The sequence below is a fragment of the Salmo trutta genome, chromosome 23 (assembly GCF_901001165.1).
Source record: "Salmo trutta chromosome 23, fSalTru1.1, whole genome shotgun sequence".
Classification (NCBI taxonomy): domain Eukaryota; kingdom Metazoa; phylum Chordata; class Actinopteri; order Salmoniformes; family Salmonidae; genus Salmo; species Salmo trutta.
This window is the reverse complement of record NC_042979.1, coordinates 13197132-13269220: the sequence shown is the minus strand read 5'-3', so window position 1 is coordinate 13269220 and position 72089 is coordinate 13197132. Positions and strand designations below refer to the sequence as shown.

Genomic DNA, 72089 nt, shown 5'->3' with positions numbered 1-72089 from the left:
CCCAGACCTGGACTAAAGCATCCGCCAACTCCTGGACAGTCTGTGGTGCAACGTGGCATTGGTGGATGGAGCGAGACATGATGTCCCAGATGTGCTCAATTGGATTCAGGTCTGGGGAACGGGCGGGCCAGTCCATAGCATCAATGCCTTCCTCTTGCAGGAACTGCTGACACACTCCAGCCACATGAGGTCTAGCATTGTCTTGCATTAGGAGGAACCCAGGGCCAACCGCACCAGCATATGGTCTCACAAGGGGTCTGAGGATCTCATCTCGGTACCTAATGGCAGTCAGGCTACCTCTGGCGAGCACATGGAGGGCTGTGCGGCCCCCCAAAGAAATGCCACCCCACACCATGACTGACCCACTGCCAAACCGGTCATGCTGGAGGATGTTGCAGGCAGCAGAACATTCTCCACGGCGTCTCCAGACTCTGTCACGTCTGTCACATGTGCTCAGTGTGAACCTGCTTTCATCTGTGAAGAGCACAGGGCGCCTGTGGCGAATTTGCCAATCTTGGTGTTCTCTGGCAAATGCCAAACGTCCTGCACGGTGTTGGGCTGTAAGCACAACCCCCACCTGTGGACGTCGGGCCCTCATACCACCCTCATGGAGTCTGTTTCTGACCATTTGAGCAGACACATGCACATTTGTGGCCTGCTGGAGGTCATTTTGCGGGGCTCTGGCAGTGCTCCTCCTGCTCCTCCTTGCACAAAGGCGGAGGTAGCGGTCCTGCTGCTGGGTTGTTGCCCTCCTACGGCCTCCTCCACGTCTCCTGATGTACTGGCCTGTCTCCTGGTAGCGCCTCCATGCACTGGACACTACGCTGACAGACACAGCAAACCTTCTTGCCACAGCTCGCATTGATGTGCCATCCTGGATGAGCTGCACTACCTGAGCCACTTGTGTGGGTTGTAGACTTCGTCTCATGCTACCACTAGAGTGAAAGCACCGCCAGCATTCAAAAGTGACCAAAACATCAGCCAGGAAGCATAGGAACTGAGAAGTGGTCTGTGGTCACCACCTGCAGAACCACTCCTTTATTGGGGGTGTCTTGCTAATTGCCTATAATTTCCACCTGTTGTCTATTCCATTTGCACAACAGCATGTGAAATTTATTGTCAATCAGTGTTGCTTCCTAAGTGGACAGTTTGATTTCACAGAAGTGTGATTGACTTGGAGTTACATTGTGTTGTTTAAGTGTTCCCTTTATTTTTTTGAGCAGTATATATAGCGCTTTAATAAATTCAGTAGTTCTAAACCAGCAACTGCCTCCTGCCTACTCCTCTCTACACTTGCGACAGAATGACCGACCCAAGAGAACAGGAAGCAGCAGGACATCCCGACCTCTCCACTATAGTAGCAAAGCTCCTATACCACGACTTGTGCCTGGAGCATCTCGGAACTGCCATGGATGAGGTGCTCCGGCACGTACGCCAGCTGCAGGCTATACCAACACCTTCCCAGCTTTCCGCGGTCGTTCCAACCACCCCATCACCATCTGCATCACCCGGTCCGATCAACAACATCCACCTGCCCCTGCCGGAGCAGTTTGACAGCACCCCAGCTCACTGTAGGGGGTTTCTCCTGCAGTGTGAACTCCACCTTGCCCGTCATGCCGGGACGGCCTCCAAGAGGGACAAGGTGGCCTTTGTGATCTCGGTGCTGACAGACTGGGCTCTGGAGCGGAGGCTTTCTTCTCTCACGTCTTCCGGCACTACGGGATCTCAGATGACATCGTGTCTGACTGTGGTCCTCAGTTCACCTCCCGTGTCTGGAAGGCCTTCATGGAATGACTGGGGGTCACGGTCAGCCTCACCTCTGGGTAACGTCCCCAATCAAATGGGCAGGTGAAAGGGTAAATCAGGAACTGGATAGGTACCTTCGTCGTTACTGTCAGAAATGGCCAGGGGAGTGGGCTGCGTTTCTGCCTTGGGAAGAGTACACACAACTCCCTCCGTCACTCCTCCACTAACCTCACACCCTTTGTGTGTTCTAGGCTATCAGCCGACCCTGGCACCGGAGTCAGATCGAGGCTCCTGCGGTGGATGATTGGTTCCGGCACGCCGAGGAGGTTTGGAACACACAGCGCACACCCGTCTCCAGCGCATCGCCCTCCGGCAGAAGGTGCAGGCTGATTGTCACCGCAGTGTGGCCTCGGTCTTTCATCCCGGTGACCGGGTATGGCTTTCTACGAACAACCTGCCCCTCCACCTGCCCTGCCGGATGCTGAGCCCGTGGTTTGTGGGTCAATTCAAAGTCCTGAGGAGAGTCAATGAGGTGACGTACAGCTCCCCATCAAGTACTTGGACGTCGAGGGGGCCCCGGCGTACTCTGTTCGCAACCTGTTGGACTCCCGGCATCGTGGGGGTCTCTTCAGTACCTGGTCAACTTGGAGGGGTACGGTCCCAAAGAGGAGTGCTGAGTTCTGGCGCGGGACGTCCTGGACCGTTCTCGGGGGAGGGGGGGTGTACTGTCACACCAGCCTTCGCTTTGGCTCCCCCTTTAGTCAAGCTCAGGCGTTCGGTGTCGCCGGCCTTCTCGCTGCTGCCGAACCTGCTGCTGGCAAATGCCCTTCACTCATCAACCCCGGACTTGTCTTGTCATCATTACACACACCAGGCTCCAATTCTCGCTCTCGCTCTCGCTCTCGCTCTCGCTCTCTCCTTGTTTTCCTGAGTACTTTATTTTGCACCTTGGGTTTCGTCCCGCTTTATTAAATTCGGTAGTTCTAAATCTGCGACTGCCTAACCCCCTCTAAACTTGTGACACTTATTTTAAGTGTTTCTAAAATCCCCTATGGGGAAAAACTATTGGAACCATTTCCCTGTTTGACTGCTAGGTTTTATGAGTATTATGACACCACCACTGTGGGGCTCTATACTAACCTAATTGACTTAGTTAAAAGACGGAACCCTGTAAAGAATAAAAATATTCCACAACATGAATCCTGCTTGCAGTAAGGCACTCAAGTAAAACTGCAAAGAAATACAAAGCCTTATGTTTGGGGCAAATCCAACACATCACTGAGTATCACTCAACATGGTGGCTGCATCATGTTATGGGTATGCTTGTCATTTGCAGGGGAGTTTTTTTTTACGATACAAAAAAAATGGAATAGAGCTAAGCACAGGCAACATCTGGTTTAGTCTGCGATCCAACAGACAATGGGAGATGAATTCACTTTTCAGCAGGACAATAACTTAAAACATAAGGCCAAATATACACTGGAGTTGCTTACCAAGATGACATTGAATGTTCTTGGTGGCCTAGTTAAAGTATTGGCTTGAAAATCTAGGGTAAGGCTTAAATGGCTGTCTAGCGATGATCAACAACCAACTTGACAGAGCTTGAATCATTTTTTAAAGAATAATGTTTAAATATTGTACAATCCAGGTGCGCAAAGTTCTTATCACTGCCAAAAGTGATTCTAACATGTATTGACTCAGGGGGTTGAATACTTATGTAAATTTGATATTTCTGTATTTCATTTCAATAAAAAATGAACTTTGTTATGGTGTATTGTGTGTGTAGATGGGTGAGAAAAATAAATACCTTTAATCCATTGTAATCCATAGAACCCCGAATTCAGGCTGTAACACAAAATGTGTAAGAAGTCAAGGGGTATGAATACTTTCTGAAGGCACTGTAACAGCTCTGGGGTTCTATTTTAATAAACCTAATGTAATAGTACATCTTAGCATTGGCGGTAACTTATAGGTACAGGGGTGTGTCCGAAATATTTGAGCTATTTTCACAAGTGGAATTATGGGTGCAGTAGCTGGTGTGAAAGAGATGGGTTTTGATGAATGAACACATCAAATCCAATTATTTGTCACGTGCATGTAGACCGTGAAATACTTACTTACAAGTCCTTAACCAACAATGCAGTTTTAAGAAAAAGTGTTAAGTAAAAAATGTAAATAAATAATTAAAGAGCAGCAGTAAAATAACAGTAGCGAGGCCATATACAGGAGATACCGGTACATAGTCAATGTGCGGGGGCACCGGTTAGTCGAGGTAATTGAGGTAATATGTACATGTAGGTAGAGTTATTAAAGTGACTATGCATAGATAATAACAGAGAGTAGCAGCAGCGTAGAAGGGGGAGAGGGGTCAATGCAAATACTCTGGGTAGCCATTTGATTAGATGTTCAGGAGTCTTATGGTATCCGAGTAGAAGCTGTTTAGAAGCCTCTTGGACCTAGACTTGGCGCTAACTTGTTATGCGCCACGCCTTACATTTGTAACTTGTTAGCAAATGTGTAACATCAGCAACTGTAAATAATTTTACTAGCTAGCTATGTAACATAATTGATGAAGGTTGACATTGGTTATGATTATGGCCGTGGGTGCATTTGAATCTCACAAAATTATAGGAATGATGCAAGATAGGATTCCAAACAGATGTAAATAACAAGTATTGCATATCCAGCAAGCTAGCTGTTTGTGTTGTTTTTTGTTGTTAAGTACATTATACTTGAGATTAATGAAAAGTTGAGTAGAGAACTTGATTGGGAACAAAAAGGGCCAAGTTGGCAGCACCACCATGTATGGTATGTGGACCTGCAACTAGGTCAGCTCAGAAGAATAAATTGTCTTGAAGTAAACATTTGAAAACATTATGCCATCCATCATCGGCTGACCTGTAATCGATCATGGGACAACCTCGGTCTTAAGCAGGATTAAACACAAAAACAACGGCTTTCTTCAGTACCACTTTATCAAAAGTAAACTTTGCACTTTAGGAGTTTTATCATTTCTGCTAGAGTCAGCAAAAGAGGGGTGAATGTGTGTGCTCTCCTTCTCAAGTCTGAATTTGGGCCATTAATAATTCTGAGAGATTCCAAAAACAGGGAGAGAAATGTTTGGCCTTTAAATATACTCAGCACACAATGACAGAACATTGTGTTTGCCCTTTTTACTTATTTGATATATTTTTCAGGCAGAGCAGTCAACACCCCTAGTACACTCTGTAGTATAAATGTATGTAAGCCTTATGCAATGCCCTTGAATGTTTACCAGACCAGCAGTTAAGGTGTGAAGATGACAATGAGTCTCTTCTTTTCTACAACAGAACAGACAAGGAAATACTGCCCTGTGTGATGATAAAACACCACTCAGTATACCTGTCAGAGCCATTCTGGGGAGATGAAGCAGGCAGCAATTACATTTGGATTAAGCAGATTAATGTGCATCGAGGCCCTCCGGGACACACATCAATTTGCCAAAGCAGGAGAAGGCTTTACAGCATGAGCAGAAGGGATTGCACTGATTTTAGCATGTCTAACCACCTGGAATTGGAGGAGGGATTACATGAATATCAATTACAGATGGGATCAAATGTTCCTGCTGTATGAAGACTCTCTCACCAGACAAGCTGCTGCTGCTGGTGAGACAGTCAGACTCTGCTGACAGAACACTGACACATTATTTGGAGATGTATATGTGTGCAGTTACTAAAATGGCCTGGCTAATTTGTCTTGGATAAAGACAGTGGGGTTAGTTTCACATAGGCTCTTTACCCGGCAGTGAGTGGTTTACTGTAGGGGCACCTGTTTGTTGTACAGAATATTTTTTTCTTCTTATATGGTTTAAAATGTCATTATTCATCAAAATCAAATCCAATTTATTTATATAGCCCTTCTTACATCAGCTGATATCTCAAAGTGCTGTACAGAAACCCAGCCTAAAACCCCAAACAGCAAGCAATGCAGGTGTAGAAGCACAATAGCGTATTCTCTGTGTTCTGCAGACATTGGCTTCCACAAACACTATTTTCCCCGGTTGTGTATATTAGCACCTGGAGCTTAGCCTTGACTTTCGCCCTGTGGAATATTAATACAACATCACTGGTCTCCATTTCACAGAGAGCAACACCGAGACTGTGTTTCTGTGTAACACTTAGAGCCGAGGGGTGAACGGCATCATTTCCAGATCTCACAGTAGCTGTCAGACCTTTGAGACGCTTGTTCGCAAAACAACGGCAGTCACGTTCCAGTTTCCAAGGTGCAGTCATCCCTATATAACACAAGATATAGGATGACATAAATAATATGGGGGTGTTGGGGTGTAGGACGCCTCAGGCACAGGTTGGAGAAGGCACACAGAGGTGACACTATTTTGTGGCCTTCTCCCTTCTTCACCTGTTGTTACAGGTCTGCTTGCTTTGGATGGTGTGAATTCTGAGGAATGTCAGATTGGTGGTGACATGTGACTTCTTCAAATCAAATTGTATTTGTCACGTATACGTGTTTAGCAGATGTTATTGCGGGTGTAGCGAAATGCTTGTGTTTCTAGCTCTAACAGTGCAGTAATATCTAACAGTAATATCTAACAATTTCTCAACAATACACACAAATCTAAAGTAAAGTAATGGAATTAATATATAAATATTTGGACGTGCAATGTCAGAGTGGCATAGACTAAGGTACAGTAGAATAGGATAGAATACAGTATATACATATGAGATGAGTAATGCAAAATGTAAACATTATTAAAGTGACTACTGTTCCATTATTAAAGTGGCCAGTGAATCCAAGTGTATGTATATAGGGTAGCAGCCTCTAATGTGCTAGTGATGGCTATTTAACAGTATTTAACAGACTGATGGCCATGAGATAAAAGCTGTTTTCAGTCTCTCGGTCCCAGCTTTTATGCACCTGTACTGACCTCGCCTTCTGGATGATAGCGGGGTGAACAGGCAGTGGCTCGAGTGGTTGTTGTCCTTGATGATCTTTTTGGCCTTCTTGTGACCGCGGGTGCTGTAGGTGTCCTGGAGGGCAGGTAGTTTGCCCCCGATAATGCTTTGGGCAGACCACACCACCCTCTGGGGTGCCCTTTGATTGCAGGCGGCGCAGTTGCCGTACCAGGCGGTGATACAGCCTGACAGGATGCTCTCAATTGTGCATCTGTAAAAGTTTGTGAGGGTTTTAGGTGCCAAGACACATTTTTTCAGCCTCCTGAGGTTGAAGAGGCGCTGTTGGTGCCTTCTTCACCACACTGTCTGTGTGGGTGGACCATTTCAGTTTGTCAGTGATGTGTACGCCGAGGAGCTTGAAGCTTATTATAATCATAAGGCTGAAATGCATTTTTATCACCAAATGTCATGTGGATTGAATGTAGGCCTATTCATTTATAACACACAGAGCAAATTCCATGAATACAAAGCTAAGTGGCCCAGATTTGAATTAGGCAAAGTTATGATTTGATTTAGTTAGATTGTGCATCTGTATCATCATATATTACAACTGCAGAAACTCGGGTCTTGACCACCCCAAAGAGCCAGCTATTTGAATAGGTAGATGAGACTTGACTGAAAATGTGAAATCCAAGCTGCTGTTGATCTATGAACATAATGATCCAGAAGCTAGCATTTCCCTCTCTTCCTCCCCATTCGTCTTCTATCTGCATCACCAGCAGAGAAGAATCCTGAGGATGTAATTGTTCATCAGAAGTCAGCTAAGCATCCAGAGAGAGCCCGCTTCAGGACAAGGAAATGGCTTTTCTGCCTCTGTTCTTTCTGTTCTTTCTAGTAACCAACAGAGACCGTAATCATGCTGTTACAATATATGATTTCAGTTGTCGTACCTGGGGTATTTACACTGTCTAATACATGTAAAACACACTACTGTAGCAATGGAAGAGATTAGTCATAAGTCTTCATATCATTATACAGTTGAGTATTATATATGGTGATGCAATATGCTGGTACCTTGTCAGAGAACACCATCCCTTTGCAACAAATATAGACAATGCACCTTGACAAAGATAATGCACTATGAGAAAGGTGCCCACTAGGTACAGTGGCAAAGCTAACGGTAACTTACCAAAGTTCACCGGAATCTATTTTGGTAAATAACAGAAAATCTATGGCAATCTATCGTAACTTTGGAAATGTATACTTTAATAACTTTTAAAAAATGTATTCATATATAGTATTAGTTCATTATATCTGTGTCCATATTGTCCATGAGTGTCTAGCAGATAGACCACATGGTTCAAGAGAAAATATCCTAATTAATGAAAAAAGAATCTAAGCATTATTTTCTATTTACTCTGCAACTCTTCCAACTATTAACTTTCCTTCACAACTGCCACCAGTTTGACACCAAAACATTGAAAACAAAATACATTTTGGCATAATATGCTGAAATGCCTCCTATTAAACACAAATAGAATTCACTAAATTGATTGTTTTTATTTAGGGTAATGTTTTACAGCTTTGTCATTCTGTTTTTTTTATTTAAAATCTTTATCTTATTGAATTATGTCACATATTTTACATGTGATAAGGCCACACAGAGGGCCAGAGATAGTTACAGACACCTGTAATAATCTGTAGTACCCAAAAGGGCCACTAGATGTCTTGTGATTGATTATATATAATCCTTAAAAGATACCAACATTCTGGTAGTTTACTGGTAAACATCGAAAGTTTCCAGTAATATACCCTCCCCTTGCAACCCTACCACTAAGCCATACATATGTCCCTTCTATATTAGGGTTGAGAAGTAGCTGAACTTTACACAACCTTGGCTGTTCTAGCCCTTGTAGGAAGAACTCACTGCAAACACATCACTGGCATATTGTCATTGTCATGTACACATTTTGAGTAGCAATCAGCACAAAATGTTTTATTTTGCTTTGTGGCTGAGGATAATTCACAAGGGTAATTATGTTGAACCACCGCTGTATAAATGTGGCAATTTGAGGTTGACGCATCTCTCTGAGTTTCCTTTTTCATTACATTTGAAGTTTAATTAGAAATGCACTCCTGTATAATAGGTAATTTCCATGTAAAAGGACCCATGAGCACCAACATGTGAAGTTCATAGAAACATCTCAAATTGGGTCTCAAATGAAAGCTAAGAGTCTATATTTTTGAGAAATGAAGGCATCACAGTAAGCACAAACCCCAGTTAGGTCACCTGCTAATGTCCTCCCTTCCACTTTTATGTTCAGCTGTTAATGGTTTTCTTTCTCTTTCTGTTGTCTGGTGATCAAAGCAAGCCTAAAAACTCTGGACAACGCCCGAGATTTTTAACAGAGATTTTGGAAAACGTAGTCACATAAACAAAACGGAGGGAGATTTTACAAAAATTCTGTTACCAAACTTTGCATCTGCACAGTTCTTTCAGTAATTGTGTTTTGGTAAAAATGTCAGTGTCAATTGTTAAAAGAAGTCCTTGTGGACTGAGTTGGTTTGTTAAACTTTGAAATCAATGGGTTTTGTTTGGCATACATTTTAAGTGAAAAATGTGAGTCTCAGGGCAAATCTGTTACAGTGGAATTGCCCTCTTCCTTCTTATTTTCCATTGGAGACAGAAATTGGTTCTTACCGGTCACTTCATGAATGATTCTGGATCTTGAGCTACTGTAGGTTTTGTTCATAACATAATAAGAGTCATTTAGCAGACGCTTTATCCAAAGTGACTTACAGTCATACATTTTATTTATGGGTGGTCCCAGGAATCAAACCCACTACCTTGGCATTGCAAATGTCATGCTCTACCAACTGAGTTCCAGAGGACCACAATGAGGGGGATCGATCCAGGCATCTGCACAAGGAATTTTCAGCGTATTTAAAAAGTATAATTGCTCATAGATGACTAATAATGTGCTGGAAGGATTGCATAATAAAAGTGTATGACTTGACTACTAGTTTTCAGTCATTTTGCTAAATGTTTTGTGTCTATGAGTCTCCTGCATGGATGTCTGATGCTAATGCCAAACTGGTGAAAAGAGCAGATGTGACCGTCTTTGACACTCTGTCATTGGCAGATGGCAAGCTTTCTCCTGTTTGGACATGGGCCCATCAGTGTCTTCCACCCATATTGGAAGTCCTACAATGTTAAACACGAATGTGTTCTTTCCTGCCTGATGTATGCACAGAAGTAATTCATGACTGTACACAAAATGTCTGCTTTGGTGAGCTATGCGCTGCTGATGAGCTTAGGAATTATTAATTCATGTTCCTATTGACTTTTTCATCCCCCAGATAAGAAGCTTTGGGTTTCTGCTTCCGAACACTGTCTCAAGAATATTAGAATGTGGTGCTGGAGGGTCCATCATATGGCTCTTGCTCAAGTTTACGGTACAGAAAATTGCCTGTCTTTAGAGACCTTTGCTGCAGCTGCTCAGAGCTCTTTCTAACAGTACCAAGATGGTACTACACTCCTAGAAAAAAAGTGATATCTATAATCTAAAATCCTTGTTGCTTCCAGGTAGAACCCTTTTGGTTCCAAGTCGAACCGTTTTGGGTTCCATATTAAACCCTTTCCACAAAGGGTTCTACATGGAACCCAACATGGTTCTACCTGGAACAAAAAAGTATTTTCCTATGGGGACAGCCAAAGAAACCTTTCAGAAGCCTTTTTTTTCTAAGAGCGTAGGATGATTTGTGGTTCTAAATAAAATGTTGTTGTTGGAACCTTCTCTTACAGTACATGTCTGTGCCTATTTCCTGGTAGTATTGCTGAAGCTGCACCCCAATGCATCTTGGGGAAATGTAAAGTGTTTTTGGAGATGTCTTTAAATAAACCAGGAAAGCTTTCTGAAAGTAGAATGAATAACACTACAAACAGTGTGTCATAGGCACTTCAGAAAGTCTGAATCACAAAGCCCTTCCTGTTTCACCCGCTCCCCTAACGGTTGAAACACCCACAGTAGTTTGCATTGCTCAATCACAGGCTCCATATATAATTGGGAGTGAGTGGGAGACGGGTCGAGTTCTGGAAATGCTGTGGATAGATCGTACATAAAGAAAACTTGTTTTTGTGACGCAGAGGAGAATTCTCATCTAGATATACAAGCTGAGTCAAAATCCATAAAGTCTGCATGCCTGAGGGCAAAACTTGTAACAATTATATTACCTTCCTTGTGTCAATGTGTAATTTCATGCATTTTGCTGAAAAATATGACTTTTCTGAGACACACTAAACACGGTAAACAGAGTTTTTCTACTACAAACCAACCAATTTAGAGAAATATAGAACTGTCTGTGCCTCCAAGCTCACAGTAAGCCTAATACCAAAAGACAGTGCATAGAACATTGATATAAGATACAGTAAGTGTGGAATATTTTTTTCGCATGTTTCTGAACATAGCAATATCAACAGCATAAATGTATACATTTTAAAAGTGGTGTGAATAAAGTGTTTGTTTTTTGATAAATGCCTAAAGCCAGACATGATTCTTCATTATATGTCTGTAAATAAATAAGTGCACATTACAATAGCTGACATTCATATATCAGAAAGGCTGGCTTCGTTATGACAATTCCATAAGCAGATGAGGGAACATACCTCATTTATGACTGCATCATTAATTCCTGCCTCAGAAAAATTGACCTGGCAAAAGCTGTTCGCTAATGCACAACACAAGGGTGGAACATGTGTCACAGGGATGGGACAAATACAGTACAGACGAAAACTAGAGTATGCAGTTAATAAACGAATAATAAGCTAATAATAACTTCATATAAACTTCTGTTTGCAAGAGGCAGCAGAGCATGTTACATCATTGTGCTTGCTGTCTAGTTGCAATGTGAATGAATGCTTTACAGCCTAGTCATAGCTGTACTGTATGGCAAGAGAGTCAATTTGATACACTGATTACTCCAGTTAAAAGGTCTTGGTTGATATGCAGATTGTCAACCTTGAACTGACCTACTGTAAGGGAAAGAGAGAGGTCCTTCATATTACCATGTAGAGTTACTTCTACACTATATTGAGTTGCTTGGTGTCTGCCATATGTTCTTATGTACTGTTTACACATTGTTAGGGTAGGCAGGTTTAGACATGCATTTTACAGAAGTCACCACATTTACATACTAACACCCCCCATCCTGCAGCTTGCAGACAGCAGGAAGTGTTAGACAATCCAATTAAATGCTGAAATGTGAGTATGAGTAAAAAGAGCTTAACATAAGCTATTTGACATTGTCCTGATTCCAAGATGTTAATGAGGTTTGGCTTTCGCGCTGAAAGACAATGCAGTGGGGTGCAGCATTTTCTCAGCTTGGAGAGGCAAATTAGCCACATCTCATAAGAAGGGGCGAGAGGTCCCAGCCAATATGGAATGAAGAATGTCTGTGTCATGTGAATAGATGCCAAATGTGACATAGAGAGGCCGATAGCCTAGTGGTTAAAGAGTTAGGCCAGTAACCGAACTTCTTTACTGACTTGCCTGGTTAAATAAATCAAAATAATGCATGCAGAGATTTTCACAAATGACTCATCCAAACAGATTTCTGCTCTTGTTTTCTTTGAGCTGTATGTTGTCCAGGGCCATCACTGAAACATTCTACTGTAACATCAGCACTGTCTTTCTGGATTACACACGTTTGCTTAATTAAGTGAAGATATAAAATACAAAGGGGTTGTGCCTCTCCTTTCATATTTTGTTTACTCCCCAGTATATGTTCTCTACGAAACAAAATCGTTTCCAATCTAGCAAACAATGTGTTAATATGCATTGCATGAACTAGGCCTGCTATTATTCGCACACAATGGTCATTAAACACATGGAGCCAAAACAACCATCGATCATGGAAACATGACCAGTAATTACAACCCGTAGTCATCTGAACTCCAGGCTACTACAGCCTAGCCGACTCAAGTTTACCCGTCTGAGGAAAGAGTGCTGTGGCTACATGCGCTGTCCATGGTGCTGATTCGCATAAACACGAGGCTCGTTGGAAAAGCTCAAACATCAATCTCTGTTGAAGTGTGTCACCGACATTCAGAGAAAGGTATATGTTCGTCGTCTCTGTGGCAAACATTGCATGAAGCAGCGACATTGGTTTCTATTTGCTTTTTACAGCAATTTGCTGTTCGGAATTGAATATAGGTTTATATAATCGGGGAGGTGTTCACACACAGCCGCTGGGAGGCGTCTTTATCTTCATTTAGAATAGTCTGACAGGGAGATCTCAACCACGAACCACATATTACCAATATCATATAAGACGTTCGTTTTCTATGTCATTTTCTTTGTTATGTTAAAATCAATGAAATGGGTCGAGATAAATCAAGAGCACACTGCCAAAACATATCACTAAATAATCAGAAACAATATGTTCTGCTGTTCATCACATAACGTGCCTGAACTGCGCATTATCGTTTGTTGGGATCATCCGTTCTGCTTGTAGCCTATGTGGTTGTTGTCCCATGATATGGGCTCTGACCAAAGAGTGCAGAGAAGTTCAGGAGCACTATGATCTCAGTTACCTTCTCACATTCACTAAGAACACGACCGCGCGCGCCTGCAGCTCCCCTTGCCCTGTCTTGTTCTATGCTGCTAGAGAGGCGCATATCTTTGGATCCTCACCCTCACAAGCCAACCGGCAGTGCACTCATCTAGGATAACTCTACGTTGGAAACCAAACGAAGGACGTTTGGATATATGCCTTTTCTTAATCGTGGATTGCGTTGTGACTGCTGATGGTTTTAATTCTGTAGCCTATTGCCGATTGGATTGCTGCCACCCGTGCGTTTATGTGGTCCATTTGGAGACGTTCCTTTGGGTTGCCTGTATTCGAATGTAAAAAAACGAAGGTTTTGTTTCCCGCGCATCTCTCAAATGACTGAGCGCGGCGTGAAGAGGAGACCGCGTTCTCCACCTCCGTTCTATGTTAAAACCTTGGGCTAAAGTTTTCATGGACGGTGCCCTGGATTTTCCACTGCCATCTCTCTGACCGGGGTCTTTGTTTTTCAAGCAGAGAACGAGTATTTTACCACGCACACAAGGGGTGCCTTTTGGATTCTATTTCCAAAATGAAGTCCGTTTTTATCCGAGGTATGTATGTATGGGCTACGTTTACATCAGATCCAAATGTGTTGTTTGTGTGTTTGCTTGCTTGTTTGTCTTTTACATAATGATTTTACATAATGTGATTCAATTTGCACAGTATTTATGGTTATTTGGAGAAAACTATTATATACCTGTCAGTGTTTACTACTGTAATAATATAATATGTACCATTTAGCAGATGCTTTAATCCAACGCATTTTAAAGTCATGCATGCATACATTTTACGTATGGGTGGCCCTGGAAATCGAACCCACGACCCTGGCGGTGCCATCCTCTACCAACTGAGCCAATTTACTGATGTGTATACATCTACTTGATTTACAGTTTTCTTGTTCAGTGTGTTTTCAATTAGGCGCCGTACTTTAAGCCAATGTCATTTTTTTTTTCATTGATCTTTTAAATAGGCTTATATTATATTGTAATGTTACATAATAGTTACTTGGAACACATAAAACATGCATGGTAAACATGTAATTTGGTTTTATAGGTAAAGCCTGAGTTATTCCAGTTTACTCATGTAACGTTCCAAGGGCTCAAATTCTCCGATTTCTCAAAAAGGGGTTCTGCGCAACGTTTTTTTCCCTCTCTTTGCCAGAAACTTTAAGAATATTGTCCACCATGAGCAATCACCCTTGTCATGCTAAGCGGTTTTTATGAAGACCACCAGAGCTCATGAAATGTATTTATCCACTGCACTGTTCACTGCTCATGTTGTAAGTCAAATTGGATCTAGTCACGCAATGGGGAGTTGGGGATTGGGCAGGGCATGTGTATTACCTGATAGCACAACCTGGTCTCAGAGCATTTTGTATTATTATGTATGTTAATCCAAGACACTCCATTTAGTATGATATGCTATGCTTCGTATGGTACTGTATGTATTAATTTGTGGATGTCCATCACCCATTTCGTATGATATGTTACAAATTACAATTCTTATTATATTTTAAGAATTTGGGGAAGGGTTAGCTAAAAGGGTTTGGGTTAGGGGAAGGGTTAGCTAAAAGGGTTAGGGTTAGGTGAAGGGTTAGCTAAAAGGCTTAAGGTTAGGTGAAGGGTTAGCTAAAAGGGTTAAGGTGAGGGTTAGGTGAAGGGTTAGCTAAAAGGCTTAAGGTTAGGGAATGGTTAGATAAAAGGGTTAATGTTATGGGAAGGGTTAGCTAAAAGGGTAAGGGTTAGGGTTAGGGGAAGGGTTAGCTAAAAGGGTTAAGGTGAGGGTTAGGTGAAGGGTTAGCTAAAAGGCTTAAGGTAAAAGAAGGGTTAGATAAAAGGGTTAATGTTAGGGGAAGGGTTAGCTAAAAGGGTTAATGTGAGAGTTAGGTGAAGGGTTAGCTAAAAGGGTTAATGTTAGGGGAAGGGTTAGCTAAAAGGGTTAGGGTTAGGTGAAGGGTTAGCTAAAAGGCTTAAGGTTAGGTGAAGGGTTAGCTAAAAGGGTTAATGTTAAGGGAAGGGTAAGCTAAAAGGGTTAATGTTATGGGAAGGGTTAGCTAAAAGGCTAACGGTTAGGTGAAGGGTTAGCTAAAAGGCTTAAGGTTAGGGAAGGCTTAGATAAAAGGGTTAATGTTAGGGGAAGGGTTAGCTAAAAGGGTTAATGTGAGAGTTAGGTGAAGGGTTAGCTAAAAGGGTTAATGTTAGGGGAAGGGTTAGCTAAAAGGGTTAGGGTTAGGTGAAGGGTTAGCTAAAAGGGTTAGGGTTAGGTGAAGGGTTAGCTAAAAGGCTTAAGGTTAGGTGACGGGTTAGCTAAAAGGGTTAATGTTAAGGGAAGGGTAAGCTAAAAGGGTTAATGTTATGGGAAGGGTTAGCTAAAAGGCTAACGGTTAGGTGAAGGGTTAGCTAAAAGTCTTAAGGTTAGGTGAAGGGTTAGCTAAAAGGGTTAATGTGAGGGTTTGGTGAAGGGTTAGCTAAAAGGCTTAAGGTTAGGTGAAGGGTTAGCTAAAAGGCTTAAAGTTAGGTGAAGGGTTAGCTAAAAGGGTTAAAGTTAGGTGAAGGGTTAGCTAAAAGAGTTAATGTGAGGGTTAGCTAAAAGGGTTAAGCTGAGGGTTAGGTGAAGGGTTAATGTGAGGGTTAGGTGAAGGCTTAGCTAAAAGGCTTAAGGTTAGGTGAAGGGTTAGCTAAAAGGGTTAAGGTGAGGGTTAGGTGAAGGGTTAATGTTAGGTGAAGGGTTAGCTAAAAGGGCTAAGGTGAGGGTTAGGTGAAGGGTTAGCTAAAATAGTTAATGTTAGGGGAAGGGTTAGCTAAAAGGGTTAATGTGAGGGTTAGGTGAAGGGTTAGCTAAAAGGGTTAAGGTGAGGGTTAGGTGAAAGGTTAGCTAAAATAGTTAATGTTAGGGGAAGGGTTAACTAAAAGGGTTAAGGTGAGGGTTAAGTGAAGGGTTAGCTAAAATAGTTCATGTTAGGGGAAGGGTTAGCTAAAATAGTTAATGTTAGGGGAAGGGTTAGCTAAAAGGCTTAAGGTTAGGTGAAGGGTTAGCTAAAAGGGTTAATGTGAGGGTTAGGGGAAGGGTTAGCTAAAAGGGTTAAGGTGAGGGTTAGGTGAAGGGTTAGCTAAAAGGCTTAAAGTTAGGTGAAGGGTTAGCTAAAAGGGTTAATGTTAGGTGAAGGGTTAGCTAAAAGGGTTAATGTTATGGGAAGGATTAGCTATAAGGCTTAAGGTTAGGTGAAGGGTTAGCTAAAAGGGTTAATGTTAGGTGAAGGGTTAGCTAAAAGGGTTAATGTGAAAGTTAGGTGAAGGGTTAGCTAAAAGGTTTAAGGTTAAGGGAAGGGTTAGCTAAAAGGTTTAAGGTGAGGGTTAGGTGAAGGGTTAGCTAAAAGGGTTAAGGTGAGGGTTAGGTGAAGGGTTAGCTAAAAGGCTTAAGGTTAGGTGAAGGGTTAGCTAAAAGGTTTAATGTTATGGGAAGGGTTAGCTAAAAGGGTAAGGGTTAGGGTTAGGGGAAGGGTTAGCTAAAAGGGTTAATGTGAGGGTTAGGTGAAGGTTTAGCTAAAAGGGTTAAGATTAGGGTTAGGTGAAGGGTTAACTAACATTTTAAGTAGTTGCAAAGTAGCTAAAAAGTAGTAATTAGTTGTAAAGTTGCTAATTAGCTATAATGCTAAAGTTGTCCGTGATGAGATTTGAACTCTCAACCTTTGGGTTGCCAGACATTTGTTTTATATGTCTACCCATCCACCCCGACCAATCACCCAACTTTCATTTTTGCCTTAATTAACCATCTGTCTTATGTAACCATGCCAAATGAAACATATACTAATTTGAGTGTCTTGGATTTATGTTTACAATGTTACATTTACTTTATGAGATCAGGTTGTTTTGCTTGTTTTGTATGAGTGATTACATGCCTACTTTTACCTTGTCTGTGCATCTGTGATGCCACTGTATGCCTCCAAAGTATTAATTTAATATACATGAAGTATTTTTTTTTTATTTAATTTTTTATTTCACCTTTATTTAACCAGGTAGGCAGGGGTCCAGCCTCACTCCCTGGGCCTGGTGGTGAATCATACTTTATATATAATCATACTTAGAATATATATATATATTATAAGTATGATTAAATATAAAGTATGATTCACCACCAGGCCCAGGGAGTGAGGCTGGACCCCTGTCTATCACACCAGGTAGAAGAGTAGAGAAGAACAGCCCTGAATAATTAATAATAATCCCAACCAAATGCCCAGTGTGCTGAAAATACATCAAACGATCCATAGCTCAAAGGAAGCAGAGATATAGCAGGGAGAGAGGGAGAGCAGAGAGAGGGAGAGAGAGAAGGACAGCAGAGAGAGAGGGAGAGAGCAGAGGTTGGAAGTATCTAAGTGTGTGCTAGAAATCTAGGCAGCGAGAAACCAGGGTGCAAAGTGTGTGTGAGTGTGAGAGAGAGACATTTAAAGTTTATTCGCCACATGCACAGAATAAAACATCTATATAATAATACAGATAATAGCATAGAATTTTTAAAAAATGCACAAGAAGTACACTATAAGTTCAAGAAACAAGAAAATGCAAGTAAATACAGGTCAGTGCCAGTACCTTATTCGATATGCAGGGGTCCTGGAGTGGTTGAGGTAGGTTTATATATACAAAGTGACTGGTAGTAGGATACAGTATACATGTAAACAGGGCTGAAAAGTGACGGGTAGCAGGACTATATCAATATTTATGGTAATATACTTTTGTTTTTATTTAACCTTTATTTAACTAGGCAAGTCAGTTAAGAACACATTCTTATTTACCATGACGGCCTACCAAAAGGCAAAAGGCCTCCTGCGGTGACGGGGGATTAAAAATAAATAAATAAATACAATATAGGACAAAACACACATCACAACAAGAGAGACACCACAACACTACATAAAGAGAGACCTATGACAACCACATAGCATAGCAATGGCATACTAATGGTAATATATACATGTAATATATTTTAGCTAACCCTTCCCATGACCCAAATACAGTAGATACTCATGGTAATTGCAATCAATAATCAATGAACAGCAGCGTAGGTTTGACGAGCTGTGTGCGTGTGGGTTTAAGTGTGTGGCGTCATTAATGAGTGTGTGAGTGAGGGTGTGAGTGTGTGTATGTGAGTACGTGTGTGTGTATGAGTAAGAGTGACAGTGAAGGTGTGTGTGTCTGAGTTGGTAGAGTCCTGTGGATTGGCAAAGTGTTAGTGTGGATAGTCTGTGGGAGAGGGAGAATAGTCATTTTTAACAGTGTCATGGCCAGGGGATAGAAGCTGTTTAGGAGTCTGAGCCTTGATGCAACGGTACCACATGTCGGACAGCAGCATGGAGAACTGTCCATGTCTCGGGTGGCTGGAGTCTTGGCAATTTTTCAAGGCTTTCTCGGACACTGCCTGGCATGTACATCCTGGATTGCTGGGAGCTTGCCCCCAATAATGGGTTGGGTCGTTTGCACCACCCATTGTAGGGCTTTCCCGTCGAGGGCGTTGCAGTTGCCATACCAGACGGTGATACAACCAGTCAGGATGCTTTCGATGGTGCAGCTGTAAAAGTTCCTGAGGATCTGAGAGACCATACCAAATAATTTCAGCCTCCTGAGGTAGAAGAGGTGCTGTCATGCCTTCTTTATGACTGTTCTGGTTTGAGAGGACCATGTTAAGTCCTCAATGATGTGGACACCGAGAAACTTGAAGCCACCAACCCTGTTTCCTGTAGTCCATTATCAGCTCTTTGGTCTTGTTAACATTGAGGGAGAGGTTGTTGTCCTGGCACTGTCCTGACATTGCCATGTCTCTGACCTCCTCCCTTTAGGCTGTCTCATCGCCATTGGTGGTCAGTCCTAGCACCGTCGTGTCGTCAGCAAACTTTATGATGGAGTTGAAGTTGTGCATGGCCACACAGTTTTGGGTAAACATGGAGTACAGGAGGGGGCTAAGCACTCACCCCTGGGGGGCCCTGTGTTGAGGGTCAGCATGGCAAAGGTATTGTTGCCTACTCTCACCACCTGGGGTCGGCCCGTCAGGAAGTCCAGGATCCAGTTGCAGAGGGAGGTGTTCTGTTCCAGGGTCCCGAGGTTGGTGACAAGCTTGGAGGGCACTATGGTGTTGAGCGCTGAGCTGTAATCAATGAACAGCATTCTCACATAGGTATTCCTCTTGTCCAGGTGGGAGAGGGCAATGTTGAGTGCAATTGAGATTGCATCGTCTGTAGATCTGTTGGGGCAGTATGCAAATTGGAGTGGGTCTAGGGTGTCTGTGATAATGTAGTTGATGTGTGCCATGACCAGTCTTTCAAAGCACTTCATGATTACAGATATGAGTGCTATAGTGCAGTAGTCATTATGGCAGGTAGCCTTAACATTCTTGGGAACAGGATGGTGGTCAGCTTGAGACATGTGGGGATTACAGACTGGGACAATGAGAGGTTGAAAATGACATTGAAGATGCCTGCCAGCTGGTCTGCACATACTCTGAGAGTACACCCTGGAATATTACTGGCCTCCGCGGCCTTGCGGGTGTTGACCAGATTTAAAGCCTTACTCACATTCGCCTCAGAGAGCGAGATCACTCAGTCATCTGGGATGGTGGAGGCCCTCATGCATGGCTCGGTGTTGTTTTTGTTGAAGTGTCCATAAAATGCATTGAGTTTGTCTGGTAGAGAAGCATTCATCATTGGGCAGATCACGGCTAAGTCTTCCTTTGTAATCCGTAATGGACTGTAGCTCCTGCCACATGCGTTGAGCGTCAGAGCCGGTGTAATAGGATTCCACCTTGTTCCTATATTGTCCTTTTGCCTGTTTGATGGCTCTGCGGAGGTCGTAGCGGGACTTCTTGCACGCGTTCGTCTCCTCAGTTGTAACCTTGTGGTTGGCTGCAATGTGTGCGGTAGCTCTGCCCTTTAGCTTAGCGCGTACAGCTGTGCTGCAAGGTCCACTTACTTCTCTAACAACATTGACTGCCCCAGTAAGAACTCCCGAACTCTCTTCTCCACTGTCAGCAAACTGCTTCAGCCCCGTGATGACACCTTCTCTACTCCCTCCACTGAGCTCTGCAACTAATTTCTTCATTTAAACTCATTACTGACTGATCAATCTCCCTCAGCTGCCCCTCCCCCTGTCAACCTCCCAACCATCACAACTGAAACCCAGCTCTCCGAATTTGTCCCCATTGACTCTCCCTACAGTAGATCTCAAAACTCATCATGTTATCCAGACTACATATTGCTCCCTGGGTCCTTTCCCCAGTCTTCTCATCAAAGCCTGCCTGCCTTCCTGCCTGCCTGCTCTTTGTCCATCACAAACATTGTCAACCTCTCCCTCGACCACGGAACTGTCCCATCCAACTACAAAACAGCTGCAGTCACCCCCATCTTAAAAGAACTGGACACCACCATCCTCAATAACTTCCACCCCATTTCCACCCTAACCTTCCTTGCCAAGACTCTGGAACGTACTGTTGCCTCCCAATTACAAACCCACCTGCTAATCAACAACCTGTCCGAGCCCCTACAGTTTGGTTTCCACCCCCTCCACAGTACAGAAACGGCACTCCTCAAAGTTATCAATGACATCCTCACCTATGCTGATGCAGGTGCCCTCAACATCCTGATTCTCCTGGACCTGAGTGATGCTTTGGACACAGTGTGCCATCAGATCCTCTTCCGCAGGCTGGAGGGCTTGGGTGTTGAGAGAACTGCACTCTCCTGGCAACAATCATACCTCACAAACTGGACCCACTACATCTCCCTCAATTGCCACACCTCAGACTCAGCTGCAGTTATACAGGGTGTCCCTCAGGGCTTGTGCTGTGTCCCTTACTCTATTGTGAAGTGGAAATGTCTAGGAGCAACAACGGCTCAGCCGAGAAGTGGTAGGCCACACAAGCTCAAAGAACGGGACCGCCGAGTGCTGAACCATGTAAAGATCATCTGTCCTTGGTTGCAATACTCACTACCGAGTTCCACACTGCCTCTGGAAGCAATGTCAGCACAAGAGCTGTTCTTTGGGAGCTTCATGAAATGGGTTTCCATGGCCGAGCATCCGCACTCAAGCCTAAGATCACCATGCGCAATACCAAGCGTCGGCTGGAGTGCTGTAAAGCTCACTGCCATTGGACTCTGGAGCAATGGAAACACGTTATCTGGAGTGCTGAATCACGCTTCAGTTTGGCAGTTCAATGAACAAAGCTGGGTTTGGCAGATGCCAGGAGAATGCTACCTGCCTCAATGCAGAGTGCCAATTGTAAAGTTTGGTAGAGGAGGAAAAATTGTCTGTGTCTGTTTTTCATGGTTTGTGCTAGGTCCCTTAGTTCCAGTGAAGGGAAATCTTAATGCTACAGCATAAAATGACATTCTAGATGATTCTTTGTTTCCAACTATTTGGTAACAGTTTGGGGAAGGCCCTTTCCTGTTTCAGCATGACAATGTCCCCTTGCACAAAGCGAGGTCCATACAGAAATGCTTTGTCGAGATCGATGTGGAAGAACTTGACTGGCCTGCACATGGCTCAATGGAATTGAGTCCCTGAAGCAATGTTCCAACATCTAGTGGAATGCCTTCCCAGAAGAGTGGAGGCTGTTATAACAGCAAGGGGGGACCAACTCCATATTAAACCCCATGATTTTGGAATGAGATGTTCGACGAGCAGGTGTCCACATACTTTTGGTAATGTAGTGTGTTATTATTTTTATAATAATTATTGTATGCTTGCTTGTGGGTTGAGTAACAGTGGTCTAGGACTCTTTCGCCCCTAGTGGCAAAGGAGACGTGTTGATAGAAATTGGGCATTATGTGTCTTACATGCTGACCACACCACCCATGTCTCGTGAAGAGACATCCCCATTCCCCGCTGGATTTCCCTGAATCCAATGTCTTGTCCGTTCAGAAAAACAGGGAATATTGCATTTATGAGGGTCTCGTTGATAGCAAATCCATGATTGGAGGTCATCCATCTTTTTATCAAGTGACTGGCCAATAGAATAGAGAAAAGTGGTAGCCTTAACCTCATTCTCATTTGGGTGCCCACTCTCCTGCCTCTGCATTTCCTATTGGTTAGTCCAAAGATTGGGTCGAAGGTACACAAAGAGCCCAGGGCAGATGAGTCGAAGTTGAAGCCGGAATTGAGATTAATAACTGCCGATCTGATGTTAAAAGGTTATTGTCGATCATAAAAAATGATAGCGGACACATTTTGTGCAAAAACAGTAAAGATAAACACCAAAAGGATAACAAAATAGCTAAATTGGGTCAGAGCTTGAAACCATACAGTACGTCACCATCTTCACAGAGAGAGAGAGCGAGCGAGAGAGATAGAATGTAAGAGAGAGAGAATGTGAGAGAGAGAAAGAGAGAGAGAATGTGAGAGACAATGTGAGAGAGAATGTGAGAGATTGCTTACAGAGTGTTGGGATTAGAGGCATGGAGAATACTTGAGAGCAGATATTGAAAACCATGTTATAAAGTAAGAGCAAAGATGAGACAAGAGACAGAGGATTGAGGAAGAATGGATATCTGGAGTTATCTAGAGTTTGTTGTGTATAAAATGTGTGTGAGGCATTTTGCAATATGACAAGCATGACAGGTATAGCTAGTCTTAGTTCCCTATAGTGTGCACAGTTACACTTTGGTCTGTAGGAAGAAAGAGAGTAATTATCTGGTCTCCACTGACAATTGTTTTAAATCGTATAAGTAGTCTTGTTCATTCTTATCTATTGGAGGGAAGACCTTGAGAACAGTCTGCACTGTAAATATAGCATTTTTTGCTAATGAGAACAAAGCATGAATCCTTTCCTATCCAAGAAAATAATCCTAATTCCTTTGTTACGGCTCTGCTGTGTTTGTTCAGCTTTAAAGATCAGTCAGATGCTCTTACAATTTGTTATGTTGAGTGGAAACATCAGTGTTTTAACACCAGGAATTTAGCCAGCAGCTTAAAGGTAAATCCATCCCTAAACCTATCACCTCTAAAAGGTTGAGCCGGTGGTCATAACACTCTGCAGAGCATGATATTCCTATAGGAGAAACACCTACGGATACATTCACAGATCCTCCTGCTATAGTGCTCCTGTACATCAACCACTCTCCCTCTACAGCTCAGCACACATAAATCAACATCCAAATTGTCTGGGGCAGCCAGCCTCATTTATTGAAATCCATTAGCTATGCCTTTGGCCTCAGCTAAGACGTAATTGAAGAAGGGTTAGATCCATTCCTGTGTGTGAGCATGGTGTGGGTGGGCCCCTTTCATTAGCTCGCTGGAGACTTTATGGTTCAATTAGTTGTGGACATGGAGGGGGTGGGATCTACCATTAAAGGGGGTGGGAAGGTGGATGGTTAGGTGGTGGTTTATTGGTGGAAGGCATGTGCTGCTCATTATTCTGCGTGTTGTAGAGGATGGGAACAATGGCTTGGTTGATTGATAATTGAGCCAGATGGAGGCAGCCATTTTAGAGAGGAAAAGTGTGTGGCAGATGTGCATCTTCAACTAGATCACACAGACCTGCATGGGTAAACCTGCATTTTCCTTTGCTTGGATATTGTAGCGTAAAGCCACAGATCATTGTCTGTGCTGTAAATGGTTTCCTCATACACTGAACAGTGTGGATCAATGGAGATTGAATGACACTGATGGGATTTACTGAGGTTAGAACTGATTTTGGTTCATGGTACATCCATGTTAATACAGGCAGAGCTCTGTGATGCAATGAGGCGTTTTGGGATAGTAAACTGGTCTATGAGAGTGTTATGATGATTATGACATGATGATGATGAAGACATAGAAGCATGTGCCAGTAAGCCAATGATCAGTGTTTCAATAAATAAGTAATGCAGCATTGAGACTAGCTTTTAAACTTGTAAGTGCCATCTACAGTGGCTTGCGAAAATATTCACCCCCTTGGCATTTTTCTTATTTTGTTGCCTTTCAACCTGGAATTAAAATAGATTTTTTGAGGGTTTGTATAGTTTGATTTATAGAACATGCCTACGACTTTGGAGATGCAAAATAGTTTTTCTTGTTAAACAAACAAGAAATAAGACAAAAAAACAGAAAACTTGAGCATGCATAACTATTCACCCCCCCAAAGTCAATACTTTGTAGAGCCACCTTTTGCAGCAATTACAGCTGCAAGTCTCAAGGGGTATGTCTCTATAAGCTTGGCACATCTAGCCACTGGGATTTTTGCCCATTCTTCAAGGCAAAACTGCTCCAGCTCCTTCAAGTTGGATGGGTTCCGCTGGTGCACAGCAATCTTTAAGTCATACCACAGATTCTCAATTGGATTGAGGTCTAGGCTTTGACTAGGCCATTCCAAAACATTTAAATGTTTCCCTTTAAACCACTCAAGTGTTGTTTTAGCAGTATGCTTAGGGTCATTGTCCTGCTGGAAGTTGAACCTCTGTCCCAGTCTCAAATCTCTTGAAGACTGAAACAGATTTCCCTCAAGAATTTCCCTGTATTTAGCGCCATCCATCATTCCTTCAATTCTGACCAGTTTCCCACTCCCTGCCAATGAAAAACATACCCACAGCATGATGCTGCCACCACCATGCTTCACTGTGGGGATGGTGTTCTCGGGGTAATGGGAGGTGTTGGGTTTGCGCCAGACATAGCATTTTCCTTGATGGCCAAAAAGCTAAATTTTTGTCTCATCTAACCAGAATACCTTCTTCCATATGTTTGGGGAGTCTCTCACATGCTTTTTAGCAAATACCAAATGTGTTTGCTTATTTCTTTCTTTAAGCAATGGCTTTTTTCTGGACATTCTTCCATAAAGCCCAGCTCTGTGGAGTGTACGGCTTAAAGTGGTCCTATGGACAGATACTCCAATCTCAGCTGTGGAGCTTTGTAGCTCTCTCAGTGTTATCCTTGGTCTCTTTGTTGCCTCTCTGATTAATGCCCTCCTTGCCTGGTGCGTGAGTTTTGGTGGGCGGCCTTGTCTTGGCAGGTTTGTTGTGGTGCCATATTTTTTCAATTTTTTTAATAATGGTGCTCCGTGGGATGTTCAAAGTTTCGGATATTTTTTTATAACCCAACCCTGATCTGTACTTCTCCACAACTTTGTCCTTGACCTGTTTGGAGAGCTCCCTGGTCTTCATGGTGACGCTTGCTTGGTGGTGTCGCTTGCTTAGTGGTGTTGCAGACTCTGGGGCCTTTCAGAACAGGTATATACGGAGATCATGTGAAAGATCATGTGACACTTAGATTGCACACAGGTGGAATTTATTTAACTAATTATGTGACTTCTGAAGGTAATTGGTTGCACCAGATCTTATTTAGGGGCTTCATAGCAAAGGGGGTGAATACATATGCACGCACCATTTTTACGTAAATATTGTTTTTACATTTTTTGAAAGAAGCAATTTTTTTCATTTCACTTCATCAATTTGGACTATTTTGTTTATGTCCATTACATGAAATCCAAATAAAAAAAATCCATTTAAATTACAGGTTGTGATGCAACAAAATAGGAAAAACGCCAAAGGGGATGAATACTTTTGTAAGGCACTGTATCCTTGCTGATAGCAGGCCCTGATACCCCAGATTTGAGCTTCCTGACTGGGTAAAGGGAAAGACGGAGCATTTTAACAAATTCATTTTTATGCCAATTAACATTTGGAATAAAAGAATGCAATACTTTCCCAGGTAAGATACGTTGTAATGTCAGCTGAGAATATTTTATTTTCTGAGGAAAGGCACAGACTCATAGGTTTCAACACTACTATCTACATTGTTTTTCTGACAGTGATGGGATTTTGAGAACAGCTTGAAGGTGATGGTTCATACCTCTCCTTGGGCATCATAAATGCATCGCCTGAAACATCCCACTGCAGTACTACATGTATCATACATGCCATGTGTTCTTACTCATGCCAGTAAGAACACAGTTGCATCGACCAGCATCCATACATGCATTCTCACCAAAAATATCTCCCACATATTTCCAATGTATTTAACATGAAGGACAACTACTCTCTGAATTTTCGCTTAACAGTCCACATTACAATGATGGTGCGATTGATGCAAACAAAGTGCAATTCTTGTTCAATAATTGCAAGCAGTACTGTAGACTACAAGCATGAAGAAAATGAGGATCCTGTAGGCGTGACTCTGTAGATATTCCATTGAATCGACATAGAGACAATGCAGAGATTCAGCAATATTTCAGTGTTTTTTTCCCCAGTCTAGTTCATAACACCCTCAGCAAGTCAAACCTGTAGTTAAAGGGGAAATCTGTGATTGATACATACATTTTTTAAAACTTTTAAATAAATTGTATATAGCCATTTATTATTAAATAATGTAACTTATAAATGCTGCAAGAGCTTAGTTCAACTGTCAGAATCCAAAATATAGGCTTGTGTAGACAGATATTTTATAGACAGTGTATAGCCTCAAAACATGGTTAAAACTAGAATGTTGGTGGTCAGTACTTGCATCCATGGCTCTGTCTATGAAATTGGTTACATTCCTCCCGCCCCATCCCTCAGCTTTTAACCAAAACAGTGGCGGGGTGTTATTGATTGAACTGCAGATTGTCACTTTAAAGCAATCATGAGCTTTTTTTAAATAAAGCCAATAACTATTGACTAGGTGTGAGAAAAAAAAGATACAATAGAAAAGTTATTATAAAATAATAAGAAACTGGAGCTTGTATGTTATCATGATTATTGTCCTGGCTGTGCAAGTTGACAGTATTCAGTGATTGGAGCACAACCGACAATCATCATAATCAAAACACACACCCTCGAGTGCCTTATTGCTGTATTAACAGATTGCACTAATCCATCACACATTATGGGTGCATTGGCATAGTTTGCCTCCTACTTCCATATGAACAGATGGCGCCCATGCTGTTGGTGGACAATGTGAGTACAAGCAAAGAGACTGGAGCCAGAACTCTTATGTTGAGATATTATGTCCAAAGAAAGTGCTCCTAAATCTTTCAAAGATAAAAAATGATGACCATCCCACTGGTCTCATCATTATATGCTGCAGTCCTTTACAACATATGGAGAGAAGGAAGAAGAGAGTGAGAAGCAGATGAGTAAACGAACAGAGCTAAGAACAGTTAACAGTTTTACTGACATGGATCCAGTCAGAGTGCACCAACCATTGCATACCCACTCACTATGGTAGAAAAGTAACCTTTATTTGATTAACGTAAAAAGAGAATAAAAACAAAGGTTTATAGCTATCAGCTTCACACCATTAAACATGCACTTTTAAACAAGTGCAATAAAGTGTTGAGTTTCTTTGAATAATAACAAGTGAATACATTAATTCAGCGAGAGAAGTGAGTCTGAGAAAAGCCTGCACATGGACAGTCAGGTAGTGAGATTGTACTGTATCGAGGCATGAAAGAAGAATGCGTAGCCCTCAGACTTAGCCTTTCCTGAACAGCCGCATAGGCACGGGTGGGCCCACCTACCCACCCACCCACTGGGGAGCCAGGCCCACCCAATCAGATTGAGCAAAACATAATGCGCTCTCTACTTGTCATTGTTCCAAATGGGACATTATTTGTATTTTTACCTAAACATGCAAACACCATCAGATAGAATTCATAGCAAGCAGTGCACTGGAATGACATTCACTCTCATGGGATTGGTGGCCAAAAAGAACTAACTGAAAGCCACACCCCCAATAAACCACAAATATGACCGATTGAGGCATATTGTGATTCTATGGCTATATGCACCATGCCACTGCCTACTTAATATGTTCATTTAGCAAACAAGACAGCTCATAATCCATTGCCTTTATCACAGTTAACGCACCTACAGTATATTTTAGCTTTAATTAACTAAACATTTAGCTTTAACATTTAGCTTTAACATTTTTTCTCAGCCTCATGGCAAAATGTGTAGAATAGCATGAGATTAGCTATAAAACGGCACATTTTCCTCTCTGCCCCATGGCAAAATATGTGTTTGTTTTTATTTTTTTGGCCTACCCGAATTTCTGCTGGCCCACCTGCCAACGAATCTCTGGCTACGCTACTGCTGGCTACGCTACTGCTGGCTATGCTACTGCTGGCTATGCTACTGCTCCTGATAATACATTGATGGCCTAACTGACTAAACACAATAGAGCAGTAAGGCCACAAACATGGTTCATTCCTACGCCGTGATGATTCGTTAGCACACCAATAAGCTACCCAGGATTTTCATGCAGAGTACTCTATCAATGAGCAATGTTTGGTATGGACAATGTTGTTAATGCTAGTATGAGGAAACTACAGAATGTCTTGTGGGAAAAGAAAAGGTTAGTAATATTTTGCTTTTATCTCCATTAATGTTATAACTTCTACTGGTTCTCCTTTTTCCAACCCTATTCATTTCCCAACCCCATGCAGAAGGAGCCCTACCAGAGAGTTCTGACAGTGCATGTTATAAATAATGCCAGAGCATTTGTTTTTCCATTTAATGAATTCCCCCTTAAAGATACTGCACAAACGCACATCGCCTGAGAGAGCAGTGGGACGTCTCAGGTCTCTCGGGAAGACAGGGAAATTTGGACGACTAGAGAACAGAGGATTCTCTAAAGCCCTCTCTCAAAGGGAAATTCTGAAGAAGAAGAAAGGTAATAGAATATTGATGCCCCTCTCTTCATGCAGCCCACACTTTTAGCCTGGCCTTAACAAAAGCTGCAACTTACCATGACGGTTTAGAGGACAGAATGGAAACATCTCGAGATTTCAGCTCGCCTTTATAATAGCATAGTTTCAGTGATATCTATCCCTTAAATGCTGGCCGCTATACAGGCCAGGGTTGTGTCCCTGTCTATCATACCTGCCTAGATTAGGCTCAGCAGGTCTAGCAGGGATGACAGCGTATTAGGTCTTTGTGATGTCCTCTCTATGGTCTGATTGAGGGTTTGAATCAAATCAAATTGTATTTCTACATGCTTCGTAAACAACAGATGTGGACTAATAGTGAAATGCTAACTTATGGGCCCTTCCCAATTATGCAGAGAGAAAAATGTAGAAAAATAACACAAGGAATAAATACACAATGAGTAACCATAACTTGGCTATATGCACGAGGCACCAGTACTGATTCGATGTGCAGAGGTACGAGGTAATTGAGGTAGATACTGTATGTACATATATCTAGGAATAAAGTGACTATGCAACAGGATAGGTAATAAACAGTAGCAGCAGCGTACAGTGGCAAGAAAAAGTATGTGAACCCATTGGAATTACCTGGATTTCTGCATAAATTGGTCCTAAAATTTTGATCGGATCTTCATCTAAGTCACAACAATAGACAAACACAGTCTGCTTAAACTAATAACACTAACAATTATAAGTGTTCATGTCTTTATTGAACACACCGTGTAAACATTCATAGTGTAGGGTTTAAAAAGTATGTGAACCCTTGGATTTAATACCTGGTTGACCCTCCTTTGCCAGCAATAAACTCAACCCAAGTTTTCTGTAGTTGCGGATCAGACCTGCACAACGGTCAGGAGGAATTTTGGACCATTCCTCTTTACAAAACTGTTTCAGTTCAGCAATATTCTTAGGATGTCTGGTGTGAACCACTCTCAAGGTCATGTCACAGCATTTTAAAATCGGGTTGAGGTCAGGACTCTGACTGGGCCACTCCAGAAGATGTATTTTCTTCTGTTGAAGCCATTCTGCTGTTGATTTACTTCTGTGTTTTGGGTCGTTGTCCTGTTGCATCACCCAACTTCTGTTGAGCTTCAATTTTTAGACAGATAGCCTTACATTCTCCTGCAAAATCTCTTGATAAACTCGATAAACTTGATGATAGCAAGCTGTCCAGGCCCTAAGGCAGCAAAGCAGCCCCAAACCATGAGGCTCGCTCCACCATACTTTACAGTTAGGATGAGGTTTTGATGTTGGTGTGTTGTGCCTTTTTTTCTCCACACATAGTGTTGTGTGTTCCTTCCAAACAGCTCAACTTTAGTTTAATCTGTCCACAGAATATTTTGCCAGAAGTGCTGTGGAACATCCATGTGCTCATTTGTGAACTTCAGACGTGCAGGAATGTTTTTTTTTGGACAGCAGTGGCTTCTTCTGTGGTGTCCTCCCATGAACACCATTCTTGTTTAGTGTTTTACGTATTGTAGACTCGTCAACAGAGATGTTAGCATTTTCCAGATATTTCTGTAAGTCTTTAACTGACACTCTACGTCACGTCCTGACCAGTATAAGGGTTAATTGTTATGGTAGTTTGGTCAGGACGTGGCAGAGGGTATTTGTTTTATGTGGTTCGGGGTGGTGTTTTTGTAGAAGGGCGTTTGATTTATTATTTCCGGGTTTTGGTTTATGTTCTATGTTTATGTATTTCTATGTTTAGTCTAGCGAGTGTATTTCTATGTTAGGTTAATGGGTGTTTGGGACTCTCAATTGGAGGCAGGTGCTTCCTCGTTGCCTCTGATTGAGAGTCCTATATATGGGTAATTGTTTGGTGTAAGTTTTGTGGGAGATTGTTTCTTGTCTAGCGTGTGTGAGCCGCAAGACTGTTCGTTGATCGTGAGTTCGTTTTGTTATTTTGGTGTTCATTTGGAGTCTAATAAAAGTTCAAGATGAACAACCACATACCTGCTGCATTTTGGTCCTCCTTTCCCAACGACAACCGTGACACTCTAGGGTTCTTCTTCATTGAGCATTCTGCACTGTGCTCTTGCAGTCATCTTTGCAGGATGGCCCCTCCTAGGGAGAGTAGCAATAGTGCTGAACTTTCTCCATTTATAGATAATTTGTCTTACCATGGACTGATGAACATCAAGGCTTTTAGAGATACTTTTGTAACCCTTTCCAGCTTTATGCAAGCCAACAATTCTTAATCTTAGGTCTTCTGATATCTCTTTCTTTCGAGGCATGGTTCACATCAGGCAATGCTTCTTGTGAATAGCAAACTCAAATTTTGTGAGTATTTTTTATAGGGCAGGGCAGCTCTAACCAACATCTCCAATCTCGTCTCATTGATTGCACTCCAGGTTAGCTGACTCCTGACACCAATTAGCTTTTGGAAAAGTCATTAGCCTAGGGGTTCACATACGTTTTCCAAATTATGTATTCAATATAGACAAGACAAATATAATAATCTGTTTGTTATTAGTTTAAGCACACTGTGTTTGTCTATTGTTGTGACTAAGATGAAGATCAGATAAAATTTGATGACACATTAATGCAGAAATCCAGGTACTTCCAAAAGGTTCACATACTTTTCCTTGCCACTGTACATCATTTTTCCATTGAGCATGAAAAGCCTGGATGCTCAAGAGTCCTGCTAAGGTGTGTACATGTGTAAACCAACCAGCATTGGATTTTCTAACCTTCATCTTCCTCAGTAAAACATTTTCCATAGATGAAATCCGGCAAGCTGCAGTGAATCACTGTTCCTGCCCTCTCCGATATCACTCTGCTCCGTAAGCTAATTTTTGTGGAATTGTGATAAGGTCAGATATTATGAGATTTCCCACAAAGCACTCTACTGTGTGTTAGCAGGCCCTATGGTAAACGTGATATCATGGTAGTGATATCGCTGCTCACTTCTCAGTCAGGAACACTGAGAATGGATGGGGAAGAATTTGAGTTTCCAATGGAGTTCCAATGACTTTTAAAGTTAATTAATTACCTGGTAATCCAATAGACTGTGTTGATGGGGAGGAGCACAGTATGGAGCACATGGATACGGTCAAGATATATTTGACTGGCAACTAGATCATTTTCACTTTATAGTGGAACTGCTGTCTGTTTTCCACTAGTCTGTCTGGCTGCATTCTGCTCCTCTATTTATCCGTACTGCCTATAGGACTCAAACCCCATCTTCAGCAAATCCTTTCTCATGGAAGGACAAGTCACCCAAACACAACCAATCTGCTTTGCATGTGGATTAATGCCACACAAAGGAATACATTTCTAAAGAATTTCAAGTCATTGTTTGTTTACTCCTTCCTCCTTTTGGGTTCAGTTTAAAAATAGACATTCATCTCCTAAATTCTTCTTTTTTGCAGTTGCCCTTCAGTGTCTTTTAGATAGGTGCAAAAGCTACAAAGGGTTGATAAGAGTTTGGACACGCATTATCACCTGTAAATGTCAGATGCTTGTCTTTAGTTTGTAGGGTTCATCTGTGTTGTGAGGATTTTTTTCCTGGCTTTCCTTTTCGATAGTTATGGACTTTTTGTGTTTTGCTGACTGAGAATTATTTTTGCTGACTAACTGAATCTTAATCTGAAATCAGCTGTCATTAATGACTGTTTATGTCATGGTTATAACTGTGTTATGTAGCCCATCCTTTGTTGGACAATTATGTCATCAGTACTCTGCTAGCTTTTTAAGCCTGGTAGTTTCAAGTGGCTTTTTTACTACAAACTCTGTATCTCTTCACAAACACTCTTATTTCTCTCTCCATTTTAGTGGGATGACCCATTTGCTCTGCCAAGTGGAGCACAATGGCATTACTAAGTGAGTTTGAACTGCCAGGCAGGTCTGTCAGTGTTGTTTCAAGTCCCGCTCACAAATCACTTGAGGAACAAAGACACCAGGTCACCCACAAATTAACAGAATCAAACATTATGATAGTGTAGCTTTAAGCAGATAGTGTTATTAATCCAATTTAGCCTTATCCACAGTCAGAAGCTTCTCTGGGGATTTTATTTTCCAAAAGTATTACCTGCTCACTTTCATGGTTTCCCATACTATGGTTTAGAAATTCAGCCTCTGTATTTCAGTCTTTGCGAGAGACAGATCAACTGTATTTGAAGAGTTTCATTCCAAAATGATATACACTGCTCAAAAAAATAAAGGGAACACTTAAACAACACAATGTAACTCCAAGTCAATCACACTTCTGTGAAATCAAACTGTCCACTTAGGAAGCAACACTGATTGACAATAAATTTCACATGCTGTTGTGCAAATGGAATAGACAACAGGTGGAAATTATAGGCAATTAGCAAGACACCCCCAATAAAGGAGTGGTTCTGCAGGTGGTGACCACAGACCACTTCTCAGTTCCTGTGCTTCCTGGCTGATGTTTTGGTCACTTTTGAATGCTGGCGGTGCTTTCACTCTAGTGGTAGCATGAGACGGAGTCTACAACCCACACAAGTGGCTCAGGTAGTGCAGCTTATCCAGGATGGCACATCAATGCGAGCTGTGGCAAGAAGGTTTGCTGTGTCTGTCAGCGTAGTGTCCAGAGCATGGAGGCGCTACCAGGAGACAGGCCAGTACATCAGGAGACGTGGAGGAGGCCGTAGGAGGGCAACAACTCAGCAGCAGGACCGCTACCTCCGCCTTTGTGCAAGGAGGAGCAGGAGGAGCACTGCCAAAGCCCTGCAAAATGACCTGCAGCAGGCCACAAATGTGCATGTGTCTGCTCAAACGGTCAGAAACAGACTCCATGAGGGTGGTATGAGGGCCCGACGTCCACAGGTGGGGGTTGTGCTTACAGCCCAACACCGTGCAGGACGTTTGGCATTTGCCAGAGAACACCAAGATTGGCAAATTCGCCACAGGCGCCCTGTGCTCTTCACAGATGAAAGCAGGTTCACACTGAGCACATGTGACAGACGTGACAGAGTCTGGAGACGCCGTGGAGAACGTTCTGCTGCCTGCAACATCTTCCAGCATGACCGGTTTGGCGGTGGGTCAGTCATGGTGTGGGGTGGCATTTCTTTGGGGGGCCGCACAGCCCTCCATGTGCTCGCCAGAGGTAGCCTGACTGCCATTAGGTACCGAGATGAGATCCTCAGACCCCTTGTGAGACCATATGCTGGTGCGGTTGGCCCTGGGTTCCTCCTAATGCAAGACAATGCTAGACCTCATGTGGCTGGAATGTGTCAGCACTTCCTGCAGGTGGAAGGCATTGATGCTATGGACTGGCCCGCCCGTTCCCCAGACCTGAATCCAATTGAGCACATCTGGGACATCATGTCTCGCTCCATTCACCAATGCCACGTTGCACCACAGACTGTCCAGGAGTTGGCGGATGCTTTAGTCCAGGTCTGGGAGGAGATCCCTCAGGAGACCATCCGCCTCCTCATCAGGAGCATGCCCAGGCGTTGTAGGGAGGTCATACAGGCACGTGGAGGCCACACACACTACTGAGCCTCATTTTGACTTGTTTTAAGGACATTACATCAAAGTTGGATCAGCCTGTAGTGTGGTTTTCCACTTTAATTTTGAGTGTGACTCCAAATCCAGACCTCCATGGGTTGATAAATCGGATTTCCATTGATTATTTTTGTGTGATTTTGTTGTCAGCACATTCAACTATGTAAAGGAAAAAGTATTTAATAAGATTATTTCATTCATTCAGATCTAGGATGTGTTATTTTTGTGTTCCCTTTATTTTTTTGAGCAGTGTATATCAGGAGGGGATAGGGCAGATGATCGATGCTAGGTCAACGTGGGTGGGAATGAGAGAGCGAGCGTGAGAGATGCAATGTAGAGGGGACTTACAGAGGTAAGAAACAGAGGGTGTGAAAGACAAAGAGGGATAGGGAGAAGCAGAGAGAAATGGAGAGTGTGATGCTTATTAAGTTGATTCATTGATACAATTTAAATTCAAGCTGCCAAAGTACATAAAGGATTGCGTACAGACAGACAGCTTATTCATATCTGAAAATAATGCTGTTTGATCAGTATAACTGTACGATCTAATATCGGCATTAATATTTGTGTGTGTATATGTGACAAAACACACAAGATATTTGAGATATTCAAATAGGCTAAGCCATATAATACACTGTATGGAGGATCTATGGCAGATATGCAGGGTTTTTATGAAGGCCATTAGGATGCAACATCACACAGCCCTTTTCTTTTCCCTGGCTGTCTTTGGCATGCGCTCTCTCCATGGTCTGCTTGCTGTGGCACTTAAATACGTCAGGTTGGATATCCGCTGTCATTTGACAGCCTGGTCACTGTGCTAGCCAGTCACACCAGCAGGGAGGCTTGTGCTAACACTAGAGGGCATGCTAATGCTTTTCGCATCATTCGCCCACTCAAGGACCACCACACAGTCATGAAACAAAGCAGTAGCGACACAAAGTGTGACTCCCATACAAATTTAACTCTATTAGTAATGACAACATGTTGATAAAGGCCCAGCGCACTCAAAAACATGATTTCCTGCGTATACCAAAAATTCGGAACACCTTCCTAATATTGAGTTGACTGTACTTGGAAAGGCACTTTTGTCTTGCCTATTCACCCTCTGAATGGCACACATACGCAATCCATGTGTCAATTGTCTCAAGGCTTAAAAATCCTCATTTAACCTGTCTCCTCACCTTCATCTACCCCGATTTAAGTGGATTTAACAAGTGACATCAATAAGGGATCATCGCTTTTACCTGGATTCACCTGGTCTATGTCATGGAAATGTTCTCCATACTCAGGGTCCTGTGTGGCTTAGTTGGTAGAGCATGTGGCTTGCAATGCCATGGTTGTGGGTTTGATTCCCACGGGGGACAAGTATGAAGAAAGTGTATGAACTCACTACTGTAAGTTGCTCTGGATAAGAGTGTCTGGTAATTGGCTAAAATGTATTTCTGCACTATGAGGTTGGAATATTACTATGAAATTATGGTAATGCCCTTTTACTTTAAGAGCTGTTTGAAAAGACCGCCTGAAATTTCAGCCTGTTGTAGTGGGATGGAGTTTTGGCCTGCCTGGTGACATCAATGACCAATAAGAAAGAGAGTTCCGAACCTCTCTGCCAATAACAGCTTGTTTTCAGTTTTCCCCTTCCCAGTCAGACCACTCTCAGACAGTCCTAGCTAAATTGTTACATGAGAAATTGCTCTTTGCTAAGAAGCTATTTTTGTTTCTTTTTGAACAATTTAATTGAAAACAATCACAGTAAGGTACTTAATTGTTACCCAGAAATGATTTGATATTGAGATAAAAACTGCTGCATTGGAACTGTAAAGCACTTTGATAGAAAGCTGATGTAATAGGGATTTTTTTCTCCCATTTATGATTATAGGTATATGGGAAGGAGCTGTTGCTGTCACCGTTTGTGTCTCCATCGCTTCGCAGTTTCTACTTCAATTGGCATAATTTGCCATGTTGGCCTGTTTCTGTGAAATTACTCAGGTTTGGCAGGGCTTTCATCCTTTGTTACATCTGAGATATTCTCTTTTATTGGCAAAGATTACAGAGCAGGAACCTGCTTTTCACAGTGGATGGATTGGAAAGACAAGCTCCACTTTTCTTGTAAAACATTGCTGCATAATAGATGCAATGTGAGACTATTTGCAGTACAGGTGAAGAAGACTGGTGCTGTATAACTCAACCTTTCAGCCTCCATGAAAAAAATATACATTGTGCGCTTTGTTCTGTTATCAATGGGAGGATGGTGAGGTGAGAACTGGTTTGGCTTTCAAGCAGACGGACATGGGACCCAATACAATCAGACTCATTTTGAAGTCTTCATGATATTCATGCTGGAGAGTGTACCCATTGAAAACATTCAAAATAGGATGAATTCAAGGTGGCTCCTCCTTTCAACAAACAAAATTCCAGGTTGAGCTTACATAATCATAGGCTTAATTCCAAATGGAACGTATGAGTATAGGCACAGGAGTCACACATAGAGCCTTCCATATTTCAGAAGAAAACAAGTGTGTGCACTGACACTATTGTAAAAAAAAGCTGCTACATAAACATTGCTATGGCAGGTTTTAGGCAGCTGATTAATAATACTGTAGGCAGAGTATTAAACTCCCGAAAATGGCCAAAAAGAGTAGAACCAGCTCACCTGATTTTGCACTATAATTTGACTATTAGATGTTCAATGTTGATTTTGGCAGAAATATTTTAAAAGGAATAAAGCAAGAGTTCAATTCAAGTAACAGGGTTGGCCTTAAAATGAGGGACAGACGTACATGAATCACAAGAAATAAACAATCATCTTCAGAAAGAACTTTCTCAAAGTCACAAAAATAACTAGGGCTTTACAATGATGGTGGAAACATGGAGTGTTTTGGGGGTTTAATGGGTTAATATCTTCTTAGAGGGGGCATGGAGGGACATGTCAAAATGCTACGTTTTTGCACTTTACCAAGTCTGTATTCCTATTGAAAATCAGATTTATTGAATTCTCCAAATCAAATCACATTTTATTTATCACATGCCGTCAATACAAGGGGGTTTACTGTGAAATTCTTGCTTACGAGCCCTTCCCATTGATGCAGATTAAAAAAATACAAATAATAAAAGTAACTCTATAAGAGGAATAAAATGCACGAGAACGAAGCTATGTACAGGGAGTACCAGTACCAGATCAATGTGGAGCTATATACAGGGAGTACCAGTACCAGATCAATGTGCAGGGGTATGAGGTATTTGAGGTAGATGTGTACATAGAGGCAGGGTAAAGTGACTCGGCATCAGAATAAATAATAATAACAGTAAGAATAAAGAACAGAGTAGCAGCTGCATATGTTGAGTGTGAAAGTGTATGTGTGTGTACAGTCTTCAGAAAGTATTCATACCCTTTAACTTATTTTGTTGTTACAGCCGGAATGAAAAATTGATTAAATAGATTTTCTTTCCAACCCATCTACAGTGAGGGAAAAAAAGTATTTGATCCCCTGCTGATTTTGTACGTTTGCCCACTGACAAAGAAATGATCAGTCTATAATTTTAATGGTAGGTTTATTTGAACAGTGAGAGACAGAATAACAACAAAAACATTTTAAAAAATGCATGTCAGAAATGTTATAAAATGATTTGCATTTTAATGAGGGAAATAAGTATTTGACCCCTCTGCAAAACATGACTTAGTACTTGGTGGCAAAACCCTTGTTGGCAATCACAGAGGTCAGACGTTTCTTGTAGTTGGCCACCAGGTTTGCACACATCTCAGGAGGGATTTTGTCCCACTCCTCTTTGCAGATCTTCTCCAAGTCATTAAGATTTCGAGGCTGACGTTTGGCAACTCAAACCTTCAGCTCCCTCCACAGATTTCTATGGGATTAAGGTCTGGAGACTGGCTAGGCCACTCCAGGACCTTAATGTGCTTCTTCTTGAGCCACTCCTTTGTTGCCTTGGCCGTGTGTTTTGGGTCATTTTCATGCTGGAATACCCATCCACGACCCATTTTCAATGCCCTGGCTGAGGGAAGGAGGTTCTCACCCAAGATTTGACGGTACGTGGCCCCGTCCATCGTCCCTTTGATGCGGTGAAGTTGTCCTGTACCCTTAGCAGAAAAACACCCCCAAAGCATAATGTTTCCACCTCCATGTTTGATGGTGGGAATGGTGTTCTTGGGGTCATAGGCAGCATTCCTCCTCCTCCAAACACGGCGAGTTGAGTTGATGCCAAAGAGCTCCATTTTGGTCTCATCTGACCACAACACTTTCACCCAGTTGTCCTCTGAATCATTCAGATGTTCATTGGCAAACTTCAATAAAATATTAAGATGGGCAAAAGAACACAGACACTGGACAGAGATATGGCTTTTCCTTTGCAACTCTGCCTAGAAGCCAGCATCCCCGGAGTCGCCTCTTCACTGTTGACATTGAGACTGGGGTTTTGCGGGTACTATTTAATAAAGCTGACAGTTGAGGACTTGTGAGGCGTCTGTTTCTCAAAATAGACACTCTAATGTACTTGTCCTCAGTTGTGCACCGGGGCCTCCCACTCCTCTTTCTATTCTGGTTAGAGCCAGTTTGCTCTGTTCTGTGTAGAGAGTAGTACACAGCGTTGTACGAGATCTTCAGTTTCTTGGCAATTTCTCGCATGGAATAGCCTTCATTTCTCAGAACAAGAACAGACTGACAAGTTTCAGAAGAAAGTTCTTTGTTTCTGGCCATTTTGAGCCTGTAATTGAACCCACAAATACTGATGCTCCAGATACTCAACTAGTCAAAAGAAGTCCAGTTTTATAGCTTCTTTAATCCTTAACAACAGTTTTCAGCTGTGTTAATATCATTTCTAAATGGTTTTCTAATGATCAATTAGCCTTTTAAAATTATAAACTTGGATTAGCTAACACAAGGTGCCATTGGAACACAGGAGTGATGGTTGCTGATAATGGGCCTCTGTACGCATATGTAGATATTCCATTAAAAATCTGCCGTTTCCAGCTACGATAGGCATTTACAACATTAACAATCTCTACACTGTATTTCGGATCAATTTGATGTTATTTTAATGGACAAAAAAGTAGATTTTCTTTAAAAAACAAGAACATTTCTAAGTGTCCCCAAACTTTTGAACAGTAGTGAATATTTATAGTTATTACAAGTACATTTAAATGGGTGTTGTATTTGGAAATATTTTACAAAACATTTCCAAATGCATTTTTTTAAATATATTTACCAAATATTGATAAATATGTGAAACCATATTCTAAATACATTATTTAATGTTTTTCAGAATATATTTTGAAATAGGTTTAATTCATTTTCCAATCCATTTCACAAATACTGTGATATACATTTTACATACATGTGTGTATATATACAGTACATTTGAAATACATTTCGTAATATATGTTGGAATGTATTTAAAATCTATTAAATATTTTTCATATACAGTATATGCATTATTTGGCCAATTGTAAATATTTCACATGTATCCTACATTTTTTTATTCAAAAACTATATTTTATATCTTTTCTTTTCCGTATGAGTACAGCAGTACCAAGGCAGCTCAGACTCTGTCAGTGACAGGCAAGAGGACGGTGGGCTCAGTCTCTCCTTCTCTTCTACTCTGTGACAGCATTAACAGTGGAGGCAGCAGATAGGGGCCCTTACAGCTGTGCGATCCTCCACCATCACAGTTGCCCACTGTCAAACACAGCCTCTTATCAGAACGCTGTCTTCCGCTTGCTCAACACCTCCTACCCCTATATTCAGGGCCAAGTCGAGTGAGGTACACAAACTAATTTCACGTCAGCTTACATTTTGGTTGTTGTTCAGCAGAAGCGAGATAAGAGGATGAGAAAATAAAGGGAACAAGACCAACAGGGATGCCTGGCTAGGCTGGCCAGCAGGGGCGCTGTGCTGTGGAGGGTAGGGAACAGCAGGGCTTAGACTGGACAGCTCACTAAATGAAAAGGTGATGGATCAATAAAGGGCTGTGGCTGAGAATCTCTTATCAGCTGTGCAATGAGAAACTCCAGTGCCTGGCCATGCGATGATCTAGAGGCACCGGGGTTCAGTGGCCTCGTGCCTTATCACTCCTCGTTACTGCAGAATCCATTTTCCACCACGAGGGCTTAGTGTACCCAGGCACCCCCGAACAGGAGCAGCTAGTCAATAATGCAGGACCTTTTCCTCCACTATAGGATGTTCAGCACAACACAGGCCTGGATGAAGAAAACCTTTTAGAACACCGTCAAACTTTAGTTTCATTTTTTTTGTGATGGGTTGAGGCACCCTTTCTCTCTTGCCTCTTGGTGCAAAATAAATAAAATATGTCTTTGCTTTTTTCTGATGACGTGCACGTCACAGTCAGAGAAACAATTGTCAGACTGTTTCATGACACATTAAAGAGGTTTTTAAAAAGCACCAGTCTGTCATGAATGTAGATGATGCACAAGGATACACCTATTGCTATGCACATATGCACACCGGTGCACTTAATACCTTTTCATTCATTGGGAAAAAATCTTGCGGTATATTTTTTTGCATAATCTGTGACTGATGTGATGTTCCGTACGTGCCTGCTAGTTGGTTTAACCAAGGATATATTGATTTTGCAATATGCTTGTCACCGAAAATGTCATACTTGTCGTTGAATATGTCGTGTGGGAGATAGAAGGACCAAGGCGCAGCGGGATTGTGGACACTCATGTTTATTACTGATAAAAACATGTAAGGTATCCACTTGAGAAAAAACAAAACAACAAACAATACTCACAACAGCGTGGCAGGCTCAAACAAACGCAGTGCACACAACAATTCCCCACAACCCCAAAGACAAACACACACACCTATATAGGACTTCCAATCAAAGGCAACTATACACACCTGCCTTCAATTGGAAGTCCCAATCATCCACCCAACATTTAACAACACAAACCCCTTGCCACATCCTGACCTAGACAAAGCAATACGCCCTCTGCTGGTCAGGACGTGACAGTACCCCCCCCCCCCCCAAGGTGCAGACTCCAGGATGCACCTAAAAAGAAAAACACAAGAAAAACACAAGAAAATCCCCAATACCCCAACAAAAACCAACAAACAATAACCCCTAAACCATAAGGGAGGGAAGGGAGGGGGGCTGCCGTCACCGATGGCACTGTGCTACACCCTCCCTCCCCAACCCACCTATCCTGGAGGTGGCTCCGGTTCTGGCCGTTCCAGGCAGTCGGGCCACTCTGGCAGCTCGGGGCAGTCTGGCAACTCGGGACAGTCTGGGCAGTCTGGCAACTCGGGACAGTCTGGGCAGTCTGGCAACTCGGGACAGTCTGGGCAGTCTGGCCACTCGGGACAGTCTGGGCAGTCTGGCCACTCGGGACGTTCAGGGCAGTCTGGCCACTCGGGACGTTCAGTGTAGTCTGGCCGCTCCGGCAGTTAAGGGCAGTCTGGCCGCTCCGGCAGTTCAGGGCAGTCTGGCTGCTCCGGCAGTTCAGCGCAGTCTGGCCGCTCCGGCAGTTCAGCGCAGTCTGGCCGCTCCGGCAGTTCAGCGCAGTCTGGCCGCTCCGGCAGTTCAGCGCAGTCTGGCCGCTCCGGCAGTTCAGCGCAGTCTGGCCGCTCCGGCAGTTCAGCGCAGTCTGGCCGCTCCGGCGACTGTTGACTGGCGGGCAGCTCCGGCGACTGTTGGGCAGCTCCGACGACTGTTGACTGGCGGGCAGCTCCGATGACTGTTGACTGGTGGGCAGCTCCGACGACTGTTGACTGGCGGGCAGCTCCGACGACTGTTGACTGGCGGGCAGCTCCGACGACTGTTGACTGGCGGGCAGCTCCGACGACTGTTGACTGGCGGGCAGCTCCGACGACTGTTGACTGGCGGGAAGCTCCGACGACTGTTGACTGGCGGGAAGCTCCGACGACTGTTGACTGGCGGGAAGCTCCGACGACTGTTGACTGGCGGGAAGCTCCGACGACTGTTGACTGGCGGGAAGCTCCGACGACTGTTGACTGGCGGGCAGCTCCGACGACTGTTGACTGGCGGGCAGCTCCGTCACACAGCCCTTGTGCCCCCCCCTAAAAAATTCTTGGGGGTGCCTCTCGGTCTCCCAGTCCTTGCCAGCCTTCTTCCGCTGCTTGGTCCTGTGTTGGTGGGGAATTCTGTCACTGAAAATGTCATACTTGTCGTTGAATATGTCGTATGGGAGATAGAAGGACCAAGGCGCAGCGGGATTGTGGACACTCATGTTTATTACTGATAAAAACATGTAAGGTATCCACTTGAGAAAAAACAAAACAACAAACAATACTCACAACAGCGTTGCAGGCTCAAACAAACGCAGTGCACACAACAATTCCCCACAACCCCAAAGACAAACACACACACCTATATAGGACTTCCAATCAAAGGCAACTATACACACCTGCCTTCAATTGGAAGTCCCAATCATCCACCCAACATTTAACAAACACAAACCCCCTGCCACATCCTGACCTAGACAAAGCAATACGCCCTCTGCTGGTCAGGACGTGACAATGCTGCCAGATCTGCAATTAGAGTATTAGTTTATATCTGGAATTCATTCATACTGGAATTCATTCTAACTGATTCATTTGATTAAAAAAATCTGATTCAAATCTGAAACAAAATATTTTGCTTAAACGCAATTTGATCACTCTTTTGTTGCTGAGAACGAAATGCAAACTTATGGTGTATTTTAGGTTTAAAACGGTTTCTAAAGTTTTCAGAAAAATATCCATTAATTACATATAATCCACATAAAAGTTTGCATTTCCTGTTGCTGGAGGATTATTTTCCTGCTGTAGCAAATTGGCTCAAATGAAGATCCTTCATCTTTACTGATACAGTTTGCTGGGTTGTGTGGTTTTAACCTGTCGAGTTGACTTCATGGATATTTACTGCAAACACTTCTTCCTGAGCTGACCTCAACGCTCTGCAGTTTTAATAGCTTGTTGTGACTGTCTGTACTGTGGCATCCTGTCTAGCAAGCATCAGCTTTTTCTTCTCGCATTGCTTGGTGCTGAAAGCTATGCTTTTTTCTCCCTCTGAAAAGTACCACTGGGATAGCTGCCACATATAATAGCCATAGACTCCCAAGCAGTGCAAAGATTGGTTTTATATGAAAAAGTATGTCATAGTCCATTGTCTCTTGAGAATTGTGCTGGGAGGAGGCAATCTAATAGAGATCTAGGATCTTAATTTGAGCCAGTTTGCTACAGCAGGAAAATAATCTTGCAGCAAAAAGGAAATGTTAATTATTATGTGGATTATAATTAATAGACATGTTTGCACCTGCAACAGGGTGATCAAATTAAGATCCTACATCTGTAGCTGTATTTTTATGGGTGCTTTCTCAATGGTGCAAAGTGATTGCAAGATATCTGTACAATGGCTAAGGTTGGATTCCATTGGCTTTCAAATAATGGGGGTCCTGTAAATCTTTACACCCTGTTAAGACATTTGATGATACGTTGCTGTGAATTTACTGTAAACACATTATGGGTCGTTCCACCTCAAAAAGCACAAGAAGGAGGATTTCAACACCCACCATCTCAGATTGTTCTGAAATTGGTTATGTAGTTAGTAACAGATACAATAAGCATTCATGTAGCTTTATTATGATTTCTTTAAATATAATTTGATTTCTGAGAAATTAAGCTAATTGATTGCACCCAAATTGGCCATTTTAATTTATAGGACTCAGATAATATTCAATAAATATAGTACCCAACATCTGATTTGGACCAAACTTCTTCCTACTAATGAGTAAAACATGGAAAATCTCGAAAATCTCTAAAAAATCTACTGTCCCCCTCACCCCACGCCAATCCCGCCCCAACAACCAGTGTAAGTTTCAGGTCTCTATGTTTGACAAGTAGTATGAAGCTGTAGTTTGGAGTATTGCTTTTCCATACTATATAATGTATTCCCTGTGAATCTGGTGATGTTTTTCCCCCCTGTTCAGAGATATTAGTCATTGAAGTTGCTTACATCGTTTACCATGAAGTAGTGTTTTGACCATTAGATGCTGCTGTTCCTGCTATACCGCCTCACTATTTCATCCACTTTGCTGGTCTCTTGTGTTTATTAAACAGATCACAACATTTCCTTTGCAATTTGGGTAGAAAACCAATCGATTTGGCTCATGAAGAAAATACATTGTGTGGTCAGCCTCACAATTCAAGTCCTCCATGAAAGCAATTCAGGTCTTCTCTTACGCTTAATCTGTGTCCAAGAAACGGCCCCTTTGTGTATGGTTTATTCCCTTCACAAAAGGTCTAGATTAGTTACTGTTCGACCATTCCAATTGAACAAGCAAACAATTAGGCTACAGCAGTTCTAATAGATTCAGTCTTATGGTCTTCAACGGTAAAAGTCCCAAACACACACAGTATAGTGTTTTGAAATGGTATTGGGTTGGGTTGGTTGGTCAATGCCACTAATCACAATCACATAGAGATGTTTCCTGATATTTTTGTTGTTGTTGACAAACACAAGAGTGCCATGCAATATATTATTTTGTTAGTGTTGTCACAACATTTTAGTCCCCTAGCCCATTTCTCCATCAAAGTTTTGGGCTTGTAGGAAAAGTCTTCATATTACAATTGCACCATAGGGATAGCCCTTTCAGAAAGCTGTCTCTTGTGGACAATTGAAGGATTGTTGGGTGGAAGCATTATGTTTCTAAGGGAAGGACAAACTGAATTGCTTTCATGGAGGACTGGCTTGAACTATGAGGATGACCACACAATTTCTATTTAATCTTTATTTTACTAGGCAAGTCAGTTAAGAATACATTCTTATTTTCAATGACAGCCTAGGAACAGTGGGTTAGTTAACTGCCTTGTTCAGGGGCAGAACAACAGATTGTCAGCTCAGGGATTTGATCCTGCAACCTTTCAATTACTAGTCCAACACTCTAACCACTAGGCTACCTGCCATACTCATGTTTTCATCATGAGCAAAATCTATTGGTTTTCTTTCCAAAGTTGCAAAGGAAATGTTGTGATCTATTTAATAAACACAAGAGACAAGCAAAATGGAGAAAATAGTGAGGCGGTATAGCAGGAACAGCAGCAGCTAGTGCTCCAAATCTGGTACTTCTACACTACTTGATGGTAGTCTATACAAGCCACTTCAATGACTAATTTCTCTGAACAGGGGGGAAAAAACATCACCAGATTCACAGGGAATACATTACATAGTTTGACGAAGCAATGCTCCAAACCGCTTATACTACATAAACAAAAATAATTTATACAGTATACTGGTTGTTGGGATGGGATTGTTGTGTGGTATGGGGGGTCTGTGGGTGGCTTTTGGCCTTTTTTATTCCTAATGTCTTACTCATTGGTAGGAAGATGTTTTGTCCAGATCGGATGTTGGGTACTACAGAATATTTATTGAATATTGTCTAAATCCTATCAATTACATTTAAAATTGCCAATTTGGGTGCACTCAATATCTTAATTTCTCAGAAATCAGGAATGCCAATCTTACCTGTTTCTAACTACAGAAACGATTTCAGAACAATCTGAGATGGTGGTTGTCATGGCTTGCTGAAATGACATAAAATGACTCTTATGTCAATACTTACCTACATCTTTGAGTGCATTGTACAGTTTTAGCTTTCAATTTATGGTCGGAAAATGCACACATTCTGTTTAGTTCTTACAGTGTCCAAATACAGTATTCATTTGGGAACCACCGTTCAGTGCCTGAAATTATGATGGCTTAATTTACATAATAATTAGCCTTGGGGACTTTTATGATAGAGAAAATAATGCTGGAACTGTGAGCATTTCTTTGGAGAGGTCTAATAGTCCCAAAACTAGCATCTGTGCCAGGGGATTATTTAATTTAGGTGACTAAGGCCTGCTTCTGAGTCCGGTGGGCAATGCCCACATCCCAGAACATATCGGGCAATGCTAATAATATGACTGTCTAGTTGGAATTGCTCTGATGAAATGACTGGAATACAAATAGATTATATTCTGTGAATTCGCGTTATCTATTGTTTTGTTCACAAGCATCATTCTCTCGCTCTCTCTCTATTCGTCTATGTGTCATTCAGTTGTTGGTTCTTTGGCTTTGGAGTCATAATTCCTCTGTTATTTATAAGCCATCTGGTTTGAAGATGCTTTGTCTCTACAAATTATCACTCCTGTTTTTTTATAAACTGTGCCCTATTAGACTCCAGTCTCACTGTTGCCGCTCTGACAACCTTCACAAGACTCACAAATTCTAAATTGCTCATAGCCATTATTACAACCATATTATATTCCTCTTGTTTCCATGAATTAACTGCACATATCAACAGGCAAATACCTGTAGTCCATATAATGTGTTGGTGAAGCACATAGTAATGCAATGTAAAACCTTTGAGCATAATGGCACGTTCTATAGGCAATGAAAGCAAATATGTTGTTTCTATCAAATTGGGGTATCCTTTTACGATAAGAGAGACTTACAGTGTAGTAATCGTAGGAGGAAAGCACATCCTGCACTGGAGACGAGTTCTGTCTGATCTCATCTGCAGTAGGCACTCCACAAGGTTACATGTGCTGTCAGCACTGGCATGAGAGACCTGTGTCAATTGCCCTTTCAAGCATGCAAATCCACTCTGAGATCTCTAGAACAGGCCGAGTGGCAATTCCCAGGTGTCCTCATATGTGATTAGTTCCATTTGCTCTGTTAGTGTGGAGGATTTTTTGCTCAACCCACCAATGTTTTATTAATTTGTGAAATAGTCCAACCCCCACCCCCACTCTCTCGTTTCCTCCCTCCATCCTTTTCCTTCCTCTTCCTCTCTCTGGTCTGTGCTTCCAGAAGAGGATTGAAATTGAACTGGTAAAAAGCTACCCAATTTGAGATAAATCTCCAGCTGATGTGTAATCCAGCTGCTCTCCACTTTTAGATTAGTAAAGTGTGCTTTACTCATAGGGGGAAATACAGAGTTTTTGATGTGAATTGACTGAGTGTCATAAGTGCATTATATCCATTTCACTTAATAAATATTGGTTTCCGTGGGGCTGTATAATCCCCTTGGCATTTGCCCTGATGTCTTTGAATTCAGTTTTTCATTAAAATACATGAAGAAAAGAGAATGTCACCGTTCTTATGCAGTTAGATGTCTGAACAGAGATGAGATGTTGTGGCACAGCCAGCGAAAACTAAACCAGGATCTTCTACTCTGTTAAGAATTGCAAAACTGATTTATTTCAAGGTTTGCAAATATGGCCAAGGCCATTTTATAGAAGGTAGTGTGTTGCTGCCTCATTCCAGAAAGTCATAAAATCTAAAGAACACTACATTTGAATATGTAAAATTAAAATATTCTCGCATAAAATTAATTCCACACTTCTACTTGTATTATTTTTAGGTTCTAGCTTTTATAGCTATATTGCAACTGTGAGTAATTTTAAGGGACTGTTTAAATGTGCTACAGTATGCTAAATGATAGCACCTTATTTATTTTGGATGATTTACAGCAGATTGTTTTTTTTTCTGTGAACCCCAACAAACTCTCATTACCCACTTGTGTCTTTCTCATTTACAGTTGGCGAACTCTACATTCTGATCCTCTGGCTTCAATTGGTGCCTCCGATAGAGGGTCGAGTGGAGGGCTGCCCAGCGCCATGCATATGCCACAGCGAGCCACGGCCCACCCTGGCCTGCCAGCAGCAGGGCCTCTACTCCATCCCCACAGAGATCCCTGTCCACAGCCAGCGAATCTTCCTCCAGAACAACAAGCTAACCGTGGTGCGCTCCACCAGCTTCAGCCCCTGCAGGAACCTCACCGTCCTCTGGCTCTACTCCAACAACATCAGCCACATTGAGGCCGGGGCCTTTTACGGTCTGGAGAGGCTGGAGGAGCTGGACATAGGGGACAATGATCTAAGGATCATCAGCCCCACAGCTTTCAGAGGCCTCTCCAGACTGCACACCCTGCATCTGCACAGGTGTGGCTTGTCTGAGCTGCCTGTGGGTGTGTTTAGGGGACTCTTTTCCCTGCAGCACCTCTATCTCCAGGACAACAGTTTACTGACTCTCCATGACGATACGTTTCTGGACCTGGCTAACCTGACCTACCTGTTCCTCCACAACAACAAGATAAAGACTGTGACGGATCACATGCTGCGCGGCTTGGTAAGCCTGGATCGCTTGCTTCTCCATCAGAATCTAGTGACCTTTGTCCAGCGCAAGGCATTTCATGACCTGCGCAAGCTGACCACTTTGTTTCTGTTCTTCAATAATTTAACAGTGTTGACAGGGGAGACCATGGACCCATTGGTGTCCCTCCAGTACCTGCGTCTGAATGGGAACCAGTGGATCTGTGACTGCAGGGCCAGGACCCTGTGGGACTGGTTCAAGGGCTTCAAAGGCTCTAGCTCAGAGCTTGAGTGCCATGTTCCAGCTAGACTGGCTGGGAAAGACCTGAAACGGCTAAAGAGCCCTGACCTGGAGGGTTGTTATGAGAGCTCTCAACATACTTGGATCAGTGTGTTCAGTTCTAAGACGCGCTCTGGAAAACTCACGACGGAGAGTCCACTTAGGGCTGGTATTCCTAGGTGCTGCCTCTCAGACAACGACAAGTCCTCCATCATCTCCAGTAAGGGTCTTCCAGATCAGTCCTCCTACAACAGCAGACAAATCACCAACAATCCTCTAAAGGAGAAGGAAAACATCTCCAAAACGAAGCTTATGGAAGCTGACCCCAACGAACCCCAGAACAAAGAGAGTCTGAATGATGGGCCAGGAGGAACGTTATCTAACAATCTGGACCATTCATCAGAGGATCTAGATCCCTCCAATGACCCTGAAAAAAAGAAAATGTGTACAAAGGATAACATGTCAGACTCTCTGTGTCTCAAGTCCCACGGATCTACAATCGGAGCATGGAGGCTTATCATTCTTCCTGTGTTTTGGCTGTCCTTAGACTTCTGTTAGTAATGACAATCACAGAGGGATAATATGGGCCAGTGTAAGGCCAGTACAGGAGGCCCTGCTAAGTGCCAGGGGTGGGAAGGGGAAAATCTTTCACAGATCTAAAGATATGAATCCGAGAAGAGAAATGGAAGAGCTAAAAAAACACACATCAACAAATGGATGCCTTTCTACAGTATGTCAATTCCAAATGTATATATTTCGTGGATTTGTGCCCAGTTGATACTGTATGTTTTGCTCAGCTATGAAAATGACTTCTTCTGGGAGGTCCTATCATCTCTAAGCTTACTCTGCCAATGGTGGTGACTGGTTATTACAAAGACAATGAAACAGCACTACTGTTTAAAATCAAGAACCTTTTGAGGTTTCCTTCATAACAACCCCAAAGATGTGACAGATCTTCTGACTCCATGTATTTTTGTTAAGCTTTTTTTTAGAGTGAAACATTGATTTAAATGCTATTTTTATGTTTATAAGTGTAAACGCACAAACGCTTTGGTCTCGATTCAATCCGTCTCGCCGAAGTTCAGCCTTAGCAAGATTGAGCTGACATATGCAGCGTTTACCGTGAATGCAGTCTCCTCGAACGTAGGAACATTGCCTTTAAGTTTCAAACAGGTTGTTATGCTGATATTCAGCACTACAGATTGAATCGAGACCTTGATATTTCTATGTTTTGTTTTCTTGTCACGCTGTGGTTACAGTTAGCATTCTCAAAAGAATGCTGTCTAATTATTCTCTATTCATTCATATGCATTTGATTTTACTTGTGTAAAAGTATAAATATATTACAAATAAAGTATTCTCTTTCTTACATTTGTTATGTTATCTATTCAAGCAAATGAATAATGTATAGTTAATCACCAGCTTGCTTTGTATGAGTAGGAAAAATAGCCTCTGTTGCTGGTTATCAAGTCACAGAGAGGAAAGCATTGTCAATAGTGATTGTCTTGTCTCTGGCAGCTTAGTAACGTAATAACATTTTCTATTTGGATAAATACCATGTTTAACCTCCTGAGAAACCACAATTTTTTCTTGATTGCGCTGGAATGTATCATGAAGATGTAATTATTGCGAAACCCAAGAGTGGAGACCTGCTGAAAACAACATTGAAACAGACATAAATCAATGTGGGGTTGCCGATGCACCGCCACCCTGTGAATTCAAGGCCAATCGGAGGGATATTGGCAATTTATTAAGTGTAATAATGCTTTCCTGCCACTGAATATCTAATAGGTCATAGAAGGGTGTGACTGACTCCTTTCATTTAAATGAAAAGACGTTCAAATTCATATTGTTCGTCCAATTGTTGCGGGATTTCAAACTAATTTAATTGAATCCCACCACTCCCAGTAGTACTAGCCAATATACAGTGCATTCGGAAATATACACCATAATGACATACCGAAAACAGGTTTTTCAACATTTTTGCTAATTTATAAAAAAAATAAACAGAAATACCTTATTTACATAAGTATGACACTCAGAATTGAGCTCATGTGCATCCTGTCACCAATTCAATTGATTGGACATAATTTGGAAAGGCACACCTGTCTATATAAGGTCCCACAGTTGACAGTGCATGTCAGAGCAAAAACCAAGCCATGAGGTAGAAGGAATTGTCCGTAGAGCTCCGAAACAGGATTGTGTTGAGGCACAGATGTGGGGAAGGGTACCAAAACATTTCTCCAGCATTGAAGGTCCCCAAGTACACAGTGGCCTCCATCATTCTTAAATGGAAGAAGTCTGGAACCACCAAGACTCTTCCTAGAGCTGGCAGCCAGGCAAAACTGAGCAATCGGAGGGTGAAGGGCCTTGCTCAGGGAGGTGAGCAAGAACCCGATGGTCACTCTGGCAGAGCCCCAGAGTTCCTCTGTGGAGATGGGAGAACCTGCCAGAAGGGCAACCATCTCTCTGCAGTACTCCACCAATCAGGCCTTTATTGTAGAGTGGCCAGACAGAAGCCACTCCACAGTAAAAGACACATGAAATCCACCTTGGAGTTTGCCAAAAGACATCTAAAAGACTCTCAGACCATGATAAACAAGATTCCCTGGTCTGATGAAACCATGATTGAACTCTCTGACCTGAATGCCAAGCATCACGTTTGGAGGGAACCTACGGTTAAGCATGGTGGTGGAAGCATCATGCTGTGGGGAAGTTTTGCAGTGGCAGGGACTGGGAGACTAGTCAGGATCGAGAGAAAGAGAAAGATGAACGGAGCAAAGTACAGAGAGATCCTTGATGAAACCTGCTCCAGAATGCTCAGGACTTCAGAATGGACTTGAACCCAATCGAATATCTCTGGAGAGACCTGAAAATAGCTGTGAAGTGACGCTCCACATCCAACCTGACAGTGCTTGAGAGGATCTGGTGAGAGAATGGGAGTAACTCTCCAAATACAGGTGTGCCAAGCTTTTAGCGACATACCCAAGAAGACTTGCGGCTGTAATCGCTGCCAAAGGTGCTTCAACAAAGTACTGAGTAAAGGATCTGAATACTTACAGTACCAGTCAAAAGTTTGGACACACCTACTCATTCAAGGGTTTTTCTTTATTTTTACTATTTTCTACGTTATAGAATAACACTGAAGACATACAAAATATGAAATAACACATATGGAATCATGTAGTAACCAAAAAAGTGTTTAACAAATCTAAATATATTTTAAATTTGAGATTTTTCAAGGTAGCCACCCTTTGCCTTGCACAGTCTTGGCATTCTCTCAACCAGCTTCATGAGTAATAAGATAGCCCTATTTGGTAAAAGACCAAATCCATATCATGGCAAGAACAGCTCAAATAAGCTTTTAGTCGTGAAGGTCAGTCATTCCGGAATATTTCAAGAAGTTTATTCAAGTGCAGTCGCAAAAAACATCAAGCGCTACTATAAAACTGGCTCTCATGAGGACCACCACAGGGAAGGAAGACCGAGAGTTAACTCTGCTGCAGAGGATAAGTTCATCAGAGTTAACTTCACCTCAGATTACAGGCCAAATAAATGCTTCACAGAGTTCAAGTAACAGACACATCTCAACATCAACTGTTCAGAGGAGACTGCGTGAATTATGCCTTCATGGTTGAATTGCTGCAAAGAAACCACTACTAAAGAACACAAATAATAAGAAGAGACTTTCTTGGGCCAAGAAACAGCAGCAATGGACATTAGACCGGTGGAAATCTGTCCTTTTGTCTGATGAGTCTGATGACTCGAAATTTGAGATTTTTGGTTACAACCGCCATATCTTTGTGACATGCAGAGTAGGTGAACGGATGATCTGTGCATGTGTGGTTCCCACCGTAAAGCATGGAGGAGGAGGTGTGACGGTGTGGGGGTTATTTGCTGGTGACACTGTTTGTGATTCATTTAGAATTCAAGGCACACTTAACCAGCATGGCTACAACAGCATTCTGCAGCGATACACCATCCCATCTGGTTTGCGCTTAGTGGGACTATCATTTGTTTTTCAACTGGACAATGACCCAACACACCTCCAGGCTGTGTAAGGGCTATTTGACCAAGAAGGAGAGTGATGGAGTGTTGCATCAGATGACCTGGCCTCCACAATCACCCGACCTCAACCTAATTGAGATGTTTTGGGATGAGATGGACCACAGAGTGAAGGAAAAGCAGCCAACAAGTGCTCAGCATATGTGGGAACTCATTCAAGACTGTTGGAAAAGTATTCCTCATGAAGCAGATTGAGAGAATGCCAAGAGTGTGCAAAGCTGTCATCAAGGCAAAGGTTGGCTACTTTGAAGAAACTCAAATATAAAATATATTTGTTTAACACTTTTTTGGTTACTACATTACATGATTCCATATGTGTTATTACATAGTTTTGACATCTTCACTATTATTCTACAATGTAGAAAATGGTGTCAAAACTTTGGACTGGTACTGTATGTAAATTAAATATTTCATTATTTTAAATAAAAAAAATGTGCAGAAAAATCTAAATACATGTTTTTGCTTCGTCATTGTGGGGTATTTTGTGTAGATTGTTGAGGGGGAAAAAACAATTCAATCCATTTTAGAATAAGGCTGAAACGTAACAAAATATGGAAAAAGTCAAGGGGTCTGAATACTTTCCAAATGTACTGTAAAAGCAATTACACGATACTTTGTAAAGAAAATATGAATGATATAATAGCAATAGATGTGCATAACAGAATCACTTCAATAGTGAAAATTCTAATTTACATTCTGCTGTTTTACTGAAGGAATTTGTTGCAGTCCTCTTTTGACAGTTTCTAGGCAGCATTGAACCTATGGGAATTTGCATTATATGCTTAAGGCGTCTGTCAGCCCATTGCAACGAAAGGCAGTAATGTAATGGGAAATGTGCCTCCTGCACAGAGTTCCTTTCCAAATAGTATCATCCAAACTATCATTGACTTATCTTTCAGGGGAAATGGTCTTTTAGATTCCTCCACACATTTATTGGCATAATGTACAGTAGGTAAAAGTACAATGCCAATCATTGTTTTGGAGAAATATACATTTTTTTACAAGACAATAGTTTTTCCAGTCAATCATACAGTCATTCAAGGTTAACTTTCTAATAGGAATATTTCATAAATTCAATATTTAACCAGAAAAAATATTTCCACTGGACCTCATGGACTAATCTTTTATGAGTAAAATGGTTGTTAATACTTGTATAACGAGCACTAGTACTTGTATCTCAGTATTTAAGCATTGATCCCATTTGTATTCCATAGGCAATTTCCATAACACATGAATCATTCAGGAACACAAACATGCTCAGGATCGATACTGTAAGGGCCCAAGGCAACATCACAGGACCCTATCATAGACGCTTGGGTTTTATTGGCATTACTCAAAAGAGACCTGCTCGATAGTTTGCGGATGCCAACTCCTGATAAATTACAACACTTCTCTTCTGTTCCACTTTGACTTTTTGTTTCGATAAATGCCTTTGATTGTGCTTGAGTCACTGACAGAAGCTAGATATGAATGGTGGCAAATAGGAACGATTGATTACTGCAGCTCGTCTATCTTGGTCAAGTAAAATGAGTGTTTCACACACAGAGAGCGAAGCATAGTCCATAATTTTCAATTGGCCCCTAAGACCCTCACAAACTTTTACAGATGCACCATTGAGAGCATCCTGTCAGAAATGTAATTAGCTTAAAACAAAAAAAATCCCCATAACAATCTGTCAGTTTAAGCGAGATATATCTGTTTTTTGCATTTATTGCGTGTCTATCCACTGCATCCACCGATGTCGTACTTCCACGTCTGCAGTGAGAGGTGATAAAGCTAGAGCGGTGTTTGTCAGACCATGAGACATCCTGAAAATCGGTCTTCTCACAAAATCATCTGTAGCGTCCGAACGGTTTGGCCTACATTATGACCTCTCTATCGTAAGGTGACACTCTAACGAACACATACATGTCAGTTGTTTTGATCTCGTCTGAAGGTCCCCCGGTACCAGTTGAAAAAAATTTATGGATGTAAATATGGAGACTGTTTAGTGTCAATATAAGGGGTTAGTTAAATAGGTGTAAAAACAATTAATGAAAATGTTTCCAGATCTTTCTTATATCTCTCAAACACAGGACAGACACTTCAGAACAAACTTCCTTTTTATTTATTTTTTGGGACTTATGTTGGTGAATCGGTTATTCAATGCGTTTGTATAGGCTAATAACAGTAAGGCCAAATAAAACATTTCAACATAATAATTTTCGTATATATTTTTTGATACTTCAAGGAGTCTTAAAATTCAAAATCAAATAGCTAAATGATATGACCTTCTTAAATTAAATCCATATAGTATAGTAGACTGGCTACGGCATCTCAAAATGGACAAACAGTACTATTAATGATTTTTCTATTTTTCAAGGGAGTATCCGAGCACACTCGTTCAGTTAGGTTAGCCGAGTTTGGCTAGGCGACAGCCGAACTGAAGCATGCTGACGCCTTTAGACTGTACAGGCCCTAATTTTCACCAGGGGCGCCATACTACTCTGGCTGACCCTGTAAAACAACACATTTCACTGCATCTATGTGGTGTATGTGACAATAAAACATATTATTTTATTCTTATCCTTATTATTACTACTGTGAATGATGGGATTAAATAAAATTTGTTTGAAATGTAGCAACAAATTGGACTGACAATACGAATTTGAAAGTCTTTTAATTTAAATGAAATTTCGGCCTTCTAATTACTAATTCGTTCCATCATTCATTCAACAAGACAAACTTCAAAACCGGTTATCAGTTCAAAGCAAAAAGGAAAAATAATCATATATAATATATGAATAAATAATATACTCATTTAGGGCCCGATTCAGACTTAGGACATTTACGCCTTTCTTATGCACGCCTTACTTGCTTGCGTTGAATAAATGTAATTCAACTGCTGAAAACCCTCCCACTTGCTGGCCAACAGATTTCTCGTGGAGTTTTCATTCAATAGGGTTTTCTGAACATTTATCTAAAGCCTTCCCTTTAATTGGGTGTACCTTTAATTAGACTTTAGAATATATGGAGAGAACAGTTAGAGGTCAAGGAAAGACAGCCATGTAGACCTAAGTATACACATATTCGTCTACTTTTAGCAACAATTCTTTGATTTAAAAATACTCTGATCTTTTCTATTATTTAGGGTCATTCATGAATAATAAAAAATATATATTTTGGAGAGTCTTCACGCTCAAAATATATTGGTGAATTAAAAAAATACAGTGGTTTGATTCATCCTGAAAGATGCCATATCCAATTGTTCAAACAATGAAATATTGGAAGGTGAGAAAAGTGTACAGTAGGGGTTCAACAATAGTCCTATAAATGTACCCTAATAATCCTCATTAATCATGGAACTGTGATGACAAGGGTCCAGTCGTCATGAACCATGCGTCAGGCTCCAGGTTTACACTGATACCTATGGTCTGCGTTCCATAATGATTCAAATAGGCTACATGTCCCAAATGATTACACAACTTATAATAAGTTAGCTTAATATGACCCACTATTGCTAGCAATCCTCAGGAACAACCACACAAACATGACAGAGGAAAGAAAGGTAAACTAACTATGTAATGGAATGATGAAAAATGTAAGAAAATGGACACTAATGTGACAGTGATAAATGCATCTGGGTACAATTGACGGTGGCTACTGATAGTGGCTAATATTTAACATGATACAAATTGTAAAAAAGTACAGCGAAAGTCAGAGCACAATTTTTGATTGATTTTATAGCCAAAGCCAACGTCTACAGCTTGGACTTTACAATTTATATACATTTAAAAACATTAACCGACATTACAGGCTTAAATTAACCTCTCTTGGGTAGGGGGCAGTATTTTCAAGTCTGGATGAAAAGCATGCCCAAAGTAAACTGCCTGTTACTCAAGCCCAGAAGCTAGTATATGTATATAGTAGTATATGTATATGGTAGATTTGGATAGAAAACACTCTAAAGCTTCTAAAACTGTTAAAATTATGTCAGTGAGTATAGCAGAACTCATATGGCAGGCGAAACCCCGAGACAAACCATCCCCCAAAACAATGTTCAGCCTACTACTGTTTTCAATGGCTGTCACTTTTATTATAAGGTGAAATCCTCCCAGATTGCAGTTCCTAGGGTTTCCACTAGATTTCAACAGTCTTTAGAAAGAGTTTCATGTTGGTTTTTGGAAAAATGAGCCAGAAATTGTAGTTTTTCTAGGTGGCTCCCATTTTGGCTGTAGTGTTTCCAAGCGCATGGAAGAGAGCGCGTTCTGTGGTATTTTTCTCCGGTAAAGACAATAACGATTCTCTGTCTTAAATTTTATCAATTATTTACGTATTAGGGTACCTAAGGTATGATTATAAACGTTGTTTGACTTGTTTGGAAAAGTTTATTAGTAACGTTTGGGATTCATTTTGTATGCATTTTGATGGAGGGAAACTGGGTGGATTATTGACTGAAGTGCGCCAGCTAAACTGAGTTTTATGGATATAAAGAAGGACATTATCAAACAAAAGGACCATTTGTGATGTGTCTGGGACCTTTTGGAGTGCCAACAGAAGCTGATCATCAAAGGTAAGGCGTGGAGCACCTGCCTGGTTGAAATATGCTGTCCTCAGATAATCGTATGGTGTGCTTTCGCCGTAAAGCCTTTTTGAAATCTGACACAGTGGCTGGATTAACAAGAGGTTAAGCTTTATTTTGATGTATTACACTTGTGATTTTATGAAAGTTAAATATTTATAATTCTGTAGTTTGAATTCCGCGCTGTGCAATTTCACAAGATGTTGGCCAGGTGGGACGCTACCGTCCCACCTGGCCCATAAGAAGTTAAAAAAACTACAACTAAAGACACAGAAATTTACACAAATTTACACAAATTTAACAAAAGAAACAATACTACCAAAGAATAATAATGTGTTGGATGTGTAGAGTGTGTATTAGAGATTGTGTGGGAGAGGCGATGTGCCATGAGGTGTTGCTTTATTCGTTTTTTGAAACCAGGTTTGCTGTTCCAATTTGTTCCTGACCTGGGTACTGTGCAAAGACCCTTGATGGCATGTCTGGTGGGGTAAGTGTGTGTGTCAGCGATGTAAGTAAGTTGACTATGCAAACAATTTGAAATGAATGTTTCTTTTAAAAACAAGAAGTGATGCAGTCTGTCTCTCATAAACTGTTAGCCAAGAAAGACTGGCATGCATAGTATTGATATTAGCCCTCAGATTACAGAGAAGAGCAAAATGTGCTGCTCTGTTCTGGGCCATCTGCAGCCTTTCTAGGTCATTATATTCAGCACCTGACCATATGACTGGACAATAATCAATATAAGATAAAACATGGGCCAGTTTCCCTGTGAAACGCTTTCGACACCTTCTCGAGTCCATGCCCTGACGAATTGAGGCTATTCTAAAGGCTAAAGTGGGGGTACAAGTTGAAATACAACAAAGATGTGTACCTTCTCGAAGGTTAAGGACACCAGGGATGAATAGTATACTCCCAAGTATAAGTAAGACATGCACATTCTTATGGGAATAGCTTCAGAAATACAGTGTACAAGTGAATCCCAAGTGGGTTTTAGATGGGTTACTCCTCACCATCTCTTCAGCTATCACAACTGTACTGCAATGGCTCAAATAATAATTAAACCACCATGAGGTACACTGTAAATCATCTGAACACTTACAATCAATCATCTACTATTATAGCTGTCAGTGCATTTTCAATGTTCTCAAGGTGTGAAATGACATTTAAAAAGACTATGACTATGACCAGATGTCTGACCCCTTTATTGACAAGGTCCTCACTGTAGAGCATTGATGATCTAGCTGGATCATCTAGCCTCCCAATCACTGCCATTAGTCAAACATGAACATTAGATAATATTCATGTTCATGGGTATAATCATTCACTTCCTGTTTGGGGACAGGAATATGCAGGGAACAGAATGTTTGGTCCTAGTGTTCTTGAAACAAAGAGGCCTGGCACTGCAGTAATAGTGTCATACATTTCAATTAACAGAAGCGGGATATGTATCACCAAGGGCAACACATTCTTCATCCATATCAATTCATTCACTGTTAGGTCACTTGGCCTGAAATGATGATAGGCCACACAAACTAGTGATCATATTGTCCACTGGGGTTGTTAAAAACGCATTAGTGTACTGCAAATAATTATTCCAATAATGAGTTAGAGGCTATCATTTGTCAATCCATGAAAATGAAGCATTTCTCTCCTCTGGAGTCTAATTTACGTCGCCAAAAGAAAATGCAGTGACTATGTAGAGGATAAGAACCTTTGCAAAAACTTCAGTGAGTATGTTGATTTATAATTTTTTTTCCTCACTTTTATTTAACCAGGTAGGCCAGTTGAGAACAAGATCTCATTTACAACTGCGACCTGGCCAAGATAAAGCAAAGTAGTGCGACACAAACAACAACACAGAGTTACACATAAAAAATGTACAGTCAATAACACAATAGAAAAAGTCTATATACAGTGTGTGCAAATGGCGTGAGGAGGTAAGGCAATAAATAGGCCATGGTAGCGAAGTAATTACGATTGAACAAATTAACACTGGAGTGATAGATGTGCAGATGATGATGTGCAAGTAGAAATACTGGTGTGCAAAAGAGCAAAAAAGTAAATTAAAAACAATATGGGGATGAGGTAGGTAGATTGAATGGGCTATTTACAGATGGGCTGTGTACACCTGCAGCGATCGGTAAGCTGCTCAGATAGCTGATGCTTAAAGTTAGTGAGGGAGATATAAGTCTCCAACTTCAGCGATTTTTGCAATTCGTTCCAGTCATTGGCAGCAGAGAACTGGAAGGAAATGTGGCCAAAGGAGGTGTTGGCTTTGGGACCAGTGAGATATACCTGCTGGAGCGCGTGCTACGGGTGGGTGTTGTTATCGTGACCAGTGAGCTGAGATAAGGCGGAGCTTTACCTAGCAAAGACTTATAGATGACCTGGAGCCAGTGGGTCTGGCGACGAATATGTAGCAATGGCCAGCCGACGAGAGCATACAGGTCGCAGTGGTGGGTGGTGTATGGGGCTTTGGTGACAAACCGGATGGCACTGTGATAGACTGCATCCAGTTTGCTGAGTAGAGTGTTGGAGGCTATTTTGTAAATGACATTGCTGAAGTCGAGGATCGGTAGGATAGTCAGTTTTACGAGGGTATGTTTGGCAACGTGAGTGAAGGAGGCTTTGTTGCGAAATAGGAAGCCGATTCTAGATTTAATTTTGGATTGGAGATGTCTAATATGAGTCTGGAAGGAGAGTTTACAGTCTAGCCAGACACCTAGGTATTTGTAGTTGTCCACATATTCTAAGTCAGAACCGTCCAGAGTAGTGATGCTGGATGGGTGGGCAGGTGCAGGCAGCGATCGGTTGAAGAGCATGCATTTAGTTTTACTAGCGTTTAAGAGCAGTTGGAGGCCACGGAAGAAGTGTTGTATGGCACTGAAGCTCGTTTGGAGGTTTGTTAACACAGTGTCCAAAGAAGGACCAGATGTATACAGAATGGTGCTGTCTGCGTAGAGGTGGATCAGGGAATCACCAGCAGCAAGAGCGACATCGTTGATATATACAGAGAAAAGAGTCAGCCCGAGAATTGAACGCTGTTGTACCCCCATAGAGACTGCCAGAGGTCTGGACAACAGGCCCTCCGATTTGACACACTGAACTCTATCTGAGAAGTAGTTGGTGAACCAGGAGAGGCAGTCATTTGAGAAACTAAGGCTGTTGAGTCTGCCGATAAGAATACGGTGATTGACAGAGTCGAAAGCCTTGGCCAGGTTGATAAAGACGTCTGCACAGTACTGTCTTTTATCGATGGCAGTTATGATATTGTTTTGGACCTTGAGAGTGGCTGAGGTGCACCCGTGACCAGCTTGGAAAACGGACTGCACAGCGGAGAAGGTACGGTGGGATTCAAAATGGTCAGTGATTTGTTTATTAACTTGGCTTTCGAAGACTATAGAAAGGCAGGGCAGGATGGATATAGGTCTAAAACAGTTTGGGTCTAGAGTGTCACCCCCTTTGAAGAGAGGGATGACCGCGGCAGCTTTCCAATCTTTAGGGATCTCGAATGATACGAAACAGACTGGTAATAGGGGTTGCAACAATGGCGGCGGATAATTTTAGAAAGAGAGGGTTCAGATTGTCTAGCCCAGCTGATTTGTATGGGTCCAGGTTTTGCAGCTTTTTCAGAACATCTGCTATCTGGATTTTGGTGAAGGAGAAGCGGGGAGGCTTGGGCAAGTAGCTGCGGGGGGTGCGGAGCTGTTGACCGGGGTTGGGGTAGCCAGGAGGAAAGCATGGCCAGCCGTAGAGAAATGCTTATTGAAATTCTTGATTATCGTTGATTTATCGGTGGTGACACTGTTTCCTAGCCTCAGTGCAGTGGGCAGCTGGGAGGAGGTGCTCTTATTCTCCATGGACTTTACAGTATCCCAAAACTTTTTGGAGTTAGAGCTACAGGATGCAAATTTCTGTTTGAAAAAGCTAGCCTTTGCTTTCCTAACTGACTGCGTGTATTGGTTCCTGACTTTCCTGAAAAGTTGCATATTACGGGGACTATTCGATGCTAGTGCAGTCCGCCACAGGATGTGTTTGTTCTGATCGAGGGCAGTCAGGTCTGGAGTGAACCAAGGGCTACATCTGTTTTTAGTTCTACATTTTTTGAAAGGGGCATGCTTATTTAAGATGGTGAGGAATTTACTTTTAAAGAATAACCAGGCATCCTCTACTGACGGGATGAGGTCAATATCCTTCCAGGATACCCGGGCCAGGTCGATTAGAAAGGCCAGCTCGCTGAAGTGTTTTAGGGAGCGTTTGACAGTGATGAGGGGTGGTCGTCTGACTGCGGACCCATAGCGGATTTAGGCAATGAGGCAGTGATTGCTGAGATCCTGATAGAAAACAGCAGAGGTGTATTTGGAGGGCAAGTTGGTCAGGATAATATTTATTTCACCTTTATTTAACCAGCTAGGCAAGTTGATAAAAAGTTCAAATTTACAATTGCGACCTGGCCAAGATAAACCAAAGCAGTTTGACACATACAACAACACAGAGTTACACATGGAGTAAAACAAACATACAGTCAATAATACAGTAGAAAAATAAGTCTATATACAATGTGAGCAAATGAGGTGAGATAAGGGAGGTAAAGGCAAAAAAAGCCATGGTGGCAAAGTAAATACAATATAGCAAGTAAAACACTGGAATGGTAGATTTGCAGTGGAAGAAAGTGCAAAGTAGAAATAGAAATAATGGGGTGCAAAGGAGCAAAATAAATAAATAAATACAGTAGGGAAAGAGGTAGTTGTTTGGGCTAAATTATAGATGGGCTATGTACAGGTGCGGTGATCTGTGAGCTGCTCTGACAGCTGGTGCTTAAAGCTAGTGAGGGAGATAAGTGTTTCCACTTTCAGAGATTTTTGTAGTTCGTTCCAGTCAATGGCATCAGAGAACTGGAAGGAGAGGTGACCAAAGGAGGAATTGGCTTTGGGGGTGACCAGAGAGATATACCTGCTGGAGCGCGTGCTACAGGTGCTGCTATCGTGACCAGTGAGCTGAGATAAGGGGGGACTTTACCTAGCAGGGTCTTGTAGATGACCTGGAGCCAGTGGGTTTGGCGACGAGTATGAAGCGAGGGCCAGCCGACGAGAGCGTACAGGTCGCAGTGGTGGGTAGTATATGGGGCTTTGGTGACAAAACGGATGGCACTGTGATAGACTACATCCAATTTATTGAGTAGAGTATTGGAGGCTATTTTGTAAATGACATCACCAAAGCTGAGGATCGGTAGGATGGTCAGTTTTACGAGGGTATGTTTGGCAGCGTGAGTGAAGGATGCTTTGTTTGCGAAATAGGAAGCCGATTGTAGATTTAACTTTGGATTGGAGATGTTTGATGTGAGTCTGGAAGGAGAGTTTACAGTCTAGCCAGACACCTAGGTATTTGTAGTTGTCCACATATTCTAAGTCAGAACCGTCCAGAGTAGTGATGCTGGACGGGCGGACAGGTGCAGGCAGCGATCGGTTGAAGAGCATGCATTTAGTTTTACTTGTATTTAAGAGCAGTTGGAGGCCACGGAAGGAGAGTTGTATGGCATTGAAGCTCGTCTGGAGGGTTGTTAACACAGTGTCCAAAGAAGGGTCAGAAGTATACAGAATGGTGTCGTCTGCTTAGAGGTGGATCAGAGACTCACCAGCAGCAAGAACGACATCATTGATGTATACAGAGAAAAGAGTTGGCCCAAGAATTGAACCTTGTGGCACCCCCATAGAGACTGCCAGAGGCCCGGACAACAGGCCATCTGATTTGACACATTGAACTCTATCAGAGAAGTAGTTGGTGAACCAGGCGAGGCAATCATTTGAGAAACCAAGGCTATTGAGTCTGCCGATGAGGATGTGGTGATTGACAGAGTCGAAAGCCATGGCCAGGTCAATGAAAACGGCTGCACAGTATTGTTCCTTATCGATGGCAGTTACGATATCGTTTAGGACCTTGAGCGTGGCTGAGGTGCACCCATGACCAGCTCTGAAACCAGATTGCATAGCGGAGAAGGTGCGGTGGAATTCGAAATGGTCGGAAATCTGTTTGTTGACGTGGCTTTCGAAGACCTTGGAAAGGCAGGGTAGGACAGATATAGGTCTGCAGCAGTTTGGGTCAAGAGTGTCCCCCCCCTTTGAAGAGGGGGATGACCGCAGCTGCTTTCCAATCTTTGGGAATCTCAGACAATAGAAGAAAGGTTGAACAGGCTAGTAATAGGGGTTGCAACAATTTTGGCAGATAATTTTAGAAAGAAAGGGTCCAGATTGTCTAGCCCGGCTGATTTGTAGGGGTCCAGATTTTGCAGCTCTTTCAGAACACCAGCTATCTGGATTTGGGAGAAGAAGAAATGGGGAAGGCTTGGGCAAGTAGCTGTGGGGTGTGCAGTGTTGTTGACCATGGTAGGGGTAGCCAGGTGGAAAGCATGGCCAGCCGTAGAGAAATGCTTCTTGAAATTCTCAATTATAGTGGATTTATCGGTGGTGACAGAGTTTCCTATCCTCAGTGTAGTGGGCAGCTAATATCTATGAGGGTGCCCATGTTTACAGATTTAGGGTTGTACCTGGTGGGTTCCTTGATAATTTGTGTGAGATTCAGGGTATCTAGCTTAGATTGTAGGACTGCCGGGGTGTTAAGCACATCCCAGTTTAGGTCACCTAACAGAACGAACTCTGAAGATAGATGGGGGCAATCAATTCACATATGGTTTCCAGGGCACAGCTGGGAGCTGAGGGGGGTCTATAACAGGTGGCAACAGTAAGAGACTTATTTCTGGAGAGATTCATTTTTAAAATTAGAAGATCGAACTGTTTGGGCATAGATCTGGAAAGTATGACAGAACTTTGCATGCTATCTCTGCAGTAGATTGCAACTCCTCCCCCTTTGGCAGTTCTATCTTGATGGAAAATGTTGTAGTTGGGGATGAAAATCTCATAATTTTTGGTGGCCTTCCTAAACCAGGATTCAGACACGGCTAGGACATCAGGGTTGGCGGAGTGTGCTAAAGCAGTGAAAAAAACAAACTTAGGGAGGAGGCTTCTGATGTTAACATGCATGAAACCAAAGCTTTTACGGTTACAGAAGTCAACAAATGAGAGCGCCTAGGGACAAGCAGGGCCTGGGTTAACCTCCACATCACCCGAGGAACAGAGGAGGAGTAGGATGAGGGTACGGCTAAAGGCTAGCAAAACTGGTCATCTAGTGTGTTGGGGACAGAGAATAAAAGGAGCAGATTTCTGGGTGTGGTAGGATAGATTCAGGGCATAATGTACAGACAGTGGTATGGTAGGGTGCGGGTACAGTGGAGGTAAACCTAGGCATTGAGTAAGAGAGGATGCATCTCTGGACGCACCAGCCATGTAGAGGATAAGAGCCTGTGTAAACCAGTAGTGAGTATGTACAGGGTAAAAACCGTTGTAAAACCGCAGTGAGTACGTACAGGATAAGAATCTTTGTTAGGGCCTGATGGCCTTGTCTGCAGGTGGTCTGTTCACACAGGAACTTTTCCACAACCATGCATTGCTTATATCATAATATGTTTTTCCCCCCTCTAATTACCTGCTGCTAGATGTCTTTGAATAACGCATCTGACTGGTTTTTGTTGATATAATGCCGTACAGATTTTTAACATGACCGGCTTGCCACAATCTCTCACCCATTCAATATTCAGAACAACATGAAACCTTGCAGAAGTTATCTCGTCTCACTAAGATGACTGCTTTGTGCCTAGCCTGTCATGTATTAATACTAACATGCCAACTTTTCAAGCTGAGGGACTTTTCTCTCCTTTGTTTTTCTGACTTTCTGACTTTTAATGGAATAAAGTAACGCGGTTAGTCCTGCTCCATAGAGGATCTATTTTGAAACTTGACTTCTGCCCCAGTCCATTAATCTCAGCATAACCTTTCAACTCAAGTACTCTCTCTTTGTTATGCTCTATATGCTCTAGGATAAAATGTTATTACAGTGAAATCGTAATATTAAAGTAGAAAACCTGTGAATAATTTGTTGTAAAGTTCAAACTTAGCTTTGACAAGACTTTTACTATAGTTGTGTTACTGGCACTACAGATGTTGCTTAAATGTGTCTCATATATGTTTCAGTTCATATCCTACTGTGTAATTATAAACATTAATATTAGACAACTGTCACGTCCTGGCCAGTATAAGGGTTAATTAGTATTGTAGTTTGGTCAGGACGTGACAGAGGGTATTTGTTTTATGTGGTTCAGGGTGGTGTGTTTGGTTAAAGGGTGTTTGATTTAGTATTTCCGGGGTTTTGGTTTATAGTCTATGTTTATGTATTTCTATGTCTAGTCTGGTGAGTGTGTTTCTATGTTCTGTGTTGAGCTTAGGCTTTGCCAGACTGTTTGTTGTCGTTCGTTCGTTCGTTTCTCGTGTTTGTTATTTTTGTATTCATTTTTTGAAGTTAATAAATCATCAAAATGAGCATACACATACCTGCTGCGTTTTGGTCCTCCTTCACCGACGACAACCGTGACAACAACAGAGACATATGGTCCACATATTTGGAAGACTTTGAAACTTGCAAAGTTTCCTTGTGAAATTACTCTTAACTTCATTGCTTCTCGAACATGGTCTAAAGATAACAAATAATGGTTAAAGTTAATGGTCAATATGAGAATGAAACTGAGGGAAACAGATGACACATTCCTCACTTAAGAAGTGAAGCCTTTGATTAGGAAATTCATTTTAATCAGAGAGTTCAAACAGCGCTCAGAACCATTCTGCTGGGGAGAGACAGAGAGCAGTGTCAATTATGTAACAGCGCTAATTGCATTCAGAAACCTACTACAGTAGTTTCCAGTGGAACTTCACAGCAAAATCCAGGTGTGAGAAGAACCATGTTAGATGGTCCAACATACTATAGTATGAAAACCAACAAAACAATTGTTAGAGAATGAGAATACATGTACACGTTTTATACAACTTCCGATTAATCCTCCTCACAGAATCTTCAAGTCTTGGTAAGCATTCTTGTTACCAAGTCATTTTTCAGCCCATTATTGAATGTAAGCTATTACAGCAACATTTGTTAGAGGAAGTACAACGTTTTTTTATTCCTAACAAAAACATACACTGAAGTTTTACCACTAAGAAAGGAAAGGGCTGTTAATTCTATATTTATTGTCATTTAATTGCAGCATCCTCATTCATCATTGACTTCTCCAACCCTCTCAGCACCAGAGCCACTGTGACTCACCTCAAGGGCAGGAGTAGGAGCAGAAGAGGAAGAGCCTCACTGGATTCCACTCATGGGGCTTCCAGCAGCCTTCTCTTCAAGAAATAAAAGCATTCAAAATGTCATGCTGTGGCATTTTTCACGCTAGGGGTGCCGTTATAGGCTTCCAGACCACAAGCGTTGAAGCAATTCCTTTTTAATGTATTCTCACTGAAGGGGACAGGGCGACCAACCTCTATCTGGTGCCCAAACTCAAAGGTAAGGAATTACTTATGGCATTGTATCTTGCTGCACTTGCCAGGGCTCGAGGCGAGTTTTGTCTGAAACACTATCTGCGAGGTTCGAGGAAAATACAATACTTGTGAAATCCTTGTTGGAATCTTGCGATGAGAATAGGATCTATTTCAGGTCAAAGCTTAGTGCAGGGGTAAGGAGGTCCTGCCTTGGGTTATGCCTTATATAGCATAAGGCATAACCCAAGGCAGGACCTCCTTACCCCTGCACTAAGCTTTGACCTGAAATAGATCCTATTCTCATCGCAAGATTCCAACAAGGATTTCACAAGTATTGTATTTTCCTCGAACCTCGCAGATAGTGTTTCAGACAAAACTCGCCTCGAGCCCTGGGGGGAGGGGGTCTATCTGCCAAAATTGCTCCACTACTTTTGCAAAGTTGAAAAGAGGAAATATCATGCCTCCACACCTTTTAAAGAAATCACACGTTTTCCTATGTAACCCTGTAATGTCTTACTAATGTTACATAACACATACAGTTGAAGTCGGAAGTTTACATACACCTTAGACAAATACATCTAAACTCAGTTTTTCGCAAATTCCTGACATTTAATCCAAGTAAAAATTCCCTGTCTTAGGCCAGTTAGGATCACCACTTTATTTTAAGAATGTGAAATGTCAGAATAATAGCAGAGAGAATGATTTATTTCAGCTTTAATTTCTTTCATCACATTCCCAGTGGGTCATAAGTTTACATACACTCAATTAGTATTTGGTAGCATTGCCTTCAAATTGTTTAACTTGGGTCAAACATTTTGGGTAGCCTTCCACAAGCTTCCCACAATAAGTTGTGTGAAGTATGGCCCATTCCTCCTGACAGAGCTGGTGTATCTGAGTCAGGTTTGTAGGCCTCCTTGCTCGCACACGCTTTTTCAGTTCTGCCCACAACTTTTTTGGGGTATTGAGGTCAGGGCTTTGTGATGGCCACTCCAATACCTTGACTTTGTTGTCCGTAAGCCATTTGCCACAACTTTGGAAGTATGCTTGGGGTCATTGTCCATTTGGAAGACCCATTTGCGACCAAGCTTTAACTTCCTGACTGTTGTCTTGAGATGTTGCTTCAATATATCCACATCATTGTTCTTCCTCATGATGCCATCTATTTTGTGAAGTGCACCAGTCCCTCCTGCAGCAAAGCACCCCCACAACATGATGCTGCCACCCCCGTGATTCATGTTTGGGATGGTGTTCTTCGGCTTTGCAAGCATTCTCCTTTTTCCTCCAAACATCATGATGGTCATTATGGCCAAACAGTTCTATTTTTGTTTCCTCAGACCGGAGGACATTTGTATAAAAAGTATGATCTTTGTCCCCATGTGCATTGGCAAACCGTAGTCTGGCTTTTTTATGAGGTTTTGGAGCAGTGGCTTCTTGCTTGCTGAGCGGCCTTTCAGGTTATGTCGATATAGGGCTCGTTTTACTGTGGATATAGATACTTTGTACCTGTTTCCTCCAGCATCTTCACAAGGCCCTTTGCTGTTGTTCTGGGATTGATTTGCACTTTTTGCACCAAAGTACTTTCATCTCTAGGAGACAGTAGCGTGTCCTTCCTGAGCGGTATGACGGCTGCGTGGTCCCATGGTGTTTATACTTGCGTAATATTGTTCGTACAGATGAACGTGGTATCATCAGGCATTTGGAAATTGCTCCCAAGGATGACCCAGACTTGTGGAGGTCTACAATTTTGGCTGATTTCTTTTCATTTTCCCGTGATGTCAAGCAAAGAGGCACTGAGTTTGAAGGTAGGCCTTGAAATAAATCAACAGGTACACCTCCAATTGACTCAAATTATGTCAATTAGCCTATCAGAAGCTTCTAAAGCCATGGCATCATTTTCTGGATTTTTTCAAGCTATTTAAAGGCACAGTCAACTTAATGTATGTAAACTTCTGACCCACTGGAATTGTGATACAGTGAATTATAAGTGAAATAATCTGTCTGTAAACAATTGTTGGAAAAATTACTTGTGTCATGGACAAAGTAGATGTCTTAACCGACTTGCCAAAACTACAGTTTGTTAACAAGAAATTTGTGGAGTGGTTGAAAAACAAGTTTTAATGACTCCAACCTAAGTGTATGTAAAATTCCGACTTCAACTGTACGTCTTTCATAGAATAAGTAACATTTTATTTCCTGTGAAGGCTGGCTGTGGCTTTGTGTTCACATCTTCAATGCTTCAATCCTTGTAGTTGTTTTCATGGCCAGGTTCATGTGGAGGAGGACTGTGTGACACTGCTCTCTCTCGCTCTCTTCTTTTGAGCAGTGTGAGGCTCAGCTAGCACAGCTGGAAAATAGAAGGTCCCCAGGTGGGACTGAATAAGAAACACCTTGTCCTTCTTAACAAGGCCACGAGAAAGAGAGAAAGAAACACGAGGGTAATTAGCATCAGCCCCTTAGTCTTAAGACTAACTGGGCCTCTGTGGTATGCTCTATCTGGTATTTCACAGATCCCTGTTTAATCGATTGACATGACTCATTCAATATTTACTTTATTTGTACAGTATATCTTTGTGCCAGGAGCATAGTCTTGATTGAGACAAATGATCTATTTTCACAAAAACTGTGAATTGTCCTCATCAGGCAATGAGGAGAACATTGTGTAGAGGTCATTTTGAAGTCTGTGGGAGCTGGTAATGTACTGTATATATACAGCCTAGTCTGAGTGCTTAGATAGAAGAAAATGTCTGTTTTTAACCCTAAAAGCAACGACATATTTTGACATTGGAAATCATGGCAAAAATACACTTTCTGTATAATGCAATGCATTACCGAAACACATTTTCAGTAATGCGTTACATTATGTTGCCCTTATCACTATGTAACTCCACAGTAGTAATTGTAGCGGCAGGTACGGCAGGTAGCCTGGCGGGTACGACCGAAACCCTGAGCTGACAAGGTAAAAATCAATTGTCCTGCCCCCGAGCAAGGCAGTTAAACCGCTGTTCCCCTGGCGCCTATGACGTGGATGTCGTTTAAGGCAGCCCCCCCACCTCTCTGATGCAGAGGGGTTAGGTTGAATGTGGAAGACACATTTCAGTTGAATGGATTCAGATGTACAACTGACTAGGTATCCCCCTTTCCCTTTCCTTTAGTAGTTACATAGATGTTACTATGTAATTACATGATAATAAGGTTCTAGCGCTATGAGTTATTGGAACAAGGAATACGTTATTACACATCCACATTATGTTGCCCTTATTACTATGTAACTAAATTAGCATAATACAAAAATACCCATAAAAATACGTCAGTTTATGCTAGAGATATCTGTTTTTCATTAGATGCATCTCAATCAACCGCATCCACCAATGTCCCACTCCCGCATTTGTGGTGAAAGGTGACAGAGCTAGAGCAGTGTTTGTCAGACCATGAGACATCTCTAAAATCGGTCTTCTCACAAAATCATCTGTAGCGTCCAAACTATTATGACCCCTCTATGGAAAGATGAGACTCTCACAAACGATTGTGTTCACCTGATCTTTCCTATATCTCTCAGACATAGGACAGACACTTCAAAACAAATATCCTTTAGATTGTGTTGTTCCATGTAGTGAATACGTTATTCAATGCTTTTGTATGAGCTAATAGCATTAAGGCCAAATAAAAAATGTCATAAAATATTTTTTTAATATATTTTTGATACTTCAAGGGGTCTTAAAATGTTTAATCAAATAGCAAAATGATCCTTGGTATGACTTCTTAAAACAATTCCATATAGCTTAGTAATTTTGCGCACACATTTGACATCCCTGTTAGTGAGGATTTCTCCTTTGCCAAGATAATTCATCCACCTGACAGGTGTGGCATATCAAGAAGCTGATTAAACAGCATGATCATTAAACAGCTGCATCTTGTGCTGGGGTCAATAAAGGGACACTCTAAATTGTGCAGTTTTGTCACACAACACAATCCCACAGATGTCTCAAGTTTTGAGGGAGTGTGCAATTCGCGTGTTGACTGCAGGAATGCCCACCAGAGCTGTTGCCAGATAATTGAATGTTAATTTCCTTACCATAAGCTGACTCCAACATCGTTTTAGACAATTTGGCAGTACGTCCAACTGGCTTCACAGCCGCAGACATCGTGTGGGCGAGCGGTTAGCTGATGTTAACATTGTGAAAAGAGCACCCCATGGTGGTGGTGGGGTTATGGTATTTGCAGGCATAAGCTACAGACAACGAGCACAATTGCATTTTATCAATGGAAATATGAATGCACAGAGAGGCCATGACGAGATCCTGAGGCCCATTGTCGTGCCATTCATCTGCTGCCATCACCTCATGTTTCAGCATGATAATGCAGGCCCAATGTCCCAGTTCTTCCATGGCCTGCATACTCACCATATATGTCACCCATTGACCATGTTTGGGATGCTCTGGATCGACGTGTACAATAGTGTGTTCCAGTTCCCGCCAACATCCAGCAACTTCGCACAGCCATTGAAGAGGAGTGGGACAACATTACACAGGCCACAATCAACAGCCTGATCAACTCTATGCGAAGAAGATTAGTCAAGGCAGCATGAGGCAAAAGGTGGTCACACCAGATACTGACTGGTTTTCTGATCCATGTCCCTATTTTGTGAAATCCATAGATTAGGGCATAATTCATTTATTTCAATTGACTGATTTCCTTATATGAACTGTAACTCACTAAAATCTTTGAAATTGTTGCATGTTGTGTTTGTATTTTTGTTCAGTATATTTATTCTGTGGTACATGCATTCACACAGTCTTGATTTATGGGATCCTTCACACTGTATGATTGATATGTCAAGTGATAAAGTTTATGAAAAAAAATGCACTTGTCCTCATGTAAAATTACAGTTTATTAAATATTCTACACCTCTAATGGCATCAATCAAATCAAACTTTATTCATAATGCACATTTCTTACAACAAGTGCATTTCAAGATGTTCAAACTCATGTATTGAAAGACGTGGCATTTAGCATCCTTCCTCTTGGCAGGTCTCTACCACATGCAGATGACCCCGTGCAGCTCATAAGTGTAGCTATGCAGCTGTTTTTGTGATTCACAATATTGTCTGTACAGACGTGGAATGCGAGTGGAGGAAGCCAGCCATGCCCGACCAGGTGCAGTCAGTGGAGGACCTGTACCCGGTCAAAGACTACAACCCTCTGTCCCGAGAGCCCACAGAGAAGGATCTTCAGTGGCTAAGGAACCGTCTCCGGGGAGGTTCAGTGGAATGACACGGCTCCTTGAACCTGAGCCAGAACAAC

General features: G+C 42.0%; 1 protein-coding gene across 1 annotated transcript; it reads left to right on the top strand.

Annotated features, from left to right (window-relative positions):
• The first annotated feature begins 13067 nt into the window (after window positions 1-13067).
• Window positions 13068-50117, top strand: LOC115159383 (reticulon-4 receptor-like). The gene is made up of 2 exons (XM_029709041.1): window positions 13068-13798; window positions 47914-50117. The coding sequence occupies exons 1-2, from the start codon at window positions 13777-13779 to the stop codon at window positions 49302-49304; spliced, it is 1413 nt and encodes a 470-aa protein (XP_029564901.1). The 5' UTR covers window positions 13068-13776; the 3' UTR covers window positions 49305-50117.
• Window positions 50118-72089: the final 21972 nt, after the last annotated feature.

Coding starts and splice junctions, on each gene's coding strand:
- LOC115159383 (XM_029709041.1), top strand. CDS start 13,777: ATGAAGTCCGTTTTTATCCGAG. Junction 13,799..47,913: donor GAAGTCCGTTTTTATCCGAG/GTATGTATGTAT, acceptor TCTCATTTACAG/TTGGCGAACTCTACATTCTG.